The 72,089-nt window shown below is 41.1% G+C and overlaps 1 long non-coding RNA gene and 1 pseudogene across 2 annotated transcripts; one reads left to right on the plus strand and one right to left on the minus strand.

The window, feature by feature from the left end:
- Positions 1–13,616: 13,616 nt before the first annotated feature.
- On the minus strand, positions 13,617–59,757 carry LOC139749414 (uncharacterized). Of its 2 annotated transcripts, none has more exons than XR_011712964.1 (3): positions 59,271–59,757; positions 58,986–59,085; positions 13,617–13,651 (listed from the first exon to the last, which is right to left on the minus strand). It is a non-coding gene; the product is annotated as an uncharacterized lncRNA (long non-coding RNA). The 2 variants fall into 2 exon arrangements; XR_011712965.1 differs by lacking the exon at positions 13,617–13,651 and adding an exon at positions 23,726–26,764.
- LOC139749647 (cytochrome b-like) lies at positions 20,953–22,026 on the plus strand (annotated as a pseudogene).
- Positions 59,758–72,089: the final 12,332 nt, after the last annotated feature.

The raw sequence follows: 72,089 nt of genomic DNA on the forward strand, positions 1-72,089 counted from the left end.
TTAGGAATAAAATATACTTTGCTCAATAAATCTTTGAAAACAGTTATCAATAAAACATTCTAAACACTTTTAAAGGATGTAAAAATGGAGAATGTTTGTATCTAAGTTGATCTAAGACAAAAAAAAAAAGTTAGGGAATTTTTTAGGGAAATATATTTTTTCGAACAATGCATCTAAAAGATGATGACTCGTTTAATAGTTACCTGAAAATGAAGAATCTTCGGTTATAAAGAGAATGAAAATTAGGAATAAAATATACTTTTTAAAGGATGTAAAATTGTTCAGGGAAATTTGTTTTTTCATCAATACACCTCCTATACACGAGGAATCGTTTTTCTCGGATATGAAAATGATATATATTTGATTTTATTATCTATAATGGCTAGAAAGAAAAATGTAGGGAATTTTTTAGGGAAAAAATATATTTTGTTCAATAAATCTGTCAAAACCTACAAACACATTTTCAAAGGATGTAAAAACTGAAAACGATCGTTTCTGTTATTCTTTTTTCGGTCAATGAAGCTTGTAAAATATGAAGAATCGCTTATTTGAGATGTGAAAATGAAGAATTTTTGTTTTAAAGATCATGTATTACCACTAAAGAGAAAGAAAAAAAGGTAGCGAACCCTTTAGGGATGGAATATACTTTGTTCAATAAATCTTTTGAAAACAGCTATCAATAGAACTGTCTAAGCACTTTTAAAGGCTGTGAAAATGGAGAAGTTTGTATCAAAGATAGGGAGTTTTTTAGGGAAATTTTTTTTTTCGAACAATATAACTTGTAAAAGATGATGAATTGCTTAATGGTTACCTGAGAATGAAGAATCTTTGGTTATATTATCTATTACAGCTAAAGAGAATTTCTTAGGGATAAAATATACTTACTAAATAGATTTCAATACTTTCTAAACACTAATAAAAGGATGGAGAAATGGAGAATGCTCGTTTTTAAGATCTGGTACGAGTAATGACCAAAAATGGAAGGGAATTTTACAGGGAAATTTCTTTTCGATCGTTTTTGTAGGATATGAAAATGAAGAACGCTTGTTTTTAAAAACTTACAAGAAAAATGTAGGGAATTTTTTAGTAAAAAATATAATTTGTTGAATAAATCTTTCAAAACCTACAAACACACTTTCAAAGGATGTAAAAAATGAGAATGTTCGTTTCTGTTATTCTTTTTCTGAGTAAAGGAGCTTGTAAAATATGATGAATCGTTTATTTGAGACATGAAAATGAAGATTTTTCATTTTTAAAATTTGTATTACCACTAAAGAGAAAGAAAAAAAGGTAGGAAACCCTTTAGGTATAAAATATACTTTGATAAACCTTTAAAAACAGTTATCAATAGAACTTTCTAAACACTTTTAAAGGCTAGTAGGTAATTTTATGGAATTTTTTTTTCGAACACTATAGTGTAAAAGATGATGAATTGTTTAATAGTTACCTGAAAAGGAAGAATCTTCGGTTATAAGATTATGTATTACAGCTAAAAAGGGTTTCTTTAGAGATGAAATATACTTTCTACAAATGGAGAATGCTCGTTTTTAAGATTTGGTACGAGTAATGACAAAAAATGGAAGGGATTTTTTCAGTGAAACTTTTTTTTCGATCAATACATTTCTGAAAACATGAGGATTCGTTTTTGTAGAATATAGAAATGAAGAACCCTTGTTTTTAAGGAGAAAGAGAAATGTAGGGAATTTCTTAGGGAAAAAATATACTTTGTTCAATAAATGTCAAATCCTATAGACACACTTTCAAAGGATGTAAAAATTGAGAAAGCTCATTTCTCATTCTTTTTTCGATTAACGGAGACATGAAAATGATTAATGTTCGTTTTTAAAGAGAAAGAAGATATTTGAAGATAAAATATACTTTGTTCAATAACTTTAAAAACACTTTCCAATTGAACTTTCTAAACACTCTTAAAGGATGTGAAAATGGAAAATGTTTGTAAGTTAATGTCAGAAAAAAAATGGTAGGGAATTTTTCAGGGAAATTTCTTTTTCGATCAATAAACGTTCTTAAAACATGAGGAATCGTTCTTCCAAGATAAGAAAATGAAAAATCTTTATTTTCAAGATTATATATTACCGCTAAAGAGAAAAAAAAATAGTTATCTGATCACTTTTAAAGGATTTGAAAATGAAGAATGTTTGTATCTAAGTTTATCTGTCAGCATTACTAATACAAGAAATGGTAAGGAAATTTTTAGGGGAATTTTTTTCGAACGATGCAACTTGTAGATGAATCGCTTAATAATTTCCTGAAAATGGGGAATCAGGTCAAAGATTATCTATTACAACTAAAGAGAAAGAAAAATATGGAGGAAATTTTTTAGGGATAAAATACACAATAGATTTCAATACAGCTTTCAAAACTATTAACCAATATAAAAATGAAGAATGTTCGTTTTTAAAATCTGTTACGAGTTATGACAAATCAATGGCAGGGAATTTTTCAGGGAAATTTCTTTTTCCATCAATAAAGGTCTTAAAACATGGTGAATCGCTTTTCTAGGATATGAAAATATTCTCAAGAAAAATGGGAATTTTTTCAAGAAAAACATATACTTTGTTCAATAAATCTTTCAAAACCTACAAACACACCTTCGGAAGTTGTAAAAATTGAAAATGTTCGTTTCTGTTATTCTTTCCTTGATTAATGATGGATCGCTTATTTGAGACATGAAAATAATGAATTTTCGTTTTTAAGATGTATTTATTACCAATAAAGAGAAAGAAAAAAGGTTGGGAATCCTTTAGGAATAAAATATACTTTGCTCAATAAATCTTTGAAAACAGTTATCAATAAAACATTCTAAACACTTTTAAAGGATGTAAAAATGGAGAATGTTTGTATGTAAGTTGATCTATCAGCATTACTAAGAGAAAAAAAAAAAATGTTAGGGAATTTTTTAGGGAAATATATTTTTTCGAGCAATGCATCTAAAAGATGATGACTCGCTTAATAGTTACCTGAAAATGAAGAATCTTCGGTTATAAAGAGAATGAAAATTAGGAATAAAATATACTTTTTAAAGGATGTAAAATTTTTCTGGGAAATTTGTTTTTTCATCAATACACGAGGAATCGTTTTTCTAGGATATGAAAATGATATATATTTGTTTTTAATATCTATAATGGCTAGAAAGAAAAATGTAGGGAATATTTTAGGGAAAAAATATTTTGTTCAATAAATGTCAAAACCTACAAACACACTTTCAAAGGATGTAAAAACTGAAAACGATCGTTTCTGTTATTCCTTTTTTGGTCAATGAAGCTTGTAAAATATGAAGAATCGCTTATTTGAGATGTGAAAATGAAGAATTTTTGTTTTAAAGATCATGTATTACCACTAAAGAGAAAGAAAAAAAGGTAGCGAACCCTTTTTGAAAACAGCTATAACTGTATAAACACTTTTAAAGGCTGTGAAAATGGAGAAGTTTGTATCAAAGTTTGTATCTAAGACAAAGAAAATGATAGGGAGTTTTTTGGGGAAATTTTTTTTTCCAACAATATAACTTGTAAAAGATGATGAATTGCTTAATGGTTACCTGAGAATGAAGAATCTTCGGTTATATTATCTATTACAGCTAAAGAGAATTTCTTAGGGATAAAATATACTAAATAGATTTCAATACTTTCTAAACACTAATAAAAGGATGGAGAAATGGAGAATGCTCGTTTTTAAGATCTGGTACGAGTAATGACTAAAAATGGAAGGGAATTTTACAGGGAAATTTCTTTTCGATCGTTTTTGTAGGATATGAAAATGAAGAACGCTTGTTTTTAAAAACTTACAAGAAAGAAAAATGTAGGGAATTTTTTAGTGAAAAAATATAATTTGTTGAACACACTTTCAAAGGATGTAAAAAATGAGAATGTTCGTTTCGGTTATTCTTTTTCTGATTAATGGAGCTTGTAAAATATGATGAATCGTTTATTTGAGACGAAAATGAAATTTTATTTTTAAAAGTTGTATTACCACTAAAGAGAAAAAAAAAAGGTAGGCAACCCCTTAGGGATAAAATATACTTGGTTCAATAAACCTTTCAAAACAGTTAATAGAACTTTCTAAACACTTTTAAAGGATGTGAAAATGGAGAATGTTTGTCAGCACTACTAAGACAAAAAGAAATGGTAGGGAATTTTGTAGGGAAATTCTTTTTTCGAACACTACATCTTGTAAAAGATGATGAATCGCTTAATAATTACATGAATAAATGGAGAATTTTCATTTTAAGATCTGTTAAGAGTAATTACAAAAAATGGTAGGGAATTTTTCAGGGAAATTTCTTTTTCGATCAGTAAAGCTCTTAAAACATAAGGATTCGTTTTTCTAGGATATGAAAATGAAGTCTTTGTTTTCAATATTATATATTACCGCATAAGCGAAAGAAAAATGTACGGAATTTTTTAGGGAAAAAATATACTTTGTTCAATAAGTCTTTCAAAACATACAAACACAATTTCAAAGGATTCCATCCTTTGAAAGAGTTCGTTTCTGTTCTTTTTTCGATCAATGGAGCTATTAAAATATGATGAATAACTTATTTGAGACATGAAAATGAAGAATTTTCATTATTAAGATTATCTATTACCACTAGAACACCTTAGGAATGAAATATACTTTGTTCAATAAATCTTTGAAAACAGCTTTCAAAGGAAAGTGAAGATGAGAATGTTTGTATCCAACTTCATCTGTCAGCACTACTAAGACAAAAAAAAAGTTGGGAATCTTTTAGGGAAATTTTTTCGAACATTACGACTTGTAAAGATGATGAATCGATTAATAGTAACCCTAAAATGAAGATTCTTTGGTAATAAGATTATTATACCACGAGAAAAAGAAAAGAAGATAGGGAATTCTTTAGGGATAAAATATACTTTGTTCAAGAAATCTTTCTAAATAGATTTCAATACAGCTTTCTAAACACGATTAAACGATGTTCACTTTCACTTTTCACTTTCAGACAATATTTAGGGAAATATTATTTTGGATAAACAGATCTTGTAAAATATGATGAATCGCTTACCTGAGACATGAAAATGAAGAATTCTTGGTTTTCAGATTGTCTGTTTCCACTCAAGAGAGAAAAAAAAGGTAGGGAACCCTTTGGGGATAAAATATATACTTTGTTCAATAAATCTTTAAAGAAACCAGCTTTCAACACAACTTTCTAAACATTTTTAAACGATGTGAAAATGGAAAATGTTTGTATCCATGTTAATCTGTCAGCCCGACTGACAAAAAAAAAAAAAAATGGTAGGGAATCGCTTAATAGTTACCTGAATATGAAGAATCTTTGGTATCTATTTCAGCTATAGAGAATGAAAAATAGGTAGGAAATTCTTTAGGGAATAAATATACTTTCTAAATACAGCTTTCTAAACACTATTACACCATTTTAAAAGTGGAGAATATTCGTTTTTAAAATCTGCTACGAGTAATGATAAAAAAAAATGGCAGAGAATTTTTCCGGGAAAATTCTTTTTCGATCAATATAGCTCTTAAAACATGAGGAATCGTTTTTCTAGGATATATAAATGAAGAATCTTTGTTTTTAAGATTATCTATTACCGCTAGAAAGAAAGAAAAATGTAGGTAACTTTTTAGGGAAAAAATATACTTTGTTCAATAAATCTGTCAAAACCTACAAACACACTTTCAAAGGATGTAAAAATTGAAAGTCGTTTCTGTTCTTTTTTCGGTCAATCAGCATGTAAAATATCATGAATCGCTTATTTGAGACATGAAAATGAAGAATTCTCTTTTTTAAGATTATGTATTACACTAAAGAAAGAAAAAAAGGTAGCGAACCTTTGTTCAATAAATCTTTTGATAACAGCGATCAATAGAACTTTCTAAACACTTTTACAGGATGTGAAAATGGAGAATGTTTGTATCTAAGTTAATCTGTCAGCACTACGAAGACAAAGAAAATGGTAGGGAATTTTTTAGGGAATTTTTTTTTTCGAACAATACAACTTGTAAAAGATGATGAATTGCTTAATAGTTACCTGAGAATGAAGAATCTTCTGTTATAAGATTATCTATTACAGCTAAAGAGAATGAACAATAGGTTGAGAATTCTTTAGGGATAAAATATACGTTCTAAATAGATTTCAATTCAGCTTTCTAAACACTAATAAAGATGTAAAATGGGAGAATGTCCCATTTTAAGATCTGGTACGAGTAATGACAAAAAATAGCAGCGAATTTTTTAGGTCAATTTCTTTTTCGATCAATACAGCTCTTAAAGCATGAGGAATCTTTATCGAGGATATGATAAAGAAAAATGTAGGGAATTAATTAGGGAAAAAATATACTTTGTTCAATAAATCTTTCAAAACCTACAAACACACTTTAAAAGGATGTAAAAATTGAGAATGTTCATTTCTGCTATTCTTTTTTTTGATCAATGGAGCTTGTAAAATATGATGAATAGCTTATTTGAGACATGAAAATGAATAATTTTCGTTTCAATGATTATGTATTACCACTAAAAAGAAAAAAAGGTAGGGAACCCTTTTGGGATAAAATATACTTTGTTCTAAACACTTAATAGATGAGAAAAAAATGGTAGGGCAATTTTTTTTTTGAACGATACAACTTGTAGATGATGAATCGCTTAATAGTTTCTTGAAAATGAGGAATCTTAAATTATAAGATTATCTATTAGATATAAAGAGAAAGAAAAATAGGGATAAAATACAGCTTTCAAAACACTATTAAAAATGTAAAAATGAATATTCGTTTTAAAAATCTGTTACGAGTAATGACAAAAAAATGGCAGGGAAATCTTGAATCATTTTTCTAGGATATGAAAATGAAGAATCTTTTTTTTTAAGATTATCTATTACCGCTAAAGAGAAAGAAAAATACACTGAATTTTTTAGGGAAAAAATATACTTTGTTCAATAAATCTTTCAAAACCTACAAACACATTAAGAATGTTCGTTTCTTTTCTGATCAATGGAGCTTGTAAAATATGATGAATCGCTTATTTGAGACATGAAAATGAAGAATTTTCGTTTCTAAGATTATGTATTACCACTAAAAGAGAAAGAAGAAAAGGTATGGAACGCTTTCGGGATAAAATAGAACTTTCTAAACAATTCTAAGGGATGTGAAAATGAAGAATGTTTGTATCTAAGCACTACCAAGACAAAAAAAATGCTAGGGAATTTTTTAGGGAAATTCTTTTTTCGACAGTCGCTTAATCGGTTATAAAGAAAGAGAAAGAAAAGAAGGCTGAGAATTCTTTAGGGATAAAATATACTTTGTTCAAGATGTTAAAAAGGAGAATATTCACTTTCAAGATCATCTGTTACAGACAAAAAAATCGTAGGGAAGTTTTTAGGGAAATATTTTTTTTGGTTGAATAGATACTGTAAACTATGATCAATCGCTTATCTGACACATGAAAATGAAGAATTTTTGTTTTTCAGATTTTTTTCCTCTAAAGAGAGAGAAAAAAAGGTAGGGATCCCTTTAGGGATAAAATATACTTTGTTCAATAAATCTTTAAAGAAAACAGCTTTCAATACAATTTTCTAAATATCTTTAAACGATGTGAAAATGGAGAATGTTTATATCTAAGTTCATCTGTCAGCACTACTGACAAAAAAAAAAATGGTAGGGAATTTTTTAGGGAATTTTTTTCGAACAATACAACTTGTAAAAGATGATGAATCGCTTAATAGTTACCTGAAAATGAAGAATCCGGTTATAAGATTACCTATTATAGCTAAAGAGAATGTTCGTTTTTAAAATCTTGTTACGAGTAATGACAAAAAATGGCATGGAATTTTTAGGGAAATTTCTTTTACTATCAATACTGCTCTTAAAACACAAGGAATCGTTTTTCTACGATATGAAAATGAAGAATTTTTGTTTTTAAATGGGGATTTTTTAGGGAAAAAATATATTTTGTTCAATAAATCTCTCAAAACATTCACTTTGAAAGGATGTAAAAACAGAATGTTCGTTTCTGTTATTCTTTTCTCGATCAATAGAGCTTGTAAAATATTATGTATCACTTATTTGAGACATGAAAATAAAGAATTTTCGTTAAGATTATCTATTACCACTAAAAAAAGGTATAGAACTCTTTAGGAATGAAATATGCTTTGAAATCATGCTTTCAATAGAAACTTTCTAGACAATGTGAAAATGGAGAACAATTGTATGTAAGTTCATCTGTCAGCATTACTAAGACAAAAAAATGGTAGGGAACTTTTTAGGGAAAATTTTTTCGAACATTTCGACTTGTAAAAGATGATGAATCGATTAATAGTTACCTTAAAATGAAGATTCTTTGGTTATAAGATTATCTAATACCACGAAAGAGAAAGAAAAGAAGGTTGGGAATTCTTTAGGGATAAAATATACTTTGTTCAAGAAAGCTTTCTAAGTAGATTTCAATACAGCTTTCTAAACACGATTAAACGATGTTAAAATGGTGAATGTTCACTTTCAAGATCATCTGTTACTACTACTCAGACAAAAAAATCGTAGGGAAGTTTTTAGGGAAATATTTTTTTGGATGAATATATCCTGTAAATTATGACGAAACGCTTATCTGAAACATAAAAATGAAGAATTTTTGTTTTTCAGATTGTCTACTTCCACAAAAGAGGTAGCGAACCTTTAGGGATAAAATATACTTTAAAGAAACCAGTTTCCCATAAAACTTTCTAAACATCTTTAAATGATGTAAAAATGGAGAATGTTTGTATCCATGTTCATCTGTCAGCACTACTAAGACCAAAAAAAATGGTAGGGTTTTTTTTTTTCGAATAATATAACTTGTAAAATATGAATCGCTTAATAGTTATCTGAAAATGAAGAATCTTTTGTTATAATACAGCTAAATAAGTTCTTTAGGGATTTCTTTAGATTTCAATACAGCTTTCTAAACACTATCAAACGAGGTAAAAATGAAGAATGTTCGTTTTTAAAATCTGTTACAAGTAATGACAAAAAATGGCAGGGAATTTTTCAGGGAAACCTTTTTCGATCGTTATTCCAGGATATGAAAATGAAGAATTTTTGTTTTTTCAGATTATCTATTACCGCTAAAGAGAAAGAAAAATGTAGGGAATTTTTTAGGGAAAAAATATACTTTATTCAGAAAATCTTTCAAAACATCTTCAAAGGATATAAAAATTGAGAATGTTAGTTTCTCATTCTTTTTTCGATCAATGGAGCGCGTAAAATATGAACCGCTTATTTGAGACAGGAAAATGAAGAATTTTCGTTCTTAAGATTGTCTTTTATCACTATAAAGAGAAAAATTTAGGGAACCTTTTAGGGATAAAATATTTGTTCAATAAATCTTTGAAAACAGTTTTCAATACAACTTTCTAAACACTTGTAAAAGATATGAAAATGTCAGCACTATTAACAGAAAAAAATGGTAGGGATTTTTTTTTTTTTTCGAACAATATAATTTGTAAAAGATGAATCGCTTAATAGTTACCTGAAAATGAAGAATCTTCTGTTATAATACAGCTAAAGAAACTGAAAAATAGGTAGATAATTCTCTAGGGATTTCTTTAGATTTAAATACTATTAAACGATGTAAAAATGAAGAATGTTCGTTTTTAAAATCTGTTACGAGTAATGACAAAAATGGCAGGGAATTTTTCAGGGAAATCCCTTTTTCGATCGTTATTCCAGGATATGAAAATGAAGAATTATTGTTTTTAAGATTATCTATTACCGCTGAAGAGAAAGGAAAATGTACGGAATTTTTTAGGGAAAAAAATATACTTTGTTCAATAAATCTTTCAAAACCTACAAACACACTTTCAAAGGATGTAAAAATTGCAAATGTTCGTTTCTCTTATTCTTTTTTCGATCAATGGAGCTTGTAAAATATGACGAGTATAGAACTCTTTAGGAATGAAATATACTTTGTTTAATAAACCTTTGAAAACGGCTTTCAATAGAAACTTTATAAACTCTTTTCATGGATATGAAAATTGAGAATGTTTGTATCCAAGTTAATCTGTCAGCACTACTAAGACAAAAAAAATGGTTGTGAATTTTTTAGGGAAATTTTTTTCGAACATTACCTGAAGATTCTTCGGTTATAAGATTCTAAGTAGATTGCCATACAGCTTTTTAAACACGATTAAACGATGTTAAAATGGATAACGTTCAATTTCAAGATCATTTGTTACTACTACTCAGAAAAAAAAAATCGTAGGGAAGGTTTTAGGGAAATATTTTTTTGGATGAATAGATCCTGTAAAATATGATGAATCGCTTATCTGAAAGATGTAAATGAAGAATTTTTGTTTTTCAATACAACTTTCTAAACATGTTTGTATTTAAGTTCATCTGTCAGCTTATTACTAATGACAAAAATGGTAAGGAATTTTCTAGGGAATTTTTTTTTCGAAAAATACAACTTAATACACCTTAATACTTACCTGAAAATAAAGAATCTTCGGTTATAAGCTGAAGAGAATGAAAAATAGGTAGTGAATTCTTCAGGGATAAAATATACAGCTTTCCAAACACTATTAAACGATATACAAACGTAGAATGTTCGTATTTTTAAAATCTGTTGCGAGTAATGACAAAAATGGCAGGGAATTTATCAGGGAAATTTCTTTTTCGATCAACACAGCTCTTAAAAGGTGAGAAATCGTTTTTCTATAATATGAAAATGAAGAATCTTTGTTTTTAAGATTATCTATTACCGCTAAAGAGAAAGAAAAATGTAGGGAATATTTTAGGGAAAAAATATACTTTGTTCAATAAATCTTTCACAACTTACAAACACACTTTCAAAGGATGTAAAAATTGAGTATGTTCGTTTCTGTTATTCTTTTTTCGATCAATGGAGATTGTAAACTATGATGAATTGCTTATTTGAGACATGAAAATTAAATATTTTTGTTTTTAAGATTATGTATTACCATTTACGAAAGAAAAAAAAGGTAGGGAACCCTTTAGGGACAAAATATACTTTGTTCAATAAATCTTTGAAAACAGCTTTCAATAGAACTTTCTAAACACTTTTAAAGGATGTGAAAATGGAGAGTTTGTATCTAAGTTAGGCAAAAAAAAAAAATGATAGGGAATTTTTTAAGGAAATTTTTTTTCGAATAATATAACTTGTAAAAGATGAAAAATCGCTTAATAATACTATTAAGCGATTTTTCATCTTTTACAAGTTATATTATTCGAAAAAAAATACTGAATTTTTTAGGGATAAAATATACTTTCTAAAGGGATGTCAAAATGGAAAAAAATACTGAATTTTTTAGGGATAAAATATACTTTCTAAAGGGATGTCAAAATGGAAAATGTTCATTTTTAAGATCTGGTACGAGTTATGACAAAAACTGGCAGGGAATTTTTCAGAAACTTTTTTCGATCAGTACAGTTCTTAAAACATGAGTAATCGTTTTTGTAGGATATGAAAATGAAGAACCTTTGTTTTCAAGAAAGAAAAATGTAGGGAATTTCGTAGGGAAAAAATATACTTTTTCAATAAATCTTTCAAAACCTAAAACAACGTTGGTTTCTGTTATTCTTTTTTCGATCAATGGAGCTTTTAAAATATGATGAATTGAGACATGAAAATAGAGAATTTTCGTGTTTAAGATTATCTATTAAAGAGAGAGAAAAAAAGGTAGGGAACCCTTTAGGGATAATATATACTTTGTTCAATAAATCTGAAAGCTTTCAATAGAACTTTCTAAACATTTTTAAAGGATAATGTTTGTATCTAAGTTAATCTGTCAGCACTACTAAGACAAAAAAAAAAAAATGGTAGGAATTTTTTAGGGAAATTTTTTTTCGAACAATACAATTTGTAAAAGATGAATCGCTTAATAGTTACCTGAAAATGAAGAATCTTCCGTTATAAGATTATCTATTGCAGCTAAAGAGAATGAAAAATAGGTAGGGTTGTTTAGAGATAAATTATACCGTCTAAATAGATTTCAATACAGCTTTCTAAACACTGTTAAACGATGAAAAAATGGAGAATGTTCATTTTAAGATCTTCCGTTAGGAGTAATGACAAAAAATGGCAGAGAATTTTTCAGGGAAATTTCTTTTTCGATCAATACTACATGAGGAATCATTTTTCTAGGATATGAAAACGAAGAATCTTTGTTTTTAAGATTATCTATTACCGCTAAAGAGAAAGAAAAATGTAGGGAATTTCTTAGGGAAAAAATATATTTATTGAACAAATAAATCTTTCAAAACCTACAAACACACTTTCAAAGGATGTAAAAATTGAGAATATTCGTTTCTGGTATTCTTTTTTCAATCAATGGAGCTTATGTGAGACATAAAAATGAAGAATTTTCCTTTTTAAGATTGTCTTACCACTAAAGAGAAAGAAAAAAAGGTAGGAAACCCTTTAGGTATGGAATATACTTTCTAAATAGATTTCAATACAGAATGTTCGTTTTTAAAAAATTTTTACGAGTAATAACAAAAAATGGCAGGGAATTTTTAAGGGAAATTTCTTTTTCGATCAATATATCTCTTAAAACATGGGGAATCGTTTCTCTAGGATATGAAAATGAATCTTTGTTCTTAAGATTATCTATTACCGCTAAAGAGAAAGAAAAATGCAAGGGATTTTTTAGGGAAGAAATATACACTTTCAGAGCATGTAAAAATTGAGAATGTTCGTTTCTGTTATTCTTTTTTCGATCAATGGCGCTTGTAAAATATGATGAACGGCTTATTTGAGACATGAAAATAAAGAATTTTCGTTTTTAAGATTACCACTAAAGAGAGAAAGAAAGGTAGGGATAAAATAGAAATTTTTCAATAAATCTTTGAAAGCAGCTTTCTAAACACTTAAAAGATATGAAAATGGAGAATGTTTGTAGGTAGGGAATCCTTTAGGGAAATTTTTTTTCGAACAATACTTGTAAAAGATAATGAATCGCTTAATATTTACCTGAAAATGAAGAATCTTCCGTTATAAGATTATCTATTACAGCTAAAGAGAATGAAAAATACGTAGGGAATTCTTTAGGGATAAAATATACTTTCTAAATAGATTTCAATACAGTAAAAATGTAAAAATGGAGAATGTTCGTTTTTAAATCTTCTGGTTAGAGAAATGACAAACAATGGCAGGGAATTTTTCAGGGAAATTTTCTTTGAGAAATTGTTTTTGTAGGATATGAAAATGAAGAGTCTTTGTTTTTAAGATTATCTATTTCCACTAAAGAGAAAGAAAAATGTAAGGAATTTTTTAGGCAAAAAATATACTTTGTTCCTACTAACACACTTTGAGAATGTTCGTTTCTGATATTCTTTTTTCGATCAATGGAGCTTGTAAAATATAATGAATCGCATATCTGAGATATGAAAATGAAGAATTTTCGTGTCTCAGATTGTTTATTACCGCTAAAGAGAGAGAAAAAAAAGGTAAGGAACCCTTTAGGGATGAAATATACTTTGTTCAATAAATCTTTGAAAACAGCTTTCAATACAACTTTCTAAACATTTTTAAACGATGTGAAAATGGAGAATGTTTGTATATAAGTTCATCTGTCAGCACTACTGACAAAAAAAATGGTAGGGATTTTTTTTAGAGAAATTTTGTTTTCGAACAATACAACTTGTAAAAGATGAATCGCTTGATATTGACCTGAAAATGAAGACTTTGGTTATAAGGTTATCTATTACAGCTGATGACAAAGAAATATAGGTAGGGATAAAATATACTTTCTAAATAGATTTCAATACATTTTTCTACACACTATTAAACGATATAAAATGGAGAATGTTCGTTTTTAAGATCTGTTACGAGTAATGACAAAAAATGGCAGGGAATTTTTCAGGGAAATTTCTTTTTCTATCAATACAGCTCTTAAAATAAAGAATCTTCGGTTATAATAATATTTAATACCACGAAAGAGAAAGAAAAGAAGGTACTGAATTCTTTAGGGATAAAATATACTTTTTCAAGAAATCTTTCTAAATATATTTCAATACAGCTTTCTAAACACGATTAAACGGTGTTAAAATGGAGAATGTTCACTTTCAAGATCATGTTTCTATTACTCAGGCAAAAAAAATTGTGGGGAAGTTTTTAGGGAAATTCTTTTTTCGATCAATACAGCTTGCAAAACGTGATGAATCGCTTGCCTGAATCATGAAAATGAAAAAAACTTTCTTTTTTCAGATTAGCTATTACCGCGAAAGAGAAAGAAAAAAGGTAAGGAAATCTTCAATAAATCTTTCAAGACCTAAAGATGTAAATATGGAAAGTTTGTTTTTAAGATCATCTGTTACCATTACTAAGAAAAAATGATAAAGAATTTTTAAGGGATTTTCTTTTTTATCGATACAGCATAAATTATCTGGTACATTAAAATGAAGAATCTTCGTTCTTCAGATTATCTATTGCTACTAAAGAGAAAGAAAAAATTGTATTCAATTCTTTAGGGATGAAATATACCTTTTTCAATAAATCCTTCAAAACCTTTAAAACGATGTGAAAATGGAGAATGTTCGTTTTTAAGTTCATCTGTCAGCAATAGTAAGATAAAAAAAAAAAATGATAGGGAATATTCTAAGATTTTTTTTCGATCAATACAGCTTGCAAAGCATGATGAATCGCTTATCTGGTAAATGATAATGAAGAATCTTCGTTTATAAGATTATCTATTACCGCTAAAGAGAAAAAAAAAAAAGGTAGAGAATTCTTTAGATAAAATATACTTTGTTCAATAAATCTTTCAAAACCTAATGACATTATTAAGCGCAGTGAAAATGCAGAATGTTCGTTAGGGAATTTTTTAGGGAATTTTTTTCCGATCAATGCAGCTTGTAAATCACGATAAAACACTTTATCAGGGGCAAGAAAATGAAGAATCCTCATTTTTAAGATTATTTATCACAGCTAAAGAAAGAAAAAAGGTAAGGAATTCTTTAGGGACAATATATACTTTATTTAATAAATTTTAAAACCTAAAGACACACTTTTAAAGGATGTGAAAATGGAGATGTTCGCTTTTAAGATCATTTGTTACCACTACTACGACAAAAATGGTAGGGAATCTTTTATGTAAATTTTTTTTCGATCAATACAGCTTGTAAAATATAATGAAGGGCTTGTCTGGGTCATAAAAATGAAGAATCTTCGTTTTTAAGATTATCCTATACTGCTATAAAGAAAAAAGGGAATTCTTTAGGGAAGAAATATACTTTGACAATAAATCTTCCTAGATAGCTTTCAATACAGCTTTCTAAACACTTAAACGATGTGAAAATGGAGAATGTTCGTATTTAAGATCATCTATTACCACTTCTAAGACAAAAAAATGGTGGAGAATTTCTTAGGGAAATTCTTTTTCCGATCAATAGAGCTTGTAAAATATGATGAATGGCTTATCCGAGACATGAAAATGAAGAATATTCGTTTTTCAGAGAAAGCAAAAAAGAAAAAAGGTAGCGAATTCTTTAGGCAAGAAATATACTTTGTTCAATAAATCTTTCGAACACGATATGAAAATGAAGAATTATCGTTTTTAAGATCATCAGTTACCCTTTCTAAAAAAAAAAAAAAAAAAAAAAAAAAAAAAAAAAAAGGGGGGGGGGGATTTTTCAGGGAAATTTTTTTTCCGATAAATACTGCTTGTAAAATCATGATGAATAGCACATTAGGGACATGAAAATGAAGATTCTCTATTACCGCTAAAGAGAAGGAAAAAAGGTAGGGAATTCTATAAGGACAGAATATACTTTGTTCAATAAATCTTTCAAAACCTAATGACACACTTTAAAAACGAAGAGAAATTGGAGAATGTTCGTTTTTAGATCATCTATTACCACTACTAAGACAAAAAATGGTCAGGAATTTTTTAGGAAAATATTTTTTTTCGATCAAGACAGCTTGTAAAATATGATGAATTGCTTATCTGAGACATGCAAATGAAGAATCTTCGTTTTTAGGATTATCTATTACCACTAAAGAAAGAAAAATAGGTAAAGAATTCTTTACGGATAAAATATACTTTGTTCAATATATCTTTCTAAACCTAATGACACTCTTAAACGATGTGAAAATGGAGAATGTTCGTTTCTAAAAAAAAATGGTAGAGAATTTTTTAGGGAATTTTTTTTCGATCAATACAGCTTGTAAAACAATGAATCACTTATCTGCGACTGTTTAAGATTATTCATTACCGCTAAAGAGAAAAAGGTAAGGAATTCTTTACGGATAAATTATACTTTGTTCAATAAATCTTTCAAAAGCTAAAGACACAGTTTTAAACAAAAAATGGTAGGGAATTTTTTTTTGATCAATATAGCTTGTAACACATGATGAATATATTGTTCGTTTTTAAATTCATCTATCAGCAAAAAAAATGGTAGGGAATTCTTTAAGGAATTCTTTTTCGATCAATACAGCTTGTAAAACATGAATCGCTTATCTGATACATGAAAATGAAGAATCTTTTTTAAGATTATCTATTATAGCTAAAGAGAAAGAAAAGATAAGGAATTCTTTAGGGATAAGATATACTTTATTCAAAAAATCTTTTAAAACCTAAAGACACGATGCGATCAATACAACTTGTAAAACATGAATCGCTTATCTGAGACATGAAAATGAAGAATCTTCGTTTTTAGGAAAACCTATTACCACTAAAGAAAAAGAAAAGCAGGTAAAGAAATGTTTAGGGATAAAATATACTTCGTGAAATAAATCTTTCCAAGCCCAATGACGCTTTTAAACGATGTTGAAATGGAGAAAGTTCGTTTTTATGATCATCTGTTACCACTAAGACAAACATGATAGGGAGTTTTCAGAGATTTTTTTTTTTTTTCGATCAATACAGCTTCTGAAACATGATGAACCGCTTATCTGGAACATGAAAATGAATGACCTTCTTTACGATTATTCATTACTATTAAAGAGAAAGAAAAAGAGGTAGGAAAAGTGTTTAGAAAGCGGTAGTGAAAGCTATTTACAAAGATTTATTGAAGAAAGTATATTTTATCCTTAAAGAATTCCCTACCTTTTTTTCTTTCTCTTTAGATAATCTTATAAACGAAGATTCTTCATTTTCATGTCCCATATAAGCGATTCATCATGTTTCACAAACTGTATTAATGGAAAAAAAAAATTCCCTAAAAACCCCTACCATTCTTTGTCACACTAGTGGTAACAAATGATCTTAAAAACGAACATTCTCCATTTTCACATAGTTTAAATGTGTTATTATGTTTAGGAAGATTTATTGAACAAAGAATAGTATATTCTAATATACTATTGAACAAAGAATAAGGAATTCTTTAAGGATAAAATATACTTTGTTCAATAAATCTTTGTAAATAGCTTTCACTAGCGCTTTCTAAACACTTTTAAACGATGTGATAATGGAGAATGTTCGTTTCTAAGATCATCTGTTACGACGATTAGAAAAAAAAAATGGTGCGGAATTTATCAGGGAAATTATTTTTTCGATCAATACAGCTTGTAAAACATGATGAATCGTTCTTCTAGAACATGAAAATAAAGTCTGTTTTTAAGATTGTATTACCGCTAAAGAGAAAGAAAATAAGGTAAGGAATTTATCAGGGAAATTATTTTTTCGATCAATACAGCTTGTAAAACATGATGAATCGTTCTTCTAGAACATGAAAATAAAGTCTGTTTTTAAGATTGTATTACCGCTAAAGAGAAAGAAAATAAGGTAAGGAATTTTTAGGGATGAAATATACCTTGTTCAATAAATCTTTCAAAACCTACAGACACTTAAAAGATGTGAAAATGGAAAATCGTTTTTAAGATTATCTGCTACCATTTCCAAGACAAAAAATGGTAGGGAATTTTTTAGGGATATTTTTTTTCGATTAATACAGCTTGTAAAACATACTGAATCGCTTATCTGCGACATGAAAATGAAGAATCTTCGTGTTTAAGATTATCTATTACCGCTAAAGAGAAAGAACAAAAGTTAAGGAATTTTTTACGGATATAATATACTTTGTTCAATAAATCTTTCAAAACCTAAAACCTACAGAGTTTTAAACGATGTGAAAATGGAGAAACTTCGTTTTTAAGAGTCTCTATCACCGCTAAAGAGAAGGAAAAAAGTAGGGAATTCTTAGAGAATTCCCTACTTTTTTCAATAAATCTTTCAAAACCTAATGACACGCTTTAAAACGATGTGAAATTGGAGAATGTTCGTTATTACATCAATCGTTACCACTACCAAGACAAAAAATGGTCAGGAATTTTTAGGAAAATATAATTTTTCGATCAAGACAGTTTGTAAAATATGATGAATCGCTTATCTGAGACATGAATATGAAGAATCTTCGTTTTTAGGTTAAGAATTTTTTAGGGATAAAATATACTTTGTTCAATATATCTTTCTAAACCTAATGACACACTCTGAAACGATGTGAAAATGGAGAATGTTCGTTTTTAAGATCATCTGTTACCACTAATAAGACAGATATGGTAGGGAATTTTTTAGGGAAATAGGGGAATTTGTTCTAAAACATGATTAACCGCTTATCTGGGACATGAAAATGAAGGATCTTCGTTTTTACGATTATCTATTACCACTAAAGAGAAAGATAAAGAGGTAGGAAATTTCTTAACGATAAAATAGACTGTACTTTGTTCAATAAATCTTTCTAAACCTAATAACACACTTTTAAACGATATGAAATTGGAGAATGTTCGTTTTTAAGATCATCTGTTACCATTTTTAAGACAAAAAAATGGTAGGGAATTTAAGGAAATTTTTTTCGATCAATCATGTAAATCATAAATCGCTTATCAGAGACATGAAAATGAAGAGTCTTCGTTTTTAAGATCATCGATTACCGCAAACGAGAAAGAAAAAAAGTAGGGAATTCTTTAGGGATAAAATATACTTTGTTCAATAAATCTTTCTAAATGGAGAATGTTCGTTTTTAAGATCATCTATCAAGATCATCTACTAAGGGAAAAAAATGGTATGAAATTTTTTCGAGAAATATTGTTCGATCAATACAGCTTGTAAAACATAATGAATCGCTTATCTGCGACATGAAAATAAAGAATCTCCGTTTTTAAGGTTATCTATTACCGTTAAAAAGAAAGAAAAATTGGTAGGTTCGTTTTTAAGATCATGTTACCATTTCTAAAAAAAAAAAAAAAAAATGGTAGGGAATTTTTTAGGGGAATTTTTTTTTTTCGATCAAAGCAGCTTGTAAATCATGAGGAATCACTTATCACGGACATGAAAAAGAAGAATCTTCGTTTTTAAGATTGTCTATTACCGTTAAAGAGAAAGAAAAAAGGTAAGGAATTCTTTAGGGATAAAATATACTTTGTTCAATAAATCTTTCCAAATCTAATGACACACTTTTACACTATGTGAAAATGGAGAATGTTCGTTTTTAAGATCGTATGTTACCACTACTACGACAAAAATGGTAGGGAATTTTTTTAGGGAATCTTTTTTTCGATCAATACAGCTTATGAAATATAATGAATCGCTTATCTGGAATATGAAAATGAAGAATCTTTGTTTTTAGGATTGTCTATTACCGCTAAAGAAAAAAGTGAAGCAAATAACGTATAAAACAATATATACAAACCGGCCTGAACCCGTTCAGGTTGATATCCGCAACCTAAAATCAAAATCAAAGACCTTTCAAACCTAATAAAAAAAACAATTCATGACAGAAAAAGTTACTAGAAAGCAAATTAACAAAAACAAATTAACTAAAAAGGAAACCCCCCCTAAAATACTCAATTTTTCTTGACCTTCCTCGAACAGACTATTAAACCAACAACTCAAATCCTCAATAAAACCAAAGCAAAACTCAAATAATCCATACCCATCACATACCCAAGTTCATAAAGAAAAGAATAATGACTACATTTTAAAAAGAAAAGAAAAGATAAAACAAATAAAAAAAATTGCACTACTTCCCATAGCAATTAAAAGCTTTAACATTGTAAAGAATTAAATCTATTAAGATAATTTCATGAGCCGGGACTACAGAAATCTAGACAATCCTAAAGCCCCCTCACATGCCACTATTCCTAAAAAAACAAAAAAAAGATTCATAACCCTGGCAAGATAACCCACAAGTTAAAACAAAAAATACCCCTAACATTACAAACTCTAACCTCAATAATGTATTCAAAAGATGTTTTCATTTTGAACAGAATATTCACATCCCACAAAGCACCATAACACTGGGTACCAATCAATATAAAAAGTTTAAAATTATCATTAGTTTTGATACTTTATATGAAAACTTTGGTCTTGTAGACCAAAAAAGAATATTAAAAGTCTCAAAACATCATGAAAATAGCTAAACCCTATCTTTAATCCCCAAAATTAATATTTCAATTAAACTATTTCCTGATATTTTTTTATACCTATCATTTTTTTCTATCAATTTTATTTACTCGTCTAGTTCATCCCCTGGCAGCAGGAATAATCCTCCTTATCCAAACATCTCCAATTTCTTTATCAACCGGCCTAATTTCTTCGTCATTTTGTTTCTCATATATTTTATTCTTAGTTTTCCTAGGGGGCATATTAGTTTTATTCATTTACGTAGCTTTAATAGCTTCAAACGAATCCTTTAAAACATCCTTTTTCTATGCGGGACTCATTGCCTTTGTCTCGTTTTCTATCAATATTTTTTTTTTTTTCAGGGATACTTCGATTTCTTTCCAACCAGTCTCTATACAACATTCTTTTCAATTTACTAAAAACGCATCAGACTACTCATGCGACTTAACACTGCTCATTTACAACTTCCCAGCGATATAAATAACTATTGTAGTAATTTTATATTTGCTTTTTACACTTATTGTAGTAGTTGAAGTCACATGTTTTTTTAGGAGCCCTACGCTTATCAAAATAAATGACAACACCAATTCGAAAAACACACCCTCTATTTGAAATCATAAATGGAACTATGGTCGATATACCAATTCCAAGAAATATCTCAACACTAAAATCTTGGTTCCTTATTGGGTTTGTCTCTCGGTTAAAATTCTTACAGGAATTTTCCTAGCAATACACTACACAGCAAATATCAATTTAGCCTTTTCCAGTGTTGCCTACATCTGTTGTGACGTCAATTATGGATGACTTTTGCGAACAATACACGCCAATGGGGCATCATTCTTCTTTATCTGCCTCTATATACATATTGGACGAGGAATTTACTATGGATCCTTCTTGTTCATTGAAGTATGAATAATTGGAGCCTTCATTTTATTCGCCACAGTAGCAACTGCTTTCCTAGGATATGTTTTACCCTGAGGTCAGATATCTTTCTGAGGAGCTGCTGTAATTACAAATCTATTCTCCGCAATCCCCTATATTGGCACTGATCTAGTATAATGAATCTGGGGTGGGGATTTTCTGTAAGAAATGCTACTTTAACACGGTTTTTTACACTTCACTTTTTATTACCCTTTGTAGTTATAGCCCTATCCGGTATTCATATTGTATTTCACCAAAGATGATCAGGAAATCCACTAGGCATCTCAAGACAACCAAAGTTCCTTTTCACCCCTACTTCTCTTTTAAAGATCTAGTTGGATTTATTGTTTTATTAACATTACTGGTCATAATTACACTCTTAAACCCATATCTGTTAGGAGACCCAGACAATTTCATCCTAGCCAATCCAATCTCCACCCCGGCACACATTCAACCCGAATGATACTTCTTATTTGCTTATGCCATCTTACGATCCATCCCTAACAAAATATGAGGAGTTATTGCCTTAGTCCTCTCAGTTGCCATCATTATAATTTTGCCTGCAACCCACTGTTCAAAATTCTGAAGATTAGCATTTTACCCCCTAAGTCAATTTTTATTTTAATCTTTAGTATAAATCTTAATCCTATTCACATGAATTGGAGCACGACCGCCAGAAGACCCTTATGTTTTAACTGGACAAATCTTAACAGTTTTATATTTTCCTTACTTTGTACTTAATCCCATTTCCATATACTTATGAGATTCCCTCCTAGATTGATTAATTAGTTTATATAAAACGAGCGTTTTGAAAACGATTAAAAAGAGATATTACTCTTATTAATCGAATTCTATAATATATTATATCAATTATCAGTTAAATGATACTCTAACAGATTTAAATTCCATAAAAATTTAGATAATTTAATGATACTGGAAGAAAACTCTTTCAAGCCAGATACACAAGTTTATCATAACGAAAACGAGGCAACGTTCCGCGAACCCAAATAAAAACAAAAGCCACACCTACGAGCTTAATATAAAAGAAAAAACTGAAATGATTGCTTCCTAAGAATATAACTCTAAAAAGCATCCTTATAAATAAAATCTTCCTATATTCTGACATATAGATAAGAGCAAAGCCTCCTCCCTTATATTCAGTATTAAATCCAGAAACCAATTCAGATTCTCCTTCAGCGAAATCAAAAGGCGTTCGATTAGTTTCAGCCAAACAAGATGCTAATCACACTCCCCTTAAAGGCAAAGTAATCCATGAAAACCAAACCTTTTCTTGATATATCCTAAAAAGTTCCAAATCAAACCTCTCAGTTAAAAATAAAAATCTCAGTAACTTCATAAGAAATAGTTTGCGCTACAGCATGCAAACTCCCTAACAAAGAATACTTCCCGCCCTTATAACGGGATACACGCCTACTCTCAGACAACATAAAAAAACAAATTTCCCATGTAAAAATTCATTATCCCCAAATCAGAAGGCATAACAGACCACCCAACCAAGGAAACAAACTAAACACAAACAAACATATACAAACATATACATATACAAACAATATACAAACAAATTAGACAAGACCGGAAAGGTTTGTTCCTTAGAAAATAACTTCACGGCATCAGAGAAAGGCTGCAAAATTCCCGCAATCCCTACATTAGTAGGCCCCTTACGAATCTGCACATATCCTAAAACTTTTCGTTCCAACAAAGTCACGAACGCTACAGCAACTAATACACGAATAATGACTAACATTCTTCAAAGCAGAAACAAAATTAATTAACTAAACTTGTTAATGAAGGCAAACAAGTTAGCATATTACCTATAGACATCAAATTCTATATAATTAGATCCTAAATTAATGCATAAATTCTGCCAAAGTAATATTCTACACTAAAAAAATTATTTCAATTCTTAAATCCTTTCGTACTAATTATATTTTCTATAGGAGATAGAAACCGACCTGGCTTACACCGGTCTGAACTCAAATCATGTAAAGATTTAAAGGTCGAACAGACCTCCTCTAATAGCCCCTACGCCATTAAGGATCTTTAATTCAACATCGAGGTCGCAATCCATTTTTTCGATATGAACTCTCAAAAAAAAGATTACGCTGTTATCCCTAAAGTAACTTAGTCTGATTTCTCCAAAAGAGGATCAATGCAACTCTCATGATAAAAATGATTAATTTTACAAACAAAGCAGTTACTTATCATACTCCTGTCGCCCTAACAAAATATTTCAAACACTAAATATATAACTAATTTCTAAAATTCATTAATTGACATATAAAGATTTATAGGGTCTTATCGTCCCCCTATATTATTTAAGCCTTCTCACTTAAACATAAAATTCAAAATAATAACCGCGGCCGTTAAATTTAAACATCACTGGGTAGGCTAGACTATATATAAACTTCCATAAAGACATGTTTTTGATAAAGAGGCAATAATTTTATTTGCCTAATTCCTTTACTGCATCTTCAATCTATTAACAAAGAGCAATTTTTATTCCATTCAATTAATTACTTACAAAGACATTATTACCAATAAAATCATTATTTCTAACAATACAACATTTATCAATATTTCATATTTACAAAAGTCATATAAATATCAATTACTAAGAATTTTAGTTAAAACTATTAACATAGATACTTCTAAGCCTAGTTAAACTCCATCATATTACTTTATGCTTTGATTAATCAATTAGAAGCTTTTCATTCAAATTATGTACTTCAATTAATTTTTATTTACATTCAAACAAAATTAAATCTTTTTCTAAAATAACCAGATATCAAAAGACTGTTAGTATTTCACCACTAAAAAATTATTAAAAACCTATTTGCCACTAAGCCAATCTTAATTTTTTAGCTATTCTTTTTTCGGGATATCCAATTTATCTAAAAGAAAAATTCAATTCTCCCCGATACAAAAGGTACAAAATTTTATATTTTCTTTTCCCAAATTAAACTTTTCATTATATTTAAATTTTCCCTCACGTTACTTTTAAACTATAGTGTAAACTCAAATTTCAATATACTAATCTTAAAAATTATTTTTCTTAAACATAAAAGTTCTGATCAATTCCCCAAACAAGTCTACATTTAAAACAAATCGAATCGCACGATATATCTTTTCAACGTAAGTGAAACGCTTAACTAAAAAGCTTTGCTTTACTTCTAGGTGCACTTTCCAGGACACCCACTATGTTACGACTTATCTCATTTAACTTAATGAAAGCGACGGGCAATATGCACATACTTTAGAGCTGATACCATTTTACCTTATTAAAGTTAAAATTACAAATGAATCCATCTTCACATGTCCGTCCTAAACATAATCCGCTTAACATTAAAATCCATTGTAACCCATTTTTATTTATCCATTTGCAGCACCTTGATCTAATTTATTTGGTATTATTACCAGTTACAATAATCAATCAAAATTATCTGTAATGAAGGTATACTAATTATACAAGAATAAGAAAGATTCTACGTGGTCTATCATTTATAAAACAGGTTCCTCTAACTGGACTAAAGTACCGCCAGGTTCTTTGAACTTAAAATTGATTTGTTACAATATTAGCTCCTATCAGAGTAACAGGGTATCTAATCCTGGTCCTTACCTAAATTTTCTAGGCTTCAATTCGGGTTTAATAAAACTTGCATTCATCTTTTTAAATCTAATAAACATTTTTCACTTATTATATTGAACACAATTTCTATTTAACTTCACTCATCAAACCTTTACACTTATTCACCTTTACTAGAACATAGAGTTTAACCACGGCTGCTGGCACAAGTTCTAACCTGCCCTAATTGGGCTTTGCTTAATCCACACTTATCTATTAAATTTCTAATACTGAACTTCTAAAACTCATAGTTCCTACTACCGTTTTACACACTTCATATCTAACGAACAGTGCCACAAATTACATGTACTTTTCAAGCCAAATAATAAAGGTAACAGCAAGAATCAAACTATAGATTATGTAAACCAAGCTACACAAACCAATCTACTTAAAGAATATATTGTAGTAATTTTATAAGAATTTTTTCGAATTGCAATTTTAACATCAAAAAACTAAATTTATAATTTAAAATTACCAAATAATTTAAAATTACCAAATTGCCAAATAATCAATAATTCAAAATTAACCAGTTATCCAATTATTTGCTTATTTTTATAATATATACATTAAATAGATGTAATTAAAAAGTTCACAATAAGAAAAAGGGCTTAATTCTATACAATAATACAAAAATATATAAATCTAAAGTATATCTTAAGTTCAAACATATAAAAAATTAGTACAATTATAAGGAAATAAAGTAGATTAGTTATCTAAAAAAAAAAAAACCTACATTTGAGATGATCCCAGAGAAACCCTACTTTTGCTTCCAAGAAAGTAGCAGGGGTTTCTCTAGAGATCATCCGTATATACTAATTATAGGTTTTTATAAATATTTTAGGGATATACAAGTTTTATTGAACAATAATAACTAATAATAATTTCTTAAAAACAGATGTATATATATTTTGCTTTCTTTTCATTCACATAATTAAGGCCATTCAATAAAGTGTATCTAACTTTGAGTATGCTAATTATCATATCCCCCCTAATGAAATTTCTTAATTTCATACAATATCTACTTGATTTACTCTTATAATTTTGTTTTATCTTTTTGATTAAATATGATGCCTGACAAAAGGTTTGTTTTGATAGGACAAGTAATGTACGCTGACCTGCTCATATTACAAGTAATGGACTAAACACCAATTCCAAGAATATCAAAAATTGTTATGCTCTCTACACCAACTCATACTAATTTTCAAAAAGATAAGCTAAACTTAAGCTAATGGACTCATACCCCCATCCATGTGAATTTTTCAATTTTTTATGTTACTATCCTCACAAAAAAATATTATTCAGATTTCTTCTTATTACAGGAAGAGTTCTAGCTTTATCTTCTATTTCTTGGCTTATAGCTTGAATTGGATTAGACCTAAATTTAATATCATTGATTCCAATCTTAACCAGGGGAAAAGATAAATTTTGTTCAAAAAATTTTTCAAAACCTGATGACACATTTCTAAACAATGTGAAAATGGAGAATGTTCGTTTTTAAGACCATCTGTTACTACTTCTTACGACAAAAAAATGGTAGGAAATTTTTAAGGGAAATCTCTTTTTCGATCAATACAGCTTGTGAAACACGATGAATCGCTTATCTGGGACATGAAAATGAAGAATTTTCGTTTTTAAGATTATCTATTACCGCTAAAGAGAAAGAGAAAAAGGTAGGGAGTTCTTTAGGGATGAAATATACTTTGTTCAATAAATCTTTCGAAACCTAATATAATTTCAAACGATGTATAAATAGAAAATGTTAGTTTCTAAGATCATCTGTTACCACTACTAAGACAAAAAATGGTAGGAAATTTTTCAGAGAATTTTTTTTTTTTCTTCGATCAATACAGCTTGTAAAACATGATGAATCGCTTATCTGGAACAAGAAAATGAAGAATCTTCGTTTTTAAGATTATCTATTACCGCTAAAGATAAAAGTTATGGAATTCTTTAGGGAATTAAATAACTTTGTTTAATAAATCTTTGAAAAACGATGTGAAGATGGATTTTTTAAGATCTGTTACCACAAAATGGTAGGGAATTTTTCAGGGATTTTTTTTTTTCCATCAACACAGAATCGCTTATTTGGGACATGAAATTTTAGAATCTTTATATTCAAGATTATCTATTACCGCTAAAGAGAAAGAAAAAAAGGTAGGGAATTCTTTAGGGATGAATCACACTTCGTTCAATAAATCTTTCAAAGCCTAATGACACTTTTAAACGATGTGAAAATAAAAGATGTTAGTTTTTAAGATCATCTGCTACCATTTCTAGGACAAAAAAAATCGTAGGGAATTTTTTAGGGAGATTTTTTTTTCTTTTCGATTTATACAGCTTGTAAAGCATGATGAATCGCTTATCAGGGACATGAAAAAAAAGTAGGGAATTCTTTAGGGATAAAATATACTTTGTTCAATATATCTTTGAAAACAGTTTTCAATACAACTTTCTAAACACTTTTAAACGATGTAAATATGGAGAATATTCGTTTTTAAGATCATCTGTTACCACTACTAAGACAAAAAAAAAAAAAAATGGTAGGGATTTTTCAGGGAAATTTTTTTCGATCAATACAGCTTATCTGGGACATGAAAATGAATGTTTGTTTTTAAGATTATCTATTACCACTAAGACAGAAAATGGTAGGGAATTTTTTAGGGAAAAAACTTTTCGACCAGTATAGCTTATCTTTGTCAAGACAGATAAAGAATTTGTTAAGGAAAAAATATTTTTTGAAATTGTTGGAAAACAATGAAATTCGTTTGCACGATATGAAGATCTTCTTGAGAGAATGTTACCAAACTCAGAGTAAATGATGGGGAGTTTCTTTGAGAATATACATTTTGCTAAAAAATGTATGTAAAACATGATGAAACACTTTCCTACGACATGAAAATTAAGAACATTCGTTTTTAAGATTTATATAGAGACAGAAAATGGTAGGGAATGTTTTAGGGAAAAACTATTTTGTTCAAAAAATCTTTTAAAACAATTTTACCTATTTAAGAAAAATTCTTACCAAAAAAGAGAAAATAATGGGGAATTCTTTACAGAAAAAAATTTTTCGATTGGAATTCTTTAGGGAGAAAATATTTTTTAGAATGGTTTTAAACTTGATATGAAAATGAAAATCTACCTTTATCATGAGAATATCTATTAGCGTGAAGAGACAGATAATGGTAGACAATTATTTAGGGTAAAACTTATGTACGGAAATTGTTTGCACGATATGAATATACAAATTTACTTTTTTAGGAAAAGCGTTACCAATTAGAATGGGTAAGTTTCTAGGGAAAAAATTTAATAATTAACTACTGTAAAAAATTAATGAATCGCTTTTCCAAGACATGAAGATGAAGGTAGGGAATTTTTGGGGGGAAAAATATTTTATTCAATAAACCTTGTAAAACATGAAACGCTATTAATTATATTTTACCACTACAAAAACAGAAAATGGAAACAGGGAATTTTTTTCGATCAAAACTTTTAAAACATGATGAAACGCTTATCTGAGACATAAGAATGAACAATCTTCGTTTTTAAGATTATCTTTTACCGCTAAAGAGAAAGGAAAGAAAGATAGGGAATTCTTTAGGGATGAAATATACTTTGTTCAATAAATCTTTCAAAACCTAATGACACAATTTTAAACGATGTGAAAATGGAGAATCTTCGTTTCTAAATCATCTATTACTACTACCAAGACCAAAAAATGATAGGGAATTTTTTAGGGAAAACTTTCGATCAACACAGCTTGTAAAACATGATGAAACGCTTTAAAACTATATAAAAATTTACCTTTATGAGAATAACTATTAGTCAAGACACAGATAATGGTGAAGAATTTTTTGGGGAAAAATAATTTGTTTCGAAATTGTTGTAAAACAATGAAATTCGTTTACACGATATGAATATGAAAAATTTACCTTTTTGAGAAAATCTATTACCAAAATGAGAGAAAATGATGGGAAATTTCTGAGGGGAAGATATTTTGCTTAAAAATTGTTGTAAACATAGTGAAACGTTTTTCCACGACATGGAAATGAGGAATATTCATTTTTACGATAGGGAATTATATGGTAGTGTATTATTTGGGAGAAATATTTCGTTCAAGGTCTTGTAAAACATGATGAAACACTTTTAGAAGATATGAAAGTGAAACGTTTTTAAACGATATGAAAATTTACTCTTATGAGAATATTTATTAGTCAAAAATATTTTCTTTTGAAATTGTTGTAAAACTAAGATTTGCTTGCATGATATGAAAATAGAATATTCATTTTTTTTTTTTTTTTTAGAAAACTCTTACCAAGAAGAGAGAAAATGATAGTGAATGTTTTTGAGAAAAAATATTTTACTCAGTAACTGTTGTAAATCATGAATCTTTTCCACGATATAAAAATGGAGATTCTTCGTTTTAATTATCTATTACCACTAAAGGGACACAGCAAATGGTAGGGAGCTATATGATTAATGAATATTTGGTTTTTATATTTGCCTTTATTACCAAGATAAAATGTTTTTGTTTGGAATTTGTCTAAAACAATGAAATTCGTTGCACAATATGAAAATGAGAAATTTACCTTTAAGAAAATTTTTACCATGAGCAAAGAGAAAATTAATTTCTTTTAAGGAAAATATAATTTGCTCTGTATTAACCATTGCCACTAAAGAGACTGAAAATAGGGAATTTCTTAGGGGAAAAAATATTTCGTTTAATAAATTTTGTAAAACTATGAAATGCCCTTTACACTCAATTTGAAAATGAAAATTTACCGTGAAGAGAAGGATAATGGTAGGTTATTTTTTAGGGAAAAGTATTTTGTTCAGATGTAAAATAGGGAAAAACTTTTTCGATCAATGCAGCTTGAAAAACATGATGAAACTCATATGCAGCACGAAAATGAAGAATCTTCATTTTTAATATCATCTATTAACGATAAAGACAGAAAGAGAAAGGGAATAAAGGTTGTAAAACTTAATGAAACGCTTTTAAACGTTACGAAAATGAAAATTTACCTATATTAGAATATCTCTCACCAGAGAGACAATAATGGTAGGGAATTTTTAAAGGACAAAATATATCAAAATGAAAACTATCTTTTTAAGAAAAGTTGTTAAGGAGAGAAAATAAATGACGGGAAATTCTTAGGGAAAAAATATTTTGCACAGTAAGTATCGTAAACATTATGAAACGCTTTTCCACGACATGGAAATCTTCGTTTTTAAGATTATCTATTACCGCTAAAGAGACAAAAAATGGTAGGGAAATTTTTAAGGAAAATATTTCGTTCAATAAATCTTTTAAAGCATAATGTAACGCTTTTCCACGATGTGAAATTAGAGAATGTTCGTCTTTAAGATTATCTATTACCACTAATAGTTCAAAATTAGGGAATTTGGGGGGGGAGGCGCTTTTAACCTATATGAAAATTTACCGTTATGAGTATCTGTTAGTCGACACAGATAATGGTAAAGAATTTTTAGGGAAAAACATTTTTTTTCTTTTTTGAATTGTTGGAAAACAATGAAACTCGTTCTCATGATATGAAGATGAAAAATTTACCTTTTTGAGAAAATGTTACCAAAATGAGAGAAAATTATGAGGAATTTCTTAGGAAAAAAAAACATTTACCTTATAAAATGAAAAATATTCGTTTTCAAGATCATTCATTACCACGAAAGAGACAGAAAATGGTAGGGAGTTTTTTAGGGAAAAATGTTTTGTTTAATAAATCTTATAAAACATGATGAAACTTTTAAATCGTATGAAAATCAAAATATAAATTTTGTGAGAATACGTTTTACCGAGAAGAGAGAGATAATGGTTGGGGATTCTTTAGGGAAAAACTATTTTGTTCCGAAATTGTTGTAAAACAACGAAATTCATTTGCGCGATATGAAAATGAAACTTACTTTTGTAAGAAAATTGGTTACCAAAAACAGGGAAATAATTGGGAATCTTTTAGAAAATAAGTATTTTGCTCAGTAACTGTTGTAAATCATGATTTGCTTTTCCACGATAGGAAAATATTTTTTCCCTATAGAGGGAACAAATATTTCGTTCAATAAATTTTGTAAATCTTGATGAAATGCTTTTAAACAATATGAAAATGTAAAATTACCTTTATCACTGTGAAGAAACAATGGTATGAAATTTTTTGGGAAAAAATATTTTATTCGGAAATTGTTGTAAAACTGAAATTTGTTTGCACGATACAAGAATGTGAAAGTTACCTTTTTAACTTAAAAACATTAAGAAACGCTTTTAGACTGTATAAAAATTTACCTTTATGAGAATATCTATTAGTCGAAACACAATGGTAAACAATATTTTAGGGAAAAAATGTTTTGCTTTGAAATTGTTGTAAAATAATGAAATTCGTTTGCATCATATGAAGATGAAAAATTAACCGTTTTGAGAAAATGTTACCAAAATGAAAGAAAATGATGGGGAATTTCTCAGGGAAAACACATTTTGCTTAAAAACTTAACTTTATGAGAATATAGATATTCTCAAAGGTAAATTTTAATTTTCACATCAAGTATAAAAGCGTTTCATTATGTTTTACAAAATTCATTGAACGAAATATAGTTTCCCTAAAAACTTCCTTCCATTTTCTGTCTCTTTAGTGGCAATAAATAGTTTTAAAAGCGAAGATTCATCATTTTTATATAGTAAAAAAAGAGTTTCATCATGTTTTACAACTTACTGAGCAATATCCGAAAAAGCATTTCATCATGTTTTACAACAGTTACTGGTGGGATGTGCCTGAAGACGAGTGTGATCAGGGCAAGAAATCAAGAATGGGTACTGATGGAAGGCGGGGTTGTGCCTGTAGACGAAGATTAGCTGGGCGTGAAGGCGAATGCGAGCTTGACCTGAATGGACCAGAAGGCGATGGTGGGATGGGTTGAAGGAGAGTGTGGAATGCGACAAAGCGAAAAAGGGCTGGAAAAGAAGGAGAATGGGCGTTGGACTAAAGTCGTGGGTGGGATGGGGCTAAAGGAAGGCTAGTATGCAAGGGTAGGATGGGATGAATGAGTGTAGGATGGGCCTTACGTCGAGGTTGGAAAGTGCTAAAAGGCGAAGGTCGGCTAGGCCTGAAGGCGTTGGCAAGCTTAGACCTGAAGGAGAGTGCTTGCTAGGCCTGAAGCTTTGACCTGAAGTCGATAGCCTGCTTGCCCTGAAGGCGTGGGTGGGATGGGCCAGAAGGCGAATGCGAGATGAGCTTGTAGGCGATGGTTTGATTGGGCAGATTGCAAGGATCGGATGGTCTAGAATAAAGTAGAATGCGATGGTGAGGTGGGCCTGAAGGTGAGGTGTGCCTGAAGTTTAGGGTGAGATGCTGCGGAAGGCGAGGGTGATTTGGCCCTGAAAACGAAGCTGGGATAGGACAAATGGTGAGGTTGAGATGGGCCTGAAGACGAGAGTGGGGCTGGAGCAGAAAGTGAAGATGGACTTTGCCTGAAGGAAAGGGTATAATGGGCCTGAAGGCGAGGTTGAACTAGGTTTGAAGGTTACTGGTCCTTAAGGCGAGGACTAGCTGGGCCTGAAGGGGATAATGAGCGTGGCTTGTCCGTGATGTGGAGATGGGAGAGAAGTAGATGATGGGTTGTTCCTGAAGGCGAAGTTGGGATGGGCTAGAAGGCAAAGGTGGGATGGGCTAGAAGGCAAAGGTGGGATGGGCTAGAAGGCAAAGGTGGGATGGGCTAGAAGGCAAAGGTGGGATGGGCTAGAAGGCAAAGGTGGGATGGGCTAGAAGGCAAAGGTGGGATGGGCTAGAAGGCAAAGGTGGGATGGGCTAGAAGGCAAAGGTGGGATGGGCTAGAAGGCAAAGGTGGGATGGGCTAGAAGGCAAAGGTGGGATGGGCTAGAAGGCAAAGGTGGGATGGGCTAGAAGGCAAAGGTGGGATGGGCTAGAAGGCAAAGGTGGGATGGGCTAGAAGGCAAAGGTGGGATGGGCTAGAAGGCAAAGGTGGGATGGGCTAGAAGGCAAAGGTGGGATGGGCTAGAAGGCAAAGGTGGGATGGGCCTGAAAGTGAGGCTTGGATGGCCCAGAAGGTAAGGGTGTGCTCGTCATGACAGCGAGAGTGAGTGCGCTGGGCCGGAAGGCGAAGATGGACTTGGCCTGAGGGCAAGGATGGGATGGACTAGAAGCCGAGGTTGATCTAGATTTGAAGGCAAGAGTGTGATGATTAAGAAGGCGATGGTGGGATGGGCTTGAAGATGAGGATGGGGTAGAACATGATAGCGAGGGTGGGATGGTTTAAAGTCGTGTGTGGAATGCGATTGAAAGCGAAAGTGGGCTAGGACAGGATGAGGTGGGGGTCGGACTCAAATCACGTATGGAATGGGCCTAAAGGCATTGTTGGATGGGCTTGTAGGCGTGGATGGGATGGGCCAGGTGTGGGTGGGATGGGTAGAAAGCGAAGGTGGGATGAACTTGAAAAAGAGGGTAGGCTGGGCATGAAGGAGAGGTTGGGCGGGACCAGGTGAAGGTGGGATTGGACTGATGGCGACGTGGACCAAAACTGAAAGTGTGGGCTGGGGCAGATGGCGATAGGTGGCGGATCTAAATGCGTGGGTTGGAGAGGCCTGAAATCGAGGGCGAGATGGTTTTGTAGGCGAGGGTTGGTTGGGCCAGAAGGGAAGGATAGGATGGGCTTGAAGGCGAGGGTGGGCCGATCTTGAAGGCGAGGGCAGGATGGGTATAAAGATGCGAGTCTGCTGCGCCTGAAGGCGAGGGTGGTATGGGCTAGAAGTTGATGGTGGGATGGCCTTGACGGACGGTGGGCTGGGCCTGAAGGAGAGGATAAACTTGGCATGTCGGTGAGGTAGGAATGAGAGAGAGAAGATGATGGGTTAGGCCTGGAGGCGAATTTCTATGGGCTAGAATGCAAAAGTGAGATGGGCTTGAAGGCGAGGGAGAGCTTGACATAAAGGCGAGGATGAGCTGGGCGTGAGGGTGAGGTGAGGTCGAAGGTAGAATGGGTCTGAATGCAAGGGTGGGCTGATATAATTGAGTGTGCTTTTCATGACGGCGCGCTTGGGATGGATCTGAATGAGTGATTGGCTGGGCCTGAAATGGAGGGTGTTTTGGCCAAGAAGGTGAAGATGGACCCGGCCTGAAGGCAAAGGTGAGACGCGGGTGGGATGGGTTATAATTTGGAGTGGGGATGAGGATGAGCTGGGCTTGAAGGGGAATGCGAGCTTAACATGAAGGCTAAGGTGGGATGGATCAGAGGGCGATGGTGGGATATGCCTGAACACGAGTGTGGTCAGGCTGAACCTGAAGGAGAATGTCAGCTCGACCTGAAGGCTAAGCTCGGTTGGGCCAGAAGGCGATGGTGGAATGGGCTCGAAGACAAGGGTGGGCAGAGCATGAAGGCGATGGTGGGATGGGTTCGAAGACGAGGGTGGGCAGAGCCTGAAGGCGATGGTGGGACGAGTTGAAGGAGTTTAGAATGCGATTGAACGCGAAAGTGTGCTGGGACAGGAGGAGGAGGGTTGGACTAAAGTAGTGGTTGGGATGGGCCTAAAGGCGAGGGTGAGATAGGCTAGTAGTCGAGGGTGGGATGGGCCAGAAGGCTTGGGTGGGCTGGGATGAATGAGAGGGTTAGATTGTCTTGAAGAGGGTGGGCTGGGTAAGAAGGCGAAGTTGGGCGGGGGCGGGGGCAGAGGGCGAATGTTGGTTGGGGGTGAAGGCGATGGTGGGTTGGGATTAAAAGCGAGAGTAGGCTGGGACAGGGCGAAGTGGGGCGGGCTTGAGTATATGGATGGGATGGGGCTGAAGGCGAGGGTAAGATGGGCTTGTAGGCGAGGGTAGGTTGGGCCAGAAGGTAAGGGTGGGAAGGGCTTGAATGAAAGTTTAGGATGGGTTTGAAGTGGAGGGTGGGATAGGCTTTAAGGGGAGGTTGGATGGAGCAAGTAGGCGAAGATGGGCTAGGACTGAAGGAGAGGGCAAGCTGAAGGCGAGGGTGTGATGGGACAAATTATGATGGTGGGATGTTCTTAAAGGCGATTGTGGAATCGTATCGAAGTTGAGGGCGGGACGGATCTAAAGACGAGATTGTGCTTGGCCTGGGTGGGATGGGCCGAAAGGCGAAGGTGAAATAGGCATGTAGGAGAGGTCGGGATGGTCCAGAAGGTGTAGTTGGGATGGGTATGAAGGAAAGGTTGGGCGAGACCAGAAGGCGATTGTGGGATGGGCCTGAGGGCGAGGGTGGCCTGGGACTGAAAGTGAGTGTGGGCTGGGTCTGTACGAGAAAGGGGGTGGGGAAGGGGGGTTAAGGCGTGGTGGAAGGGGCCTGAAGGCGAGGGTGAAGCGGTCTTGCAGGCGAGGGTGGGATGGTCCAGAAGGTAAGGGCGAGATGGGTATGAAGGCGAGGGTGGGATGGACCTGAAGGCGAAGTTGAGCATGGCCAGAAGGCAAAGTTGGGCTGGTATTGAAGGCTAGGCCTAAAGGCGAAGGTGAGAAGTGCCAAAAGACGATGGTGGGATGGGCGTGAAGGCGAGAGCGGGATGGGTCAGAAGGCGAATTTGGGATGGACCTTGACGGTGAGGGTAGGCTGGGCCTAAAGGCAAGGGTGGGGTGGGTATGAAGGAAAGGTTGGGCGAGACAAGAAGGCGATTGTGGGATGGGCCTGTGATGTGAGGATGAGAGAAAGATGATGATGTGTTGGGCACGAAGGCAAATTATGTGTGAGCACGAAGGCGAATTATGTGCGAGCTAGAAGGCAAAGGCGAGACGGGCTTGAAGGTGAGGGAGAGCTTAACTTAATGGCGAGGGCGAGTTGGGCCTGAAGGAGAGGGTGAGCTGGGCCTGAAGACGAGGATGAGCTGGCTCTGAAGGCGAGGCTTGTATGGTGTAGAAGACGAGGGTGAGGTGGGCCCGTAAGCGAGGGTGGAATGGGCCTGAAGCCGATGGTGGGCTAATCTAACTGCGCGGGTATGCTTTCCATGACAGCGAAGGTGGGATGGGTCTGATGGCGTGGTTGGCTGGGCCCGAAATGGAAGATGGGCTGGCCAAGAAGGTGAAGGTGGACTTAGCCTGAAGGCAAGGGAGGCATTGGCCTGAAGGCGAGGGTGGGAAGGGCCTGAAGGCAAGGGTGGGAAGAGCTTGAAGGCGAGGTTGAGCTCGGTTTGAAGGCAGGAGCAGGATAGGCCTGAAGGGGATGGCGGGATGTGCCTGAAGCTGAAGGTGGGCTAGGCCATAAGGCAAGCATGGGCTGGGTGAGAAGTCGAAGGTGGTTGGGCCTGTAGACAAGGACGAGCTGGGCCTAAAGGGCCTAAAGGAGAGTGTGAGCTTGCCATGAAGACTAAGTTGGGATGGGCCTGTAGACGTGGACGAGCTGGGCCTAAAGGAGAGTGTGAGCTTGCCATGAAGACTAAGGTGGGATGGGCCAGAAGGCAAAGGTGGCCAGAGCCTGAAGGCGAGGATGGGATGGGTTGAAGGAGTGTGTGGAATGGAACGGAAAGAAAGAGTGGGCTACGACAAAAGGGAAGGTAGGGTGGGGCTAAAGTCATTTTTGGGATGATCCTTATTAAGGCGAGGGTGACATAGGCTTGTAGTCAAGGGTGGAATGGTCCAGAATACGATGGTAGATTGGGTTGAAGATGAGGTTTGGATGAGCTTGAAGAGTGGGGTTAGGCGGGGACAGAAGGCTCGAATGTGGGTTGGGAGTGAAGGCGATGGTCGGATGGGACTGAAAGCGGGAGTAGGCTGGACTATAAGAAGACAGGAAGCGGGCTTGAATGCGAGGGCGGGATGGACCTGAAGGCGAGGGTAAGATGGGCCAAAAGTTGAGGGTGAAGGGTATGATGGGCCAGAAGGCGAAGGTGGGATGAACTTGAAGTTGAGGGTGGGATGGGCTTAAATGGGCGGGTGGTCTGGCCGTTCCGGCGAAGCTGGACGGAACGAGAAGGTAAAAGTGGGCTAGGCCTGCAGGCGAAGGCTAGCTAGGCCAGAAGGTGAGGGTGGATATGCCTGAACGCGAGGGTGGGATGGGCCTGAGGGCGAAGGGTGGCATCGGACAGAAGGCATGGGCGAGTTGCGCCTGAAGGAGAGTGTGAGCTTGACTTGAAGGCCAAGGTCGGATGGGCCAGAAGGCGATGATGGGATGGTCTTAAAGACGAGGTTGGGCAGAGCCTGAAGGCGATGGTGGGATTGGTTGAAGGCAAGTGTGAAATGAGGCTGAAAGCAAAAGTGAGGTGGGACAGGAGGAGGAGGAGGGTTGGACTGAAGTCGTGGGTGGGATGGACTTCAAGGCGAGGGTGGGATAGACTAGTAGTCGAGGGTGGGATGGGCCAGAGGGTATGGTTGGGATGGGATGAATGAGAGGTTTAGATGGGCTTGCAGAGGGTGGGTTGGGTAAGAAGGCGAGTAGGGCCGGGGTAGAAGGCGAATGTGGGATAGGAGTGAAGGCGATGGAGGGCTGGGACTGAAAGCGAGAGTAGGCTGGGACAGAGGGCGAATTGGGGCGGGCTTGAATGTGGGTGGATTAGGCCTGAAGGCGAGAGTAAGATAAACTTGTGGGCCAGGGTGGGATGGGCCAGAAGGCAAGGGTAGGATGGTATATATTGAACGTCAGTTTGGGATGAGTTTGAAGTGGAGGGCGGAATGGGCCTTAAGTCGAAGTTGGACGGAGCTAGAAGGCGAAGATGGGCTAGGCCTGAAGGCGAGGGCAAGCTTAGTCCTGTGATGGGCCAAAATACGATGGTGGGATGGGCCTTGAAAGGCTATGGTGGACCGGTCTCTTAGTCGAGGGTGGGATGGGTCTAAAGGTGAAATTTTGCTTGGTCTGAAGGCGGAGATGGGATGGGCTTAACGGCGAGGGCGAGACACTCTTGTAGTCTAGGGTGGGATGGGCCAGAAGGCGTGGGTGGCATGGGTTAAAGGTGAGGGTGGGATGAGTATGAAGGAGAGGTTGGGCGGGACGAGAAGGCAATTGTGGAATGGGCCTGAAGGCGACGGTGGCCTAGGACTGAGAGCGAATGTGGGCTGGGGTAGAAGGAAAAAGAGGGGGGGAGGTGCTAAAGGAGTGGGTGGGAGGGGCCTGAAGGCGAGGGTGAGATGGTTTTGCAGGCGAGGGGGATGGACCAGAAGGTCAATGTGGGATGAGCTTGAAGGCGAGGGTAGGATGGGCTTGAAAGAAGTTGAGCATGGAAGGCTGTTATTGAAGGCGAGGGTTAGCTAGACCTAAAGGCGAAGGTGTAAGACGATAGTGGGATGGGCTTGAAGGAGGTGGGACGAGTCTAATGATGTTGGTCGGATGTGTCTTAAGGCGAGGGTGGGATGGGCCAGATGGCGATGGTGGGATGGCCTTGACAGTGAGGGTAGGTTGGGCCTGAAGGAGAGTATGAGCTTAGCTTGTCGGTGAGGTGAGAGTGAGGAGGAGGTGATGGATTGGGCCTGAAGGCAATTTCTGTGAGGGCTAGAAGGCAAAGGCGAGATGGGCTTGAAGGCGCGAGAGAGCTTGACTTAAGGGCGAAGGTGAGCTGGGGTTGAAGACGAGGGTAAGGTGGGGCTGTAGGCAAGGGTGAAATGGGCCTGAAGGCGATGGTGGGCTGATGTAATTGCAAGGGTGTGTTTTCATGACAGCGAGGGTGGAATGGGTCTGATGGTTTGGCTGGCTGGGCCCGAAATGGAGGATGGGCTGGGCAAGAAGGTGAAGATGGACATGGCCTGAAGGCAATGGTGGCATTGGCCTGAAGACGAGGGTGGGCTGGGCCAGAAGGCGAGCATGGGCTGGGTAAGAGGTCGAAGGTTGGTTGGGCCTGTAGACGAGGATGAGCTGGGCCTAAAGGCAAGTGCGAGCTTGACAGGAAGACTAAAGTGGGATGGGCCAGAAGGCGAAGGTGGGATGGGATTAAAGGCGAAAGTGGAATGAGACAAAGCAAGAGTGGGCTTGGAAAAAAGGGGTAGCATGGTGGGATTAAAGTCTTTTTGGGATGGGCCTTATAAAGGCGAGGGTGACATAGGCTTGTAGTTGAGGGTGGGATGATCCAGAACGCGAGGGTAGGTTGTGTTAAAGGCGAAGTTTGGATGGGCTTGAAGAGTGTGGTTAGGCGGGGACAGATGGCGAATGTGGGTTGAGAGTGAAGGAGATGGTGGGCTGGTTCTAATGGCGAAGATGGGCTTGTCATGACGGCGAATGTGATGGGCCTGAAGGCGTGGGTGGGCTGGGACAGAAGGTGAGGATAGATTTGGCCTGAAGGCAAGGGTGGGATGTCCCTGAGGGCGAAGTTGATGTAGGTTTAAAGCCAAAAGTGCGATGGGCCAGAAGGTGAAGATGGAGCTTGGCCTGAAGGCAAGGGTGGAATGAGAATGAAGGCGAGGTTGAGCTAGTTTTGAAGGCAAGTGTGTGATGGGGCAGAAGGTGACGGTGGGATGATGCCAGAAGACGAGGTGGACAGGGCCATAAGGCGAGGAGGATGGGCTGGGCCAGAGGTGGAACATGGGTGGGGCCTGTAGATGGGCTAGTCCAGAAGGAGAAGATGGGCTCTCCTTTACGGCGATTGTGGGCCGAGACAAAGCGAGAGTGGGTCGAGCCAGAAGACGAAGTAGGGTGGGCCTGAAGTAGGTGGGATGGTTCTGGAGGAGAGTGCGAGATGAACTTGTCGGTGAGGGTGGGATTGGCAAGAAGGTAAGGGTGGTATGGTCTTGAATGCGAGGATGGGATAAGCCAGAGTGCGATGGTGAGGTGGGCCTGAAGGTGAGGCGGGCCTGAAGGCGAGGGTGATTTGGCCTGAAGACGAGGGTGGTATGGGACAAAAAATGAGGGCAAGCTGGAAATGGGGTGAGCGAGACTGGGATGGGCAAGAAGGCGAGGGTAGGCTAGCCTTGAAGGAGAGAATGAGCTGTGCCTGAAGATTACGATGACCTGGGCCTGAAGGCTAGGGTGGGATGAACCAGAAGAAGAAGGTATGCTAGGCCTGAAGGAGAAGGTTGAATGGACCTTAAGGGGAGGGTGGGAGAGCCTGATGGTGAGGTGGGCGTTAAGCCTTGTGTGATCTGGGCCTGAAATGGGGGGGTGGGAGACAAGCTAGGTCCAAAATGAGGGGGTTAAGCTGGGCCAGAACGCAAAGATGGACCTAGACTGAAGGCAAGTGTGGAATGGGCCTGGAGGCGAGGTTGAGCTAGGTTTGAAGGAAAGTGTGGGATGGGCCTGAAGGCGATGGTTGGATGTACCTGAAGACGACGTGTCCTTGGCCTTAAGGCGAGGAGGATAGGCTGGGCCAGAAGGCGAAGGTGGGTTGGGCCTGTAGGAGGAGACCAGGTGGGCCTGAGGGCGAGAATGAGCTTGGCTTGTCTGTGAGGTGGGGACGGGAGAGATGATGATGGGTTGGCCCTGAAGTCAAAGTTGGGATGGGCTAGAAGTCAAAGTTGGGATGGGCTTGAAGGCGAGGGTGAGCCGGGCCTGACAAATGGAACGGAAGGAGAGGGTGAGCTTGATCTGAAGGCGAAGGTGAGCTGGGCCTGAAGGTGATGCAGGGATGGCCCAGACGGTGTGGGTGAGGTGGACCTGATGGCGAGGGTGGAATTTGTCTGAAGCCGATGGTGGGCTAGTTTTAATGGCGACGGTGTGCATTTCATTAGGGTTGGAGTGGGATGGGCCTGAAGGCTTGGATGGACTGTGCCAGAAGACGAAGATGGAGGCGAGGTTGATCTATGTTTGAAGGCAAGAGTGTGATGAGCCAGAAGGCGATGGTGGGATAGGCTTGAAGACGAGGTGGGCAGAGGTTGATGGCGAGGTTTGAAGTCGTTTGTGGAATGCGACTGAAAGCAAAAATCGGCTGGGACAGGAGAAGGAGGGACGGACTGATGTCGTAGGCGAGAAGGGCCAGAAGGTGTGGGTAGTGTGGGTTGAAGGAGAGGGTGGAATTTGTTTGAAAAGGAGAGGTTGGGCGGGGCCAGAAGGCGAAGTTGGGCGGGGATAGAAGGCGAAGGTGGGCTGTTATTGAAGGCGAAGGTTAGCTAGGCCTAAAGGCGAAGGTGGGATGAATCAAAAGACGATGGCGGGATGGGCTTTAAGGCGAGGGAGAGACTGACATTAAAGAGAGTGAAATGGGCCTGAAGGCGAGGATGGGCTGGCCCTGAAGGTGAGGGTGGGATGGTCCAGAAGGCGAGGATGGGCGTGGCAAGGTGAAGATTGACATGGCCTGAAGGGAAGGTTGGGATGGGCCTGGAAGAGATGGTGGGCTGATCTAATTGCGAGGGTATGCTTTTCATGACGGCGAGAGTAGGATGGGCCTGAAGGCGTTGTTGGCTGGGTCTGATGAAATGGAGGGTGGGCTGGGCAAGAAGCTGAAGATGGATTTGGCCTGAAAGTAAGGTTGGGATGGGCCTAAAGGAGGGGTTGAGCTAGGTTTGAGGGCAGGGGTAGGATGAGCCTGAAGGAAATGGTGGGATGTGCCTGAAGACGAAGGTGTGCTGGGCCGGTAGGCGAGCATGGGCTGGGTTAGAAGTCGAAGGTGGGTTGGGCATGTACACTAGGATGAACTGGGCCTGAAGGGAAGCGAGAGCTTGACATGAAGGCTAAGATGGGATGGGCTGGAAGGCGAAGGTGGGATGGGCCTGAAGACGAGGGCGCGCAAAGCCTGAAAGCGATGTCAAGCTAGGTTTGAAGGCAAGAGTGGGATGGGCCACAAGATGGTGGCATGTGCCCGAAGACGATTTAGGCTAGGAAAAGAAAGCGAGGATGGGCACGGGTGGAGGGGGCACGTGGGTTGTGCCTGCGGACGAGGATAAGTTGGGCCTGAAGGCGAGTGCGAGCTTGACCTGAAGGATTAGGTAGGATGGGCCAGAAGGCGATGGTGGAATGGGTTTGAACACGAGGGTGGGCATAACCTGAAGGTGATGTGATGGTGGGATGGGTTGAAGACTAGGGAGTAATGCGACAGTGAAAGTGGGGTGGAACAGGAGGAGGAAGGTTGGACAGAAGTCGTGTGTGGGATGGGCCTAAAGGCGAGGGAGAGGTAGGTTAGTAGGCGAGGAAGGAATGGGCCAGAAGGCATGAGTGGGATGGGATGAATTCGAGGGTTGGATGGGCTTGAAGATGGTGGGTTGAGTATGAAGGCGAGGTTGAGCGGGGGCAGCAGGCGAATGTGGGTTGGGAGTGAAGGCGGTGGGGGGCTGGGACTGAAAGTGAGAGTATACTGGGCCAGAGGGCGAAGTAGGGCAGGCCTAAATATGTGGGTGGGATGGGCCTGAAAGCGAGGGTAAGATGGGCTTGTAGGCGAGGATGGGATGGGCCAGAGGACGATGGTGGGATGGCCTTGGCGGTGAGGGTAGGCTGGGCCTGAGGGCGAGGATGGGGGTTGCTTGTCGGTAAGGTGGGCATGAGAGAGAGAAAGTTGATGGGTTTGGCCTGAAGGCGAATTCTGTATGGGCTAGAAGTAAAAGGCGAGATGTTCTTGAAGGCGAGGGAGAGCTTGACATAAAAGACGAGGGTGAGCTGGGCCTGAAGACAATAATGGGCAGATTTAATTGCGAGGATGTGTTTTTCATGACGGCGAGGGTGGTATGGGCCTGAAGGCGAGGGTAAGATGGGCTTGTAGGTTAGTGTGGGATGGGCTTGAAGGCGAGATGGGCTTGAAGGTGAGGGTGGTATGGGCTTGAAATGGAGGGTGGTATGGGCCTCAAGACGAGGTTGGACGGAGCTAGAAAGAGAAGGCGGGCTAGGCCTTATGGGCGTGGGGGGGAGGCAAACTTAGACCTGAAGGTGAGGGCTAGCTAGGCCTGAAATAAAGGGTGTGATGGGCCAAAATACGATGGTGGGATGGGCTTGAAAGCGAGGGTGGCCCGGCCTTGAAATCGAGGGTGTGATGAGCCAGAAGGTGGTGATGCAATAGGCATGAAAAAAAGAGGGTTTAACAGCCTTGTCAGTGAGGGTAGGCTGGGCCTGAAATGGGTGGTGTGCTGGGCCAGAAGGTGATTATGGACTGGGTCAGAAGGCAACGGTGGGATGGGCCTGAAGGCGAGGTTGACCTAGGTTTGAGGGCAAGAGTGCGATGAGCCAGAAGGCAAGGGTGGGATGGACTTGAAGCTTAGGGTGAGATTGGTTTGAAATGGAGGGTGGGTTGGGCCTTAAAGCGAGGATGGGCTCGTCCAGATGAAGATGGGCTGTCCTTGAATGCGATTGTGGGCTGGAACTGAAAGCGAAAGTGGGCCGAGCCAGAAGGCGAAGTGGGGTGGGCCTGAAGTAATGGGTGGGATGGTCCTGAAGGAGAGTGCAAGATGAACTTGTAGTTGAGGGTGGGATTGGCTAGTAGGGAAAGGTAGGATGGTCTTGAATACGAGGGTGGGATAAGCCAGAATGCGATGGCGAGGTGGTCTTGAAAGTGAGGGGGGGCCCGAAGTTTAAGGAGGGTATGTGCTAGATGGCGGGGGCGATTTGGGCCTGAAAACGAGGGCGGGAAGGGACAAAGGTGAGGGTGGGATGAGCCTGAAGGTGGGGGTGAGGTGGGCCTGAAGGCAAGGGTGATTTGGGCCTGAAGGCGAGGGTGGTTTGGGATAGAAGATGAGGGTGAGCTGGAACTGAAGGCGAGACTGGGATGGGCAAGAAGGCGAGGGTGAGCTAGGCTTGAAGGAGAGTGAGCTGTGCCTGAAGATCAGGATGAGCTGGGCTTGAAGGCTAGGGTAAAATGAACCAAAAGGCGAGTGAATGCTGAGCCTGAAGGCGAGGGTGGAATAGACCTGAAGACAAGGGTGGGATGGGCCTTAAGGGGAGGGTGGGTGGGCCTTTAGGGGAGGGTGGGTGGGCCTAAAGATGAGGGTGAGATGGGCCTAAAAGCTTGTGTGGGCTGGTCCTGAAATGGGGGGAGGGGGGTCTGGGCCAGAAGGCGAAGGTGGCTTGGGCCTGTAGGCGAGGTTTAACTGGACCTGAAGGCGAGAACGAGCTTGGTTTGTCGGAGAGTTTGGAATGGGAGAGGAGATGACGGGTTGGCCTTGAAGGCGAAGTTGGGATGGGCTAGAAGGCGCCTTGGTCTTTAAGGCGAGGGTGAGCTGGGCTTGACAGAGTGAAATGGGTCGGAAGGCGAGGGTGAGCTTGACCTGAAGGCGAAGGTGAGCTTAGCCTGAAGGCGAGGCTGGGATGGTCTAAAAGGTGAGGGCGAGGTGGGGTTGATGGCGAGGTTGGAATGGACTTGAAGGCGACAGTGAGCAGTTTCCAATGGCGAGGGCGTGATTGTCATGACGGCCAGTGTGTAAAGGGCCTGAAAGCATGGATGGGCTGGGCCAGACGGCAAAGATGGGCTTGGCTTGAAGGCAAGGGTGAGATGGGCTTGAAAGCAAGGTTGATCTAGGTTTGAAGGCAAGAGTATTATGGGGCAGAAGGCGATGGTGGGATGGGCTTAAAGATGAGAGTGGGCAAAGCTTGATGTCGAAGGTAGGATGGTTTAAAGTCATGCCTGGAATGCGAATGAAAACGAAAGTGGGCTAGGACAGGAGGAGGAGGGGGGGGGGGGGTCGGACTGAAGTCGTGGGTGGGATGGGCCTAAAAGCATTTTGAGATAGGCTTGTAAGCGAGGGTGGGATGGGCTTGAAAAAGAAGGTGGGCTTGATATTAAGGAGAGGTTAGACGGGACTAGAACGTGAAGGTTAGATGGGAATGAGGACCAGGGTGGGCTAGACTGAAAGTGAGAGTGGGCAGGGCCAAGAGGCAAAATGGGGGCTGGCCTAAAGGCGTGGGTGGGTGGGACCTGAAGGTGAGGGTGAGATGGTCTTGCAGGCGAGGGTGGGATAGGCTTGAAGGCGAGGGTGGGATGGGCCTGAAGGCAAAGTCGGTCGGAGCCAGAAGGTTAAGGTGAGCGGGGCCAGAAGGCTAATTTGGGAGAGGTCTGAAAGCAAAGATGGGCTGGTATTGAATGCGAGGATTAGCTATTCCTAAAGGCGAAGGTGTGATGGGCCAAAAGAAGTTTGTGGGATGGGCTTGAAGGCGAGGGTGGGATGGGCCAGAGGGCGAGGATGACCCTTGGCTTGGCGTTGATGTGGCAATGAGAGAGAGATGATGGGTTGGGTCTGAAGTCGAATTTTCTTATGGGCTAGAAGGCAAAGGTGAGAGGTGCTTGAAGGAGAGGGTGAGCTGGCCCTGAATGAGTGGCTAGGATGGTCATGAAGGCGAGGTTGAGGTGGCTCTGAAGGAGAGGGTGGAATGGGCCTGGAGGCGAAGGTGGGCTGATCTAATTGCGAGGATGTGCTTTTCATGACAGCGAGGGTGGGATAGGCCTGAAGGCGTGGGTGACTAAGCCTAAATGGAGGGTGAACTGGGCAAGAAAGTGAAGCTGTACTTGGCCTGAAGGCAAGGGTGGGATGGACCTGAATGCAAAGTTGAGCTAGTTTTGAAGGCAGAAGTAAGATGGGCTTGAAGGGAATGGTGGGAAGTGCCTGAAGACGAGGGTGGGCTGGGCCAGAAGGCGAGCATGGGCTGGGTCAGAATTCGAAGGTGGGTTGGGCCTGTAGACGAGGACGAGCTGGGCCTGAAGTGGAGTGTGAGCTTGACATAAAGGTTAAGGTGGGATGGGTCAGATGGGGGAAGGTGGGGTGGGCCAGAAGTTGGGATGGACCTGAAGACGAGGGTGGGCAGAGCCTGAAGGCGAGTTTAGCTAGGTTTAAAGGCAAGAGTGGGATGGGCCAGAAAGCGATGGTGGGATGTGCCTGAAGACGAGTGTGTTTAGGGCTACAAGAGGAAGGTTAGTTGTGCCTGCAGAAGAGGATGAGTCTGGCCCTGAAGGAGAGTGAGAGCTTAACCTGAAGGCTAAGGTTGGATGGGACAGAAGGCAATGGTGATGGTGGGATGGACTTGAAGACGAGGGTGGGCAGAACTTGAAGGTGATGGTGGGATGGATTGAAGGCGAGTCTAGAATGCGACTGAAAGCGAAAATAAGCTGGCACAGGAGGAGGATGAGGGTTGAACTGAAGTCGTTGGTGGGATGGGCCTAAAGGCAAGGGCGAGACAGACTAGTACGCGAGGGTGGGATGGGTCAGAAGGCATGGGTGTGATGGGATGGATGCGAAGGGTGGATGGGCTTGAAGACGGTAGGGTGGGTATGAAGGGGACATTGGACGGGGGCAGAAGGCGACTGTATGTTGGGAGTGAAGGCGATGGTGGGCTGGGCCTGAAAGCGAGAGTAGGCTGGGCCAGAGGGCGAAGGGGGGGGGGGGGGGGGCTGAATATGTGGGTGCGATGAGTCTGAAGGCGAGGGTAAGATGGGCTTGTACGCGAGGGTGGGATAGGCCTTAAGGCGAGATTGGACGGATCTAGATAGCAAAGGTGAGCTAGGCCTGAAGGCGAGGGCGTTTAGACCTGATGGCGATGGCTAGATAGGCCTGAATGCGAGGGTGTGATGGTTCAAAATACGATGGTGCTATGGGCATGAAGGCGAAGGTGGGCCAGTCTTGAAGTCGGTGGTGGGATGGGTGTAAAGGTGAATTTGTGCTTGGCCTGAAGGCAAGGGTAGAATGGGCTAGAAGGCAAGGGTGGGATGGGGTTGAAGGTTAGGGTGGGATGAGCTTGAAGAGGAGGGTGGGCTGAACCTAAAGGCGAGGATGGGCTGGTTCAGAAGAAGATGGGCTGACCTTGAAGGCGATTGTGGGCTAGGAGTGAAAGCGCGAGTGGGCTAAGTCAAAAGGCGAAGGGGGGTGGATCTGAAGGAGTGGATTGGTTGGTCCTGAATGCAAGTGCGAGATGAGCTTGTAGGCGAGGGTAGGATTGGCCAGAAGGCAAGGGTGGGATGGTATTGAATGCGAGGGTGGGATAAGCCAGAATGCAATGGTGAGGTGGTCCTGAATGTGAGGGTGAGTTGGGCCTGAGGTTTAGGGTGGGATATGCTCGAAGGCGGGGGTGATTTGGGTCAGAAAACGAGGGTGGGAGATGACAAAGGTGAGGGCGAGATGAGCCTGAAAAGTGAAGTGAGGTGCGCCTGAAGGCGAGGGCGATTTGGGCCTGAAGACGAGGGTGGTATGTGAAAGAAGATGAGGGCAAGCTGGAACTGGTGGCGAGATAAGGGTGGGCAAGAAAGCGAGGGCGAGCTAGGCTTGAAGGAGAGAGTGAACTGCGCCTGAAAGCTACGGTGGAATGAGGTAAAAGGCGAAGGTATGCTGGGCCTGAATGTCTGCGTGAAATGGGCCTGAAGGCAAGGGTGAGGTGGGCCTCAAAGGAAAGGTGGGTGGGCGTGAAGGCGTTGGTGAGATGGGCCTAAATGTTTGTGTGGGCTGGGCCTGAAATGGAGGATGGGTGGCAGAAGGCCTAGATGGAACTGGCCTGAAGGCCAGGGTGGAATGGGCCAGAAGGAGAGGTTGAGCTAGGTTTGAAGGGCTGCTCCAGAAGGCGAAGGTGGGTTGGGGCTGTAGGCGAGGACTAGCTGGGCCTGAAAGCGAGAATGAGCTTGGCTTGTCGGTGGGGTGGGATGCGAGAGAAGATGATAGGTTGGCCCTGAAGGTGAAGCTAGAATGGGCTGAGAGGCAAAGGTGGGATAGGCTTGAAGGCGAGCTGGGCCTGACAATTAAGAGTGAAATGGGACGGAAGGTGAGGGAGAGATTGACTTGAAGGCAAAAGCGATGCGTGTCTGAAGGTTAGGCTGGGATGGTCTAGAAGGTCAGGTTGAGGTGGGTCCGAAGGCAATGGTAGGCTGGTTCTAATGGCGATGGTGTGCTTGTCATGACGGCGAGAGTAGGATGGTCCTGAAGGCGTTGATGGGCTTGGTCAGATGGCGAAGATTGACTTAACCTGAAGATAAGGGTGGAATGGACTTGAAGGTAAGTTTGATATAGGTCGGAAGGCAAGAGTGTGATGGGTCAGAAGGCGATGGTGGGATGGGTTTGAAGACAAGGGTGAGCAGAGCTTTATGGCGAGGGTGGGATGGTTTGAAGTCGTGTGTGGAATGCGATTGAAAGCGAAAGTGGGCTGAGACAGGAGGGATGGACTGAAATCGTGGGTGGGATAGGCCTAAACAAGAGGGTGAGATAGGCTAGTGGGTGAGGGTAGGATTGGCTAGAAGGCATGGGAGGGATGGAATGAATTCGAGGGTTAGATGGGCTTGAAGAGGGTTTGCTGGGTATGAGGGCTAGGGTGGGCAGGGGCAGAAGGCGAATGTGGGTTGGGAGTGAAGGCGATGGTGGGCTGTTACTAAAAGAGAGAGAGTTAGCTGTCCAGAGGGGGAAGGGGGACGGGCCTGAATATGTGAGTGGGATGGGCCTGAAGTCGAGGGAAAGATGGGCTTGTGGGCGAGGGTGGGATGGGCCGGAAGGCAAGGGTGGGATGGGCTTAAAGGTGAGGGTAGGATGGGCTTGATATGGAGGGTGGGATGGGCATTAAGGTGAGGTTGGCCGGAACTACAAGGCGAATGTGGGCTAAGCCTGAAGGTGAAGGCAAGCCTAGACCTGAAGGCCAGGGTGTGATGGGCCAAAATACGATGGTTGGATGGTCTTGAAAGCGAGAGTGGGCCGGTCTTGAAGTCGAGGGTGGGATGGGTCTAAAGGAGAGATTGTTGTTGGCCTGAAGGTGAGGGTGGGATGGGCCACAAGGCGATGGTGGAATGGGCTTGAAAAAAGGGTAGGATATCCTTGACGGTGAGGGTAGGCTGGGCCTGAAGGCAAGGATGAGCTTGGTCTGACATCGAGGTGGGTATGGGCCAGAAGGAGATGAGGGAATAGGCTTGAAGGTTAGGATGGGATGGGTGAGAGGTTGAGGGTGAGTTGGGACTGAAAGAGTGTGGAATGGGTCTGAAGACGAGGGTGATCTGGGCCCTATTCTTAAGGAGAAATGGGACAGAAGGAGAGGTGAGCTTGGCCTGAAGGCGAAGGCGAGCTGGGCCTGAAGATGAGGGTGACCTGGGGGTGAAGGCGAAGGTTAAACGGTACTGAAAGAGTGTGTGGGCTGGTTCTAATGACGAGGTTGTGCTTGGCCTGAAGGCTAGGTTAGGATGAGTCTGAAGGCGTGGATGGTGTGCTGGGCCAGAAGGCGATGCTGGACTGGGTCAGAGGGCGAGGTTGAGAGAGGTTTGAATGCAAGAGTTGCATGGACCAGAAGGCAAGGGTGGGATGAGCTTGAGGGAGAGGGTGGTATTGGCTTGAAAGGAAGATTGGCTGGGTCTTACGGCGAGGATGGGCTAGTCCAGAAGATGGGCTGTCCTTGAAAGCGACTGTGGGGTGGACTGAAAGCGTGAGTGAGCCGAGCCAGAAAGCGAAGGGGGTGGGAGGGGGACTGAAGGATAGGGTGGGATGGTCCTGAAGGCGAGTGAAAGATGAGCTTGTAGGCGAGGGTGGGATCGGCCAGAAGGCAAGAGTGGGATGGTCTTGAACGAGAGGATGGGATAATCCAGAATGCGATGGTGAGGTGGGCCTGAAAGTGATGGTGAAGTGGGCCTGATGTTTAGGGTGGGATGCGTGAGAAGGCGATGGTGTGGGATGGGACAAAGGTGAGAGTGAGATGACCCTGAAGGTGAGGTGGGCCAGAAGGGTAAGGTGATTTGGGTCTGAATAATGAGGGTGGGATGGGACAGAAGATGAGGGTGAGCTGGAACTGATGGCGAGACTGAGATGGGCAAGAAGGCGAGGGTGACCTAGGCTTGAAGGAGAGAGCGAGCTGTGCCTGAAGATCAGGATGAATTGAGCCTGTAGGCTAGGGTGGAATGAGCCAAAAGCAGAAGGTGTGGTTCGCCTGAAGGCGAGGGTGGAATGGGCCTGGAGGCAAAGGCGAGACGGGCCTCATGGGTAGGGTGGGTGAGCCTGAAGGTGTGGGCGAGATGGACGTAAAAGGCTTGTCTGGAATGGGCCTGAAATGGTGGAGGTGGTGAAGAGAAGGCGAAGATGGACTTTGCCTGAAGGCGAGGGTAAAGTGGGCCTGAGGGCGAGGTTGAGCTAGGTTTGAAGGCAAGTGTGGGATGGGCCAGACGACGAGGTGGCCTGGGCCTTAAGACAAGGATGGGCCGGGCCAAAAGGCGAAGGTGGGTTGAGCCTGAAGGAGAGCATGAGCATGGCCTGCCATCGAGGTGGGGATGGGCCAGAAGGCAAGGGTGGGATGGGCTTGAAGTGGAGGGTGGGATGGGCCTTAAGGCGAGGATAGTCTAGTCGAAAAGATGATCTGTGTTTGGATGCGGTTGTGGGGTGGGACTGAAAGAGAGAGTAGGCCGAGCAAGAAGGCAAAGGTGGTGGGCCTGAAGGAGTGGGTTAGATGGTCCTGAAGGTTAATGCGAGATGAGCTTGTAGGTGAGGGTGGGATTGGCCAGAACGCAACGGTGGGATAAGCGAGAATGTGATGGTGAGGTGAGCTTGAAAGTGAGATGGGATAGGCGAGGGTGATGTGGGCCTCAGCGCAAGGGTGGGATGGGACAAATGCGAGGGCGAGATGAGCCACAAAGGGAGGGTAAGGTGGGCTTGAAGGCAAGGATGATTTGGGACAGAAGACGAGGGTGAGATGGGACAAAAGATGAGGTGAGACTGGGATGGGCAGGAAGGTGAGGGTGAGCTAGGCTTTAAGGAGAGCTGTGCCTGAAGATCAGGATGAACTTGGCCTAGGGGCTAGGGTGGAATGAGCCAAAAGGCGAAGGTATGTTGGGCCTAAAGGGGAGGGTGGAATGGGCCTGAAGACAAGAGTGATGTGCTGGGCCAGAAGGCGATGATGGATTGGGTCAGAGGGTACGGGTGGAATGGGCCTGAAGGCGAGGTTGAGCTAGGTAGGCAGGCGTAGATTGGGCCTTTTGGAAATGGAAGGATTTGCCTGAAGATGAGGGTGGGCTGGACCAGAAGTCGAGCATGGGCTGGGTCAGAAGTCTAAAGTGGGTTGGGCTCGGTTGAAAGGGGGAAGCCTGTAGACGAGAATGAGCTGCGCTTGAAGGCGAATGTGACCTTGAACTGAAGGCCAAGGTCGGATGGGTCAGAAGGCGATGGTCGGATGGGCTTGAAGAAGAGTGTGGGCAGAGCCTAAAAGCAATGGTGGGATGTGTTAAATGCGTGCGTGGAATGCAATTGAAAGCGAAAGTGGGCTGGGATGGATGGATGGACTGAAGTCGATGTGTGCTTAAAGGCGAGGGTGAGATAGGCTAGTAGGCGAAAGTAGGATAGGCCAGAAGGCATGGATGGGATGGAATGGATGCGAGGGTTGGATGGGCTTGAAGAGAGTGGGCTGGATATAAAGGCGGGGTTGGGCAGGGGCAAAAGGCAAATGTGGGTTGGGAGTGAAGGCGATGGGGGGCTGAAGGCGAGAGTAGGGTGGGCCAGAGAGCGAAGAGGAGCGGGCCTGAATATGTGGGTGGGTTGGGCCTGAAGGCCAGGGTGAGATGGGCCAGAAGGCAAGTGTGAGATGGACTTGAAGGTGTGGGTGTGATGGGTTTAGAATGGATGCAAGGGATGGGCCTTAAGGCGAGGTTGGACGGAGCTAGCGAAGATGGGCTAGGCCTGAAGGCGAGGGAAAGCTTAGACCTGATATCAAGGGATAGCGAGGCCTCAAGGCGAGGGTAAGCGGGGCAAGAAGGCGACGGTGGAATGGGCTTGAAGAGGGTTGGATAGCCTTGAAGGTGAGGGTAGGATGGGCCTGAAGGCGAGGATGATATTCGCCTGTCATCGAGGTGGGGATGATCAGATGATGATGGAATGGGCTTGAAATCGAAGGTGGGATGGGCCAGAGGGTGAGGGAGAGTTGCGACAGAAAGTTAGTGTGGGATGGATCCGAAGGCCAGGGTGATGTGGGCCTGACTGTTAGGGAGAAATGGGACAGAAGGCGAGCTGAGCTTGATTTAAAGGCGAAGATGGGATGGGACAGAATACTGGGGTGAGCTGGGAGTGAAGTTGAAGGTTAAATGGGCCTGAACGAGAGTGTGGGCTGGTTCTACTGTCTAGGTTGTGCTTGGCCTGAAGGCGAGGTCGGGATGGGCCTGAAGGCATGAATGGGTTGGGCCTGAAATGGTTGGTGTGCTGGGCCACAAGGCGAAGATAAACTGGGTCAGAAGGCAAGGGTGGGATGGGCCTGAAGGTGAGGTTGGTCTCGGCTTGAATAAGAGCGAGTTGTGGCTGAAGATCAGAATGAGCTGGGCCTGAAATCTACTTTGGAATGAGCCAGAAAGCTAAGGTATGTTGGTCCTGAAGGTGAGGGTGGAATGGGCCTGAAAGCAAAGGCGAGATGGGCCTAAAGGCGAGGGTGGAAGGGCCTAAAGGCTTGTGTGGGCTGAGCCTTATATGGGGCGGGGGGGTTGGGGGGCTGGTCCAGAAGGCGAAGACGGACTTGGCCTGAAGGCAAGGATGAAGTAGTCCTGAAAGCGAGATTGAGCTAGGTTTGAAGGCAAGTGTGGAATGGACCAGAAGGCGATGGTGGGATGTACCTCAAGACGAGGTGGCCTTGGCCTTAAGACGAGGAGGATGGGTTGGGCCAGAAGGTGAAGGTGGATTGGGCCTACAGGCGAGGACTAACTGGGCCTCAAGGCGAGAATGAGCTTGGCTACTCGCTGAGGTGGGGATGGGAGAGATGATGATGGGTTGGCAATGAAGGTGAAGTTGGAATGAGCTAGAAGGCAAAGGTGGGATGGGCTTGAAGACAAGGGTGAGCTTGACCTGAATGCGAAGGTGAGCTGGGCCTGAAGATGAGGCTGGGATGGTCAAAAAAAAAAATGAGGGAGAGGTGGGGCTGATGCCGAAGGTTGAAAGGGCCTGAAGGCGACGATGGGATGGTTCTAATGGCGAGGGTGTGCTTGTCATGACGGCGAGAATGGGATAGTCAGAAGACGTGGGTGGTCTGGACCAGAAGTCGAAGATGGACTTGACCTGAAGGTAAGGAAAGGATGGGCCTGAAGGAGAGGTTGATTTAGATTTGAAGGCAAAAGTTTGATGGCGGTGGTGGAATGGTTTGTGTGGATTGAGACTAAGCAAAAGTGGGCTGGGACAGGAAGGGGGTCGGACCGAAGTCGTGAGTGGCATGGGCATAAATGCATTGTGAGAGAGGCTTGTAGGCGAGGGTGGGATGGGCCATAAGGCGTGGGTAGGTTGGGTTGAAGGCGAGGGTGCGATGAGCTTGAAAAAGATGGTGGGCTGGTAATGAAGGAGAGGTTGGTCAGGACTAGAAAGTGAAGGTGGGATGGGAGTGAAGGTGATGGTGGGCTAGGACTTAAGTGAGAGTGGGATGGGCCAGAAGGCGAAAGGGGGGCTGGCCTAAAGGCGTAGGTGCGAGGGGCCTGAAGGCGAGTGCGAGATGGTCTTGCAGGCAAGGGTGGGATGGGCTTGAAGGCGAGGGTGAGATGGGCCTAAGACGAAGATGGGCGGGGCCAGAAGGCGTAGGTGGGACGGGCCTGAATACGAGGGTGAGCAGAGCCTGAAAGCAAAGTAGAGCTAGGTTTGAAGACAAGAGTGGGATGGGCCAGAAGGCGATGGTGGGATTTGCCTAAAGACGAGTGTGGTCAGGGCAAAGAAGGCAAGGATGGCCTCGGTTGAAAGGGGAAGTTGGGTTGTGGCTGTAGACAAGGATGAGCTGGTCCTGAAGGCGAGTGTGAGCTTGACCTGAAGGCTAAGGTCGGATGTGATAGAAGGGGATAGTGGGATGGGCTTCAAGACGAGGGTAGGCAGAACCTGAAGGCGATGGTGGGATGGGTTGAAGGTCATAGTGGGGTGGGTTGAAGGAAAGTGTGGAATGCGACTGAAGGCGAAAGCAAGCTGGGACATGAGGATTAGGAGGGTTGGACTGAAGTCGTGGGTAATATGTGCGTAAAGACGAGGGCGAGATAGGCTAGTAAGCAAGGGCTGGTTGGGCGAGAAGACATTGGTAAGGTGGGATGAATGCGAGGGCTGGATGGGCTTGAAGAGGGTGGGCTAGGTATGAAGGAGAGTTGGGGAGGGGGCAGAAGGCGAATATGGGTTGGGAGTGAAGGCGATGGTGGGCTGGGGCTGAAAGCGAGAATAGGTTGGGCCAGAGGCCGAAGGGGGGGCTGAATATGTGGATGGAATGGGCCTGAAGGAGTGGGTAAGATGGGCTTGTAGGTGAGGGTGGAATGGGCCTGAAGGCAATGGTGGGATGGGCTTGAAATGAGAGTAGGATGGGCCTTAATGCGCTGTTGGACGGACTAGAAGGCGAAGGTGGGCTAGGCCTGAAGGCGAGGGCAAGCTTAGACCCGAAGGCGAGGGCTAGCTAAGCCTGAAGGCGAGAGTATGATGGACCAAAATACGATAGTGGGATGCGCTTGAAGGCGAGCCGATCTTTAAGTCTAGGGTGGGATGGATCTAAAGTCGAAATTGTGCATGGCCTGAAGCGATGGTGAGATGGACTTGAAAAAGATGGTGGGATAGCCTTGACGGTGAGGGTAAGCTGGACATGAAGGCGAGCATGACCTTGACCTGTTAAGAGGTGGGGATGGGCCAGAAGGAGATGAATGAATGGGCTTAAAGTCATTTGTGGGATTGGCCAGAAGTTGAAGAAGAGTTGGGATTGAAAGCGAGTGTAGGAGGGATCTGAAGGCGAAGGTGACCTGGCCTGACTATTAGGGAGAAAAGGGAGAGAATCCGAGGTGAGCTTGACCTGAAGCCGAAGGAGAGCTGGGTCTGAAGGCAATGATGGACAGGGTCAGAAGGCAAGGGTGGAATGGGCCCGAAGGCGAGGTTGAGGTAGGCTTGACGGCAAGAGTGGGATGGGCTTGAAGGTGAGGGTGGGATGAGCTTCAAGAGGAGGGTTGGTTGGGCCTTAAGGCGAGGATGGGCTAGTCCAGAAGGGAAAGATGGGTTGTCCTTGAAGGCAATTGTGGGCTGGGACTGAAAGCGAGAGTGGGCCGAGCCAGAAGGCGAAGGGGGATGGACCTGAAGGAGTGGATGGGATGGTCCTAAAGGAGAGGGAGAGATGAGCTTGTAGGCGAGGGTGGGATTGGACAGAATGCAAGGGTGCTATGGTCTTGAATGCGAGGGTGGGATAAGCAAGAATGCGATGGTGAGGTGGGCCTCAGGGTGAGGGGGGCTTGAAATTTAAGAAGGGATGTGGTAAAAGGTGAAGGATATTTAGGCCTGAACACGAGGGTGGGATGGGACAAAGGCGAGATGAGCCTGAAGGAAAGGGATGGGTGGGCCTGAAGGCGAGGGTGATTTGAGCCTGAAGACGAGGGTAGAATGGGACAGAAGATGAGGCTGAGCGGGGACTGACGGCGAGATTGGAATGGGGAAGAAGGCGAGGGTGAGCTAGGATTGAAGGAGACAGTGAGCTGTGCCTGAAGATCAAGATGAGCTGGGCCTGAAGGCGAGGGTAGAATGAGCCTAAAGGCGAAGGTATGCTGCGCCTGAAGGCGAGGGTTGAATGGGCCTGAAGGCTAGGGTGAGATTGGCCTTAAAGGGAGGGTGAGTGGGACTGAAGGCGAGGATGAGATGGGCCTGAAGGCTTGTGTTGACCGAGCTTGAAGGGGGGGGGGGGGGGGCAGAGTGCGAAGATGGATTTAGCTTGAAGGCAAAGGTGGGATGGGCCTGAGGGCGAAGTTGATCTAGGTTTGAAGGCAAGTGTGATAGGCCAGAAGGCAATGGTGGGATGGGCTTGAAGACGAGGATGGGCAGAGGTTGATGGCGATGGTGGGATGGTTTGAAGTCGTGTGTGGAATGCGAAAGTTGGTTGGGATAGGAGGAGGAGGAGGGTCGGAATGAAGTCTTGGGTGGGATGGGCCTAAAGGCATTGTGAGATAGACTTGTAGGTGAGGGTGGAATGAGCTAGAAGGCGTTAGTGGATGGGTTGAAGCTGAAGGTGTAATGGGTTTGAAAAAAGAGGGTGGGCTGGGTGTAAAGGAGAGGGTGGGATGGGCTTGAAGGCCACGTTGGGCGCGGGGAGATGGTGAAGCTGGTCGGAGCCAGAAGGTGAAGGTGGGCTGGCAGTGAAAGAGAGGGTTAGCTAGGCCTAAAGGTGAAGGTGGGATGTGCCAAAAGACGATAGTGAGATGGGCTTGAAGGTGAGGGTGGGCCGGTCTTCATGGCGAGGGCGGGATGGGTCTAAAGATGTGGTTCAGCTGGGCCTGAAGGAGAGGGTGGGATAGCCTTGACGGCGAGGGCAGGCTGGGCCTGAAGGTGAGTGTGAGCTTGGTTTGTCTTTGAGGTGGGGATGAGAGAGAGAGGGAGACGATGGGATGGGCCTGAAGGGTGGGCTGGCTCTGGAGGGGAGGCTGGGATGGTCAAGAAGGCGAGGATGAGCTGAGGCTGAAGGCGAGGGTGGAATGGGCCTGAAAGCGATGGTGGGCTGATCTAATTGCGAGGGTGTGCCGAGGGCGAGGGTGGAATGTCCCTGAAGGAATGGTTGGCTGGGCCTGAAATGGAGGGTGGGCTGGGCAAGAAGGTGACGATGGACTTGGTCTGAAGGCAATGGTTGAATATGCCTGAAGGCGAGGTTGATCTAAGTTTGAAAGCAGGAGTAGGATGGGCCGGAAGGGATTGGTGGGATATGCCTGAAGACGAGAGTGGGCTGGGACAGAAGGCGAAAATTAGCTGGGTCAGAATTCGAAGGTGGGATGGGCCTGTAGACGAGGATGAGCTGGGCTTGAAGGGGAGTTTGACCTTGACATGAAAGCTAAGGTGGGATGTGCCAGAAGGCGAAGGTGGGATGAGCCGGAAGATGAGGGTAGGCCGAGAGTAAAGGCGAGGGTGGAATGGGTCGAAGTGGAGTGTGGAATGGAACTGAAAGTGAGAGTGGGCTACGACAGAAATGGGAGTAGGGTGGGACTAAATTCGTGGTTGGGATAGACCTGAAGGCGATGGTTTGATGGGATTGAAGGCGAGGGTAGGATGGGCTAGAGTGCGAGGGTGGTCTGGGTCTTACGGCGAGGTTGGACGGAGTCAGTAGACGAAGGTGGGCTAGGCCTGAAGGCGAAGGCTAGCTAGGCCAGAAGACTAAGATGGAATAGGCCTGAACGCGAGGGTGGGATGGGCCTGAGGGCGAGGGTGGCATAGGACAGAAGGCGGGGGCGAGTTGCGCCTGAAGGCATAGGTGTATATGGGCCTTAGGCGAGGGTGCAATGGGTCCGAAGATGAGGATGTGATGGGCCCTAAGACGAGGGTGTAATGGGCGTGAAGGTGACTGAGCTGGGCCTGGATACAATAATGGGGTGGGCCAGATAACGAGGCTGGGATGGGCCTGAAGGCGAGGGTGAGGTAGGCCTAAGGGCAAGGGTGCGATGCGTTAGAGGGTGAGGGTGATCTGGGCCTGGAGGTGAGAATGGACTGGGATTGAAAGCGAGGGTAGGCTAGGACTGAAGGAAAGGGTGGAATGGGCAAGAAGGGAAGGGTGGGATGGGCTTTGAAGACGAGGGTTGGCTGGTTCTGAAGGAAATTAGGATGGGCCAAAAGCGAGGGTGGACTGAGATTATAAGCGAGGGTGAGCTGGGCCTGAAGGCGAAGGTGAGATGGGGCAAAAGGAGAGGGTAGGAAGGGGCTAAAGGCGAAGGTGAGCTAGGTGTGAAGGCAAGAGTGAGCTGTGCCTGAAGACGAGTATGAGCTGGCCTTAAGGCGACGGAGGAATGAGCCATAAGACGAGGGTGTGTTAGGACTGAAGGTGAGGGTGGTATGGGCCTGAAGCTGAGGTTAGGATGGGCCAGAAGGTGAGGGCCTGAAGGCGAGTATAACTAAGAAATACAGATATGAGGGAAACGAAAGACTGGCTTTTATTGCCCGTTGTTTGGTTACAGGAAGAAATTTCGCAGACCTACAGTTTAAATACACCCAAAAAGTTTCTCATATGTAGTCTTTTTATCTTTTCTCCTAACTATACACGCACTCCACAACTTCGGCAACTCTTTGTATAAAGCAATAAATTGTTGCACTAAAGCTTTTCGGTCTTGTTTCTTCAAATTTGCTGCCATTGCGACTTATGTTTCACGTGGCTGTGACAATACTGATGCGAATGACCGTACAGGTAACAGACGATCGATAATTAGTCATTCCTTAGGCCCCGCCCACATACTGACGCCTGGATTTGAAAATGTTTGAATATCCATCAGTACGAATTTTCGACAATGACAGTGCATCAGTACGAGGCACACACCATCAGTAATTCTGACTAATTCTGATTTGTGTACAGTGTTTTATGTTAGGGTAAAACGATGGTGCATTTCTGCGTTTATAAATTTCTACTCCAGCGTTTGCCTCGCTTCTAAAGCCCTACCACCTCACACACCCACTTTGTCGGGAATTAAAATTTCTTTTACACAATTTGTTTTTACGTCAACTCCGTACTTATACAAGAAGGGAATTGCACCAGGTAATTATTATAATAGTGCGTAGTTACACCTAGAAATAACTAACAGATTGATAATGGTCAAAAGTGTTTAAAGATTGCACACAAGAGATTCCTACTTAAAATCTTAACATGGAGACTTCAATTATGACAATAAAACATCGCGATGGATGTAATTGTTTTTCTAATACGTCTTGCGCTTTATGGCAACAAGTGAGGCAGCTTTGTGGCGCTTCCCTTTACATGTGACGTGTTCTTGCACGCACAGAAAGGAGGTAATGGAACGAAAACATAAAGGATTTTACTATTTACAGTTATTTTCATTTTTACAAAGAAATATGGTTTCCAAGCGCTCTTACAGCAATGGACCGGACGATTTCTGCAACGAAAACGTGTTCACGCCGAAATATCACGCCTAGTGAAAATGGTCTACCATTTGTTTTGGTCTGAAGATGGGAGAAAAAGATAAATAGTGGGCACCGGACGTGTATACCATCCTTGTTACTTTATATTTTCTGTGGATAACCATCAATAAACTGCGTTAGTGGATCACTGCATGATAGTTACATAAGTATAACAGTAGTAACGCTTGCAATCAACTTATGCCTTGCATAAAATAATGACGCCCTCCATGATTTTGAAAGCTGGTTTTGGATTCAGCACATCAGGGTCAGTCAGAAAAAGCCGTTTATCTTGGTGTTCAAGAAAATAGTTTGTGTAATCACCCAAATGACTAGCCAACTAGCTACAGAAGGATAAACATTCGCAGGGAAAATCATTACCGAATTACTGAAATAAAAGTAAAAAGAAAAATATATGAAAGCGCCTTTATGCATGAGCAAAAGAAGAAAAATATCAACACAAGAGAATCAAAAACCTCCTCAGCAAATACACGTTTCCTAGAATACATCCAAGGATCTTACCTTAACATGGACAAAATTCTAGGATGAGGAATCAACAGAAATGTTAGAGTGATACGAAGACGGATGATCCTCACACGAAAATATTGTTGACAAAGCATTCCTGAAAAAAAAAATATTTCGAATAAAAAAAAATATACATTCTCTGAAAAGTTAATTGTACTGTGAAGGACATAAAAAAAGTTGACGAGGAAACAATAACAACCATGAATCATAATAGAGTTAATGTTGGTTTACTTTCTGAAATATATGTATTCAAAATAAAACAAAGTAACTAGATAAACTTACACACACAAATATATCTTGGAAGTGGCGAAAGTCGAAGACATGGCTATCCTTCCTTTATACGACGTAAGGTAAACAATTCTTTCTTAGAATTTGAAATATTGTTCGTCAAACTCCGTGTGACAAGAACGAGCACCGACGTTTTCATAAAATTCACCATAATATAAAAACCCATAATGGTTATCTAGATATTTACCACAGTATACATTTCCATAATATCATTTACATAAATAGTTCGAGTCGAATCTGTTCAAACATCAGTAAACCATTGACCTGCTGCATCCAGCAACGAACACGAGTCCTTGTAATGGCTTATATAAATACCAGCAAAAACATTCCTATTGCTTAGGCTGTTGCCAGTACATGTTCTTTTCACACTTCCACTCGACCATGCGTTTCCCACAGTAGCGCAGTTCCAATAGACTTAACAAAAACAGAGAGCAACACACACCACGACCACCTACTTCCTCAGACGCTAACCTAATGGCAAAACAAGGTTCCAAAAACGTCCATCTGGACCACCGGCGGCAGATATGGCCAAAGACTATATGAAAGATAGGAAAGTAGCTGCCTTGACGTGTGACTTGACCAACGAACAAACAAACACACATTTTTTTTTTTTTGGAAACCCCCTAGATGGCTCTGTCAAGGTTCGTCTGACAGCAGCAGATACGCGCGAGATTCAAATCATTGTTTACAAGAAACTTGAAAATGGCCGTTATGCAGGATGAGGGAAACTACTCATACAGATCACATTTTTCACACATTTCCACTGGACAAAGAGAAGTAAGGTATATCTTTATAAAATTGGTGAGATATTCATAAACATAAGTGTAGGGGATGAATCTACTGTTCTAATGGTACTAAAGGCATTGGACCTTGCTGTTGGAATGCTGGCTGGGGATTTAGTAATATGAATATTTTTTTCTTATGTCTGAAACTGACATTGACTATCATTCTGTCATGCAAGAATTATCATATATATATATATATATATATATGTAACAATTTTTAACGCATTATATAATATTATGATTAATAACAGATATATGAAATGGAAAGATGTACTGAAAACTGTGGCAGCCAACAAAAAAAAAAGTCATCAGAAGGCTTTCATAGATATTTTAGGGTTTGCAGCCATCACTGTTTCAAGAGGAAATACATTAATACTTCGAGACTTTGTCATGCTGCTTGCCCAGATAGAAATTTGAAGGAATTCAGATAGCTTTCGTTTCATAATTTTTCTACAAATATCCTTTCTTGGAACGTATTTTTTCGTGTATGTTTTGGTATACTGTATATTTCTGTTCATTTATAACAAAATCTATGCCAGTAAAGCACATGGTCGCCACAATATCTTCACGTTTTACTCTCATAGGCGGATCGTGGCTGGCACTAGTGGTATTTATCATGAGGATCATAGTATCTTTCAATACCATCACAAACAATTTTGACGAAAACAAAATTTTTGGTGATTATATGTTTTGCTGATCGTTCTGTATTTAACATTTCTTATCTACATAGAGTCCGCATCATACTTTCTTAATGCACTGCATTTCTTGATTCTTCAAAATTGCTGATTTCCAGGATTTTTGTAAGTATATGAATCTTATCCTGCTTGGGTTCTATGACTTTTGTAGATATATTTTTTTTTGTTGCTTGGTTTCTATGATTTTTGTAGATATATTGATTTTCCTTTACTTTGTTCTCATTCTGTGTGTTTGGTTACTCTATAATTCATTTGCTGTTGTGTGTAATGCGATAGTTTTGCAATCTGCGTAAACGTTTTATAGATTTTTTTTGTGTGAATCTTTTCCTTGTGTCTCGTAATATTTACACTTTTTATTCTATGGTTTGCAAGTTTGTTTATGTATCCTATATGATACTGCATTATTTTTTTACTTACAGCTTTCTTGGTTCATGTACGTTTGAATGACTGAATAAGTAAGATTAGATTTTGATTTGCAGTGATGTATGTAATGCATAACTCAAATGTTTGCTGGCACAAATTTTATATGTATTGTAGCATGATTGTTTCAAGCATTATGTGCTCATACTGTAGGTAATTCTTTACAGTATCGTATGTACATTTTTTCATATATAGTTGGGTGCTGTAATGTAGAGTATGAAAAGTATGCCAATAAAATCGATATGAATAAATCAAAGTTTTGTTAAATTATCATCAAATATATAAGTATACTGTTTAGAATATTCAAAAATTCATCTACCGGTATGTGGTTGAATAAGAAGCCTCTGGAAAAGAGATCTTGTGTAGTACCAGGACTTTCTTTAAAAAGGTGTCCTGCCTGGGGTAATTGTGGTAAGGTAGCAGTTGACTTCTGTCATATCTAGTTATTTTTTCCATTGTACAGAGAACACCTGATAGACAGCTATGTCAGTGTAGTGGAGAGGTTTAGCAAAATATGGACAAGTTTGAAACTTATACTTTAATTCAGATAAAGAAAATAAAGGTAAGATAAAAATATATTGGAATATGAGTGAAATATAGAAAGCATGATATATTGATAATATGATAAAAGGTGAAACAGATGAAGCTAATTATCTCACGACATGGAATGTAGCAGAAGAAAATGTCAACATGCACACCTCCATAATGTATATAGTGGTGCAGGCCATGTTTGCTTAAATATCTGGAAGTATCTAGCAACAATACGCATATAGAAGTATCTGGCATCTGTTAGCTAGTCGAGCTTTTTTTTTGGAAAGTCAATAGATGGCGACACTGTCAGGCAGCACATTTCATAGTGTGGTTAAGAAAGCCACTTTCTCATATTTCGGTTATAGTCTTTGCTATGGTCTTATAAAATGACTAGCTGAACGACATCAACTGCTGTTACCGTCATGATACAATTACATGGTAGTAAGGTAAAACATATCTTTATTCACAAAAGAACAGAGAAAAAACAGCACATTTACATAAACAGGACCCAGGTTTGGAGGAAAAAGATAATCTTCCACCAGTGCAACATGGATAACGCCTGAACTACCCTGGCGCGTATTAATGGGCACTTCGATACGGAGGGTGAACCAATAGAAAGATCTTTCATGAAAAATGTATATCTTATTTATACTGTTCATTATTGACGCATGAATGTATACATACGATCACAGCTTCTCATGCAGTACTAATATTGAAAGGAAAACTGACCTTTGTTGATTTTAAGAAGTTGTATATTGGTAGTAACAGCAAATCCTGACGGTACTGAACTCTTTTTTTCTCTTTTTCCCCAATGTCCAGCCGCGAAACCCGGCTTGAGTATCGGGTACGCACCGTCAGTATTCCAGCAACGACGGATGACCTGGCGGTACCGAGCCAAGTCACAAGCCTTACTTCAAGTTTACTGCTTAAGGTTTATCCAAAATCCCGCTATGAATCTTGTTTCAGGTTCACTAATGAATTTCTGGGAGACTTACTTCAGGTTCACCCATGAACCTTGCTTCAGATGTATTAAAGAACCTTGCTGCGAACTTTGCTTCAAGTTCACGCTAGATTTAGGTATGAACCTTGCTTCAGCTGCACTGAAAAATAACACAAATAATTTCCAACGAAAGTCAAGACTCATGAGCCCTGCATCAGATCCTCAGAGTTCCTTCAGTAAGGACCAGAGACCTGGACCATGACAAAGATTACAAGAGACACAAACGAAACCCCTCAAGGCGTTGCTCAACGTACAAGGATTGATATAACTACGAATACAGTAATGACAAGTAATCATGTTACCAAGGTTACCACTGGGAGAATGGAAAGCGATTAAGGTGGTGTGGTGTAGTCACTCTGAACGAACAAATGCCGGTGGACACCACCGTGCTGGTCAGACGTTACTCATCTTTCGCTCTACTACAAGAGTTTTAATTTTCACAAGCTGTCTAAGCTTTGCAGAAACATGAGAAAATTTTAGCTAAGCAAGAAAAGATTGCACTAGTAATCTGCATAGACGACAGTTACTCAGTTCTTACCAATACTTTACAAATTATTCACAGGATTTCTATTGGAAAACGTGGGTGTATATGTGAAACGTATCTGATTCTTTCTCAAGTCTGTTGCTGACTTATGATGATGTCTTCCTGAAAAGTGCATCACAATTTTCCCTTGATCAGGACACACAAAAATAAATAAATACCCGCAGCGTTTTTACAGTCACGCTTAAACAGTATTGGGTCTGTAGAGAAATCGTTGAAAAGTTCTCATGATTTCGCTGTCATGTAATGAATTTATCAGCAAGAATGCTCGTAGTGTATCACACACTAGCAGGTCTCCTGTCTCTTACCAGAAACAAGGTCAGAGGTGTGAACCAGTGCTGCTGCAAATCGGGAAAACATAACAGGTCATAAGTAACCGTTATAGAATGAAAGTTCTCCTTTCACAAGGTTACTGTCTAAAAGTAAACTTATTTAACTCAGGTTAGCTTGTATCTGTCATCCGAATATCAATATTTCGTTATAGGTTTTCATCTACAGAAACAAATATCTTGAGCCTCCACGACCGTAAACACAAGATTCTAAGTAGGCATATTTTTACCTAAACGATGTCACTCAGTTAATATGCTTATGCGTGAAAAATAATACGTACGTAAACATTAAAGCGAACATTGTAAAAGACAAACAATGACATGTAAACTGGACCCCATACTTATAGAAAATTCCTCCTCGTATAAAACAAACCGCTATTTATAAATACTCTACTTGACATACATATTGCATTTAAACCATATATACGTCGACTAACCTTTTTTTATGTACAAAGTTTAACAACGAAACTTGAGCAGGAGTTTATGGAAAACAATCAGTTAAATAATACTGAATATTGGAAGGAGATATGACTCAAACTCTACGCAAGCGCATGCGCATGCGCATTCATACTGACTAACCGCCATGACTATATGACTACCGCAAACTAACCTTTGAATCGACTTCATAACAGTATTGAAGAAAAAATCATGTTTATGTCATTACTTTTCCCATTTCTATTGGGTTAATAAAAATACCAAATTACCCCACTACCTAACGTACTGTTTTCTTCAATCACTGATGCCAACCCTTCCAAGTTGTTCACAAATTTCTGCCAACCGTTTGGAGTTACTAAACACAATTCTCCCAACCCATCAGAGTTACCCAATCCACGGCAGACAATCCTTCGGAATAATCGAGCCTATCAATCAATCTTCGCGGTCTCTACCCACTGTTAGAGGAAACTTCCGAAATACCTTTATCACTGCAATGAACCTTTCAAAACTATGCAACCCCACTGCTGCTTACTTTACGAGCTGTCCTTACAATTCTTTTCCAGTCTCCAACAATTGTTGTCAACACTTTTGAACTCTCTCTCCACTTCTGCCATGGCACCAAAGCTATTGCAAGAAATCTTCTCTAAAGCAACGATTTAATTTTTTCATGATTTTTTTCTGATACACATTTGAAACCTTTAGAGAAGAAAGTGAGAACAATAACGACTGATGGTGCATAAGGGAGTCACGACAAAGCTCACATAGCGCCTTCTTTCCGCACCTTCTCCCTGAATTGTTCGTCTCATGATATGAAAAGATTTTCTGTTGATAACATTCAGTCCTTAAGAAAATGACCAATATTTTACCTAGAAATGAAAAGAATAGTAGTAGTTTTCCCAATGTTTACTGACTTCACAAATTACTCACAAGATGTTTTATCGAAAAACATGGCTGTATGTGAAACGGATCCGATTCTATCTTATGTCTGCTACAGATTCCTGATGAAGTATTTCTTAAGAGTGAATCAATTTTCTCGTGACCAGGAAATACATAAAAAAGAATAAAGGCTCAAAGCATTTTTACTGCCACACTAAAACGCAGTTTTTAGTCTGTACAGAAATCTGCGTTAATAACTTATCACTTCACTGTCTTGTAATGAACTAGCACTTAATTGTATTAGCATAAATGATCGTAATCTGCCACAAACTAACTCTAATCTAGTGCACGTCTCCTGCCTCTTGCCAGGAGCAAGGTCAGAGAAGGACTGAGGTGTGAACTCGTAACGCTGCTTTGTGAGAAAACGCCAGGTTATAACCGTCCGTTTAACAACTGAACTAATCCTTTCACAAACTTACTGTCTAAAAGATTACTTATTTAGCTCGGGTTAGCTTGTATCCGTCATACCAAGATCAAATATTAGCTTATAGATTTCCTTTTACAATATCAAATATCTGGAGCCTCCATGAACGTAAACACAACATATTTACAACCTGAACGATGTCACTCGGGTGATATGCTTATGTGTGGAAAAAACATAAACATTATAGCGAACACTGTTAGACAAATGATGACATACAATAAATTGGATCCCATGCCTGTAAAAACATCCTCCTCGTACAGTGCAAACCGCTATCTAGAAATACTGTTCTTAAATATACACATTGCCTTTAAAACATATATACGTTGACTATAAATGTTTTTTTTTCCTCAATGTTTAAAGTTTACATCGAAACTTGCGCAGGAGTTTATGGAAAAACAATAGCAATTGAATAATACTGAATATTGGAAGGAGACATTCTTTTTTAGACTCTATGCAAGCGCTTAGAGTCTATAACCATATGACGACTGCAAACTGAACATTTAAACGCACTTCATAATATTAAAAAGATAATGTTTCTCATTACTTATCCCGTTTTCTTCTTATCGTGAATCGTGCCCATTTTCTTGGTTTAAACAAAAAAAATACCAATTACCCCACTCACTAACGTAAAGTTTTATTCAGTCACTGAAGTCAATCCTTCAAGTAGTCAACTCATTTCTGCCAAACCTTCTGAGTAATCCTTATGGTTCTGCCAACCCTTTTTCCACCTCCGGAGTTATCAAAGCCACGGCAGCCAACCGTTAGGAGTAATCAAACCTACGTCAGCCAACCCTTTGGAGCTGTGAACCCACCTCTGCCAACCCTAGTGAGTTTTCTGATATCTGCTGCAAACCCTTCTAGGATGTCATTCTACTTGAACAATCTTTTCCCGTTCTCAACCCACTGTTAAGAGAAAACTGCAGTAACCCTTTCAAAATTATGCAACCTTACTGCTACTTACCTCCTTCCAATGTGTAGAATCTTTCCACAGTCTCTATCAATTGTTGTCGACCCTTTTAAACTCTCACTTCACTGCTGCAATCTCTTCAAGTTGTTCATACACATTTGCCACGAAGCTATTGCAAGAAGCTTCTCTTAACTGTTATGTAACAATTTAATTTTTCAAGATTTTTACTAATGCACATTTGAAGCTTTCTGAGAAGAGAGTATGAAAGAAACCGGCTGATGGCGCGTAAGCGAGTCGCTACAAAGCTTCATGTAGTGCTTTCCTTCGGCACCTTCTCCATGGATTGTTCGTATCATATGAAGTGATTTTCTATTTACATTTACTTCTTAAGAAAAGTGACCAACATTTTGCCAAAAATATTAAGATTATTACTAGTTACGCTCAATGTCTAACTTTAGTTCACGTTATTTACGAGATATTCTCTCGAAAATATGGCTGTATGTGAAACGTATCTGATTCTTTCTTATATCCGTTACTGACTTCCGATGATGTGTTCCTTTAAAGTGACTCACAATTACCTCGGAATCAGGAAATATAAAAGAAAGATTCCCTCAGCGTATTTAGTCTGAACAGTAATCATTGTTGATAACTCATCACCACTTCGCTGTCTTGTTATCCATTAGCACTAGATTTTCTCAGCATGAATGCTCTTAATCTTACCAGGAGCAAGGTCAGGGAAGGACTGAGGTGTAAACTCGTACCGCTGCTTTGTGGGAAAGCATAACATCAGGTCATAACCGGCCGTTTGACAATTGAACTAATTCTTTCACAAGCTTACGGTCTAAAGTAAGGTTATTTAGCTCGGGTTAGTTTGTATCTCTCATACCAAGATCAAAATATTTCCCTATAGGTTTCAATCTGGAATTGAGGGCGAGGATTAACTAAGCCTAAAGGCGAGGGTGGGATGGGCTTGAATTAGAGATTGGGCTGGGCCTTAAGGCGAGGTTGGAAGAAATCAAAAGGCAAAGGAGGGCTACGGTTAGCTAGGCCTAAAGGCGAAGGTTAGATGGGCCAAAAGACGATATTGAGATGGGCTTGAAGGCGAGAGTGGGATTGGCCTTAAGGCGAGGTTGGAAGAAATCAAAAGGCAAAGGAGGGCTACGGTTAGCTAGGCCTAAAGGCGAAGGTTAGATGGGCCAAAAGACGATATTGAGATGGGCTTGAAGGCGAGGGTGGGATGGGCCAAAAGACGATATTGAGATGGGCTTGAAGGCGAGAGTGGGATTGGCCTTAAGGCGAGGTTGGAAGAAATCAAAAGGCAAAGGAGGGCTACGGTTAGCTAGGCCTAAAGGCGAAGGTTAGATGGGCCAAAAGACGATATTGAGATGGGCTTGAAGGCGAGGGTGGGATGGGCTTGAATTAGAGATTGGGCTGGGCCTTAAGGCGAGGTTGGAAGAAATCAAAAGGCAAAGGAGGGCTACGGTTAGCTAGGCCTAAAGGCGAAGGTTAGATGGGCCAAAAGACGATATTGAGATGGGCTTGAAGGCGAGGGTGGGATGGGCCAAAAGACGATATTGAGATGGGCTTGAAGGCGAGGGTGGGATGGGCCAAAAGACGATATTGAGATGGGCTTGAAGGCGAGGGTGGGATGGGCCAAAAGACGATATTGAGATGGGCTTGAAGGCGAGGGTGGGATGGGCCAAAAGACGATATTGAGATGGGCTTGAAGGCGAGAGTGGGATTGGCCTTAAGGCGAGGTTGGAAGAAATCAAAAGGCAAAGGAGGGCTACGGTTAGCTAGGCCTAAAGGCGAAGGTTAGATGGGCCAAAAGACGATATTGAGATGGGCTTGAAGGCGAGGGTGGGATGGGCCAAAAGACGATATTGAGATGGGCTTGAAGGCGAGAGTGGGATTGGCCTTAAGGCGAGGTTGGAAGAAATCAAAAGGCAAAGGAGGGCTACGGTTAGCTAGGCCTAAAGGCGAAGGTTAGATGGGCCAAAAGACGATATTGAGATGGGCTTGAAGGCGAGAGTGGGATTGGCCTTAAGGCGAGGTTGGAAGAAATCAAAAGGCAAAGGAGGGCTACGGTTAGCTAGGCCTAAAGGCGAAGGTTAGATGGGCCAAAAGACGATATTGAGATGGGCTTGAAGGCGAGAGTGGGATTGGCCTTAAGGCGAGGTTGGAAGAAATCAAAAGGCAAAGGAGGGCTACGGTTAGCTAGGCCTAAAGGCGAAGGTTAGATGGGCCAAAAGACGATATTGAGATGGGCTTGAAGGCGAGAGTGGGATTGGCCTTAAGGCGAGGTTGGAAGAAATCAAAAGGCAAAGGAGGGCTACGGTTAGCTAGGCCTAAAGGCGAAGGTTAGATGGGCCAAAAGACGATATTGAGATGGGCTTGAAGGCGAGGGTGGGATGGGCCAAAAGACGATATTGAGATGGGCTTGAAGGCGAGGGTGGGATGGGCCAAAAGACGATATTGAGATGGGCTTGAAGGCGAGAGTGGGATTGGCCTTAAGGCGAGGTTGGAAGAAATCAAAAGGCAAAGGAGGGCTACGGTTAGCTAGGCCTAAAGGCGAAGGTTAGATGGGCCAAAAGACGATATTGAGATGGGCTTGAAGGCGAGGGTGGGATGGGCTTGAATTAGAGATTGGGCTGGGCCTTAAGGCGAGGTTGGAAGAAATCAAAAGGCAAAGGAGGGCTACGGTTAGCTAGGCCTAAAGGCGAAGGTTAGATGGGCCAAAAGACGATATTGAGATGGGCTTGAAGGCGAGGGTGGGATGGGCCAAAAGACGATATTGAGATGGGCTTGAAGGCGAGGGTGGGATGGGCCAAAAGACGATATTGAGATGGGCTTGAAGGCGAGAGTGGGATTGGCCTTAAGGCGAGGTTGGAAGAAATCAAAAGGCAAAGGAGGGCTACGGTTAGCTAGGCCTAAAGGCGAAGGTTAGATGGGCCAAAAGACGATATTGAGATGGGCTTGAAGGCGAAAAGGGGGATTGGCCTTAAGGCGGGGTTGGAAAAAAATCAAAAGGAAAAGGGAGGGCTACGGTTAGCTAGGCCAAAAGGCAAAGGGTTTAGAGGGGCCAAAAGACGAGGGGTGGGATGGGCCAAAAGACAATTGGGGAAAGGGGCCTTTGACGGAAAGGGCCCCGGGGGCGAAAATGATTTTTGGTTTTTGTCGGTAAGGTGATGATGGGTTGGGCCTGAAGGTGAAATTGAAGTAGGCAAAGGAGGGATGGGTTTGAAGGCGAGGGGGAGCTTGGCCAGAAAGAGAGGGTGAGCTGGGCCTGATAGTCAGGGTGAAATGGGAAAGGAGAGGGTGAGCATAATCTGAAGGCGAGGATGAGTTTGATCTGAAGACGAAGGTGAGCTTGACCAGAAGGCGAGGATGAGCTAGGCCTGAAGGTGAGGCTGGGATGATCTAGAAGGTGTGGGTGAGGTGGGGCTGAAGGAGAGGGTGGGCTGGTTCTAATGGCGAGGGTGTGCTTGAAATGACGGCGATGGTGAGATGGGCCTGAAATGGATGGTAGGCTGTTCCAGAATGTGAAGATGGACTTGGCTTGAAGGCAAGGGTGGGATGGGCCTGAAGGCGTGGTTGAGCTAGATTTGAGGGCAAGGGTGGAATGAGCCAGAAGGCGAGGGTGGGATGTGCCTGAAGACGAGTGTGTTCAGGGTAAGAAGGCGAGGATGGGCTCGGCTGGAAAGGGAAGGTGGGTTGTGCCTATAGACGAGGATGCGCTGGGCCTTAAGGCTAGTGTGAGCTTGACCTGAAGGCTAAGGTCGGATGGGCCTGAAGGCGATGTTGGGATGGGATTGAAGACGAGTGTAGACAGAGCTTGAAGGTGATGGAGGGCTTCTTTTTAGCGGAGTGTGAAATGCGACTGGATGCGAAAGTGGGCTGGGACAGGAGGAGGAGGAGGGTTGGACTGAAGTCTTGGGTGAGATGGACCTAAAGGCGAGGGTAAGATAGGATAGTAGGCGAGGGTGGGATGAGCCCGAAGGCGTGGGTAGGTTGGGAAGAATTGGAGGGTTGGATGGGATTGAAGAGGGTGGTCTTTGTATAAAGGGGAGATCGGGCGGGGGCAGAAGGCGAATGTGGGTTGGGAGTGAAGGCTTTGGTGGGCTGGGACTGAAAGAGAGAGTAGGTTGGATCAGTGGCCGAAGGGGAACGGGCCTAAATATGTTGGCGGGTTGGGACTGAATATGTGGGCGGGATGGGCCTGAAGACGAGGGAGAGATGGGCTTGTGGGCGAGTGTGGAATGGGCCACAAGGCAAGGGTGGGATGAGCTTGAAGGCGAGGATGGGATGGGCTTGAAGGTGATGGTGGGATGGGCTTAAAATGGAGGGTGGGTTGGGCCTTAAGGCAAGGTTGGACGGAGCTAGAAGGCGAAGGTGGGCTAGGCCTGAAGACGAGAGCAAACTTAGACCTGAATTCGAGGGCTAGCTAGGCCTGAGGGTGAGGGTGTGAAGTGCCAAAATACGATGGTGGGATGTGCTTGAAGGCGAGGGTGGGCCGTTCTTAAAGTCGAATGTGTAACGGGTCTAAAAAAGAGATTGTGCTTGGCCTGAACGCGAGGGTGGGATGGGCCAGAAGGCGATGGTGAGAATGGGCTTGAAAAAGAGGGTTGGGTCTCCTTGACGGTGAGGGTAGGCTGGGATTGAAGGCGAGGATGAGCTTGGAGTGTCATGGAGGTGGGGATGGACCCGGAGGGGTGATGGAATGGGCTTGAAGGCGAGGGTGGGATGGACCAGAGGGTGAGGATGAGCTGGGACTGAAAGCGAGTGTGGGATGGGTCTGAAGGCGAGGGTGATCTGGGCCCGACTGTTAGCGAGAAATGGGACAGAAGGCGAGTTGAGCTTGACCTGAAGGTGAGGGTGAGCTGGTGCTGAGGTTGAGGTTGAGATGGGACAGAATACGAGGGTGAGCTGGGGGTGAAGGTGAAGGTTAAATGGGCTTGAAGGATAGTGTGGGCTGGTTCTAATGAGGAGGTTGTGCTTGATCTGAAGGCGGTGTTGGGATGGGCCTGAAGGCGTGGGTTTGCTGGGCCGAGAATGAGTTTTGTGCGAAGGAAGATGATAATCTACTGGGTCAGAAGGCAAGGGTGTGGCGGGCCTGAAGGCGAGGTTGAGCTAGGTTTGAAGGCAAGAGTGGAATGGGCTTGAAGGTGAGGGTTGGATGGGCTTAAAGGTGAGGGTGGGATGGGCTTGAATTAGAGATTGGGCTGGGCCTTAAGGCGAGGATGGGCTAGTCCAGGAGAAGATAGGCTTATCCAGAAGGAGAAGATGGGTTAACCTTGAAGGTGATTGTGAGCTGGGACTGAAAGCGAGAGTGTGCCGAGCCAGAAGGCGAAGTGGGGCGGTCATGAAGGGGTGGGTGGGATGGTCCTGAAGGCGAGTGCGAGATAAGTTTGTAGGCGAAGATGGACTTGGGCTGAAGGCACGGGTGGAATTTGCCTGAAGGTGAGGTTGAGTTAGGTTTGAAGGCAAATGTGGGATGGGCCAGAAGGCGATGCTGGGATGTGCCTGAAGACGAGGTGGTCTGGGCCTTAATGCGAGGATGGGCTGGACCAAAAGGCGAAGTTGGGTTGGACCTGTAGGCGAGGACTAGCAGGGCCTGAAGGCGAGAATGAGCTTGGTTTGTCGTCAAGGTGGGGATGGGAGAGAAGGAGATGATGGGTCGGGCCTGAAGGCGAAGTTGGCATGGGCTAGAAGGCAAAGGTGGTATGGGCTTGAAGGTGAGGATGAGCTGGGCCTGACAATTAGAGTGAAATGGGACGGAAGGTGACGGTGAGATTGACCTAAAGGGAAAG

Source organism: Panulirus ornatus, chromosome 7, assembly GCF_036320965.1.
Source record: "Panulirus ornatus isolate Po-2019 chromosome 7, ASM3632096v1, whole genome shotgun sequence".
Taxonomy (NCBI): domain Eukaryota; kingdom Metazoa; phylum Arthropoda; class Malacostraca; order Decapoda; family Palinuridae; genus Panulirus; species Panulirus ornatus.